The 70,424-nt window shown below is 42.6% G+C and overlaps 1 protein-coding gene across 1 annotated transcript; it reads right to left on the minus strand.

Moving 5' to 3' along the window:
• Positions 1–8,095: 8,095 nt before the first annotated feature.
• coq3 (coenzyme Q3 methyltransferase) lies at positions 8,096–58,261 on the minus strand. Its single transcript, XM_084336107.1, has 6 exons — positions 57,995–58,261; positions 42,304–42,441; positions 28,718–28,817; positions 23,430–23,699; positions 17,841–18,000; positions 8,096–8,886 (listed from the first exon to the last, which is right to left on the minus strand). Exons 1-6 carry the CDS (start codon positions 58,165–58,167, stop codon positions 8,705–8,707), a joined length of 1,023 nt encoding a protein of 340 aa, XP_084192233.1. The 5' UTR covers positions 58,168–58,261; the 3' UTR covers positions 8,096–8,704.
• Between the last annotated feature and the right edge of the window lie 12,163 nt (positions 58,262–70,424).

The raw sequence follows: 70,424 nt of genomic DNA on the forward strand, positions 1-70,424 counted from the left end.
TGAGTGCCTGGAATACCGCCGGGGCGTTGGTGAGGCCGAACGGCATCACTAGGTACTCGTAGTGGCCCCTGGGGGTCTTGAAGGCGGTCTTCCATTCATCGCCCTCACGGATACGGACAAGATGGTAGGCACTCCGGAGGTCCAGCTTGGTGAAGACGGAGGCCTGGGTCAGTGGCTCGAAGGTGGAGTTCATGAGAGGTAGAGGGTACTTGTTCTTGATGGTGATCTCGTTGAGCTGGCGATAGTCGATGCAGGGTCGCAGGTCCCCATCCTTCTTACCAACAAAGAAGAAACCGGCCGCCACCGGGGAGGAGGAAGGCCGAATGAGTCCTGCTTCCAATGACTCAGAGATGTAGAGATCCATCGCCTTCTTCTCCGGAACGGTCAGACTGTAGAGGCGGCTGCCGGGAAGGGGAGCCCCTTGGCGGAGGTCGATGGCGCAGTCATAGGGGCGGTGAGGTGGAAGGGCCTGAGCCCTGGATTTACTGAAAACCTCCAAGAGGTCGTGGTACTCGGGAGGTATGGACGAGAGGTCCGGAGGTGACTCACCAGCGGGCCTCCGGGGCGGGGGACAGGACGCCGCCTGCAGACACAGGGCGTGACAGGAGGAGCTCCAGCCCTTGATGGTACCGGAGGACCAGGCGATGTGGGGCTCGTGCAGCGCGAGCCAGGGCCTACCCAGGACCACCGGGACAAGGGGGGATTGGGTGATGAGGAACTGGATTCTCTCGACGTGGTTCCCAGCGATGGTCAGCACGACTGGGCCGGTGCGTTGAGAGATGTCGGCCAGGCGGTGTTGGTCCAACGAAAAGATCTCCAAGGGCCTCACAAGGTCCTCAAGTGGAATGTTGGCTCGGGTAGCAAACTCGAAGTCGAGGAAATTCTCGTCTGCCCCAGAGTCGATGAGGGCCTCCACCGTGGCTCGTTGGTCCCCCCAGGCCAGGGTGACGCTCATCAGATGGTCAGGTGGTGCGCGGCTCCGGGAATGGGAAAAACGGCTCACCAGGATTTCCCGGGGTCTCGGCGAGCCTGATCTTTTGGCCGGGTGGGGCAGTCGGCGATTCGGTGTCCCTCCCTTCCGCAGTAGAGGCAGAGACCGGACCTGAGCCTTGCCTCACGCTCCGCCTGGCTCAGATGAGAGCGTCCCAGCTGCATGGGTTCCTCCTCGCGAACCGAACGGGAGGACCCGCTACCACCAGTTGTGTTGAGGACAGGGCGTCCAGGAGTGACGTCATGCGTCCGGGGAATCCGGGGTACCTCAGGAGGTAACAGTCGGGTCCTCTCGCGCCTTCTCTCCTGGAGGCGTCCGTCGATGCGGATGACGAGGCTAAACAGGTCCTCGAGGGAGTCGGGCACCTCCCGGGTAGCGAGCTGGTCCCGGACTGCGTCACTGAGCCCCCTCAAAAAGGTTAGGCGAAGTGCAGGGTCGTTCCATCCACTCTCCACCGCCGCCAGTCGAAACTCCAGGACGTAGTCAATTACCCTGCCGCTCCCCTGTCGGAAGGTCCCCAACCGGGCTCCAGGGTCCAGACCTCGGGCTGGATGGTGGAACACTCTGCGGAGTTCCGCCACGAAGTCTGGATAGGAGAAAACAAAATCTGCATCCATTGCCCAGGAGGAAGTGACCCACTGGGCAGCATGGCCTGAAAGCAAGTTCGTCATATAGGCCACTTGGGACCCTCTAGCAGTAAAAACGGCTTGGTTGATGACGGAAAACCAACTCACATTGCATGATGAATGTGGCACACTCCTCGGGATTGCCGTCGAACAGCCGTGGGACGGAGAGACGGGGTTCCCGAGGTGCGGGATCTGCTGGGGCTGCGGGGAATGCTCCTGAAGGATGTGAGGGAAGTAAAGCATTAACGGTGTCGCTCAGCGAGTGAAGCTGAACGAGAATACCAGATTGTTGTCCCGCCAGAGCGGCCAGTGACCCTTGAATAGGCAGGACCTGTTCCCTGAGATCCTGCACCGCAGCCGCAGCCCTCTCTAGTTGGTGGCTGTGATCCTTGGTCAACTCGACTTGAATAGCAAGTGCGGTTCTGACCCTCTCTGTGTCGGCTGGGGTCGTCATTTTGGTTGGATCGTAATGTTATGGTTTGACACCGACCCCAAACGCAACGACACAAGAGAGTAGGATTCAGAGTTGCCAAAAACAAGGGCTTGTTTATTAAGACTAAATAAACAGCACAGACTGGGAAGAGTTCAAACAAAGACTGGAATACAAGCAAGGATGAATGTTGCTGCTCTGCAGCTTCTCCCGGGATGGTAGTCAGGGGAAGCAGACGCTGACGTCGGAGCCGCTCTGCAGACTTCTCTCGGCAGAATCTCCGAGGTGGTTGCGGGACCGAGAGAGAGAGAGGGAGCGAGTTAACTCAGAGTGCAGGTGGAACAGAGCAGGTGAACAGGAGAGGTGACTTGTACCCGAAAACAGAGTTATCCAAGTGACTGAATCTTCGGTGTAAATACACACTGTGAGTAACGTTCCAAACACAATCCCAAGTGATAGATATCTTCGGTGCAAAATAAACACTGTGAGCGAAGTCCCAAAATACAAATCCAATGTGATAATATCTTCGGTGTGTAAACACACAGTGGGAGATGTTAGGCCAAAATATTATCCCAATGAAACAATCCAAAAAAGGCTAAACGCTGGGTGAGTGACTGTCTGATAAAAAGCTGGAAATCTTCAGTGTTTATATAAACACACGAAAAACGGAATTGGATCAAAGACAGTCATAAAAAACTCACCCAGGCGTTGTGCGTAAAGAGCGTTGGAACAGAATGGAGCGAGCGCGTCGCCTCGGGGAAAGGGTGTCCAAGAGGAATGCTTCTTGAATATCCTGGAGGCAAAGCACAGGGAAACAACAGCAGGCAGCAGGAACGGCGAATGCAACAGAAATATCAAAACGATCCAACAAAACTTGAATGGGGAAACGGGGTATAAATAATACGGGAATGCTTAATTGACAAGCAGTGACAGCTGAGGGATGTGATTGATAAGCGTGTGGACGGGGGAGAACCAATCAACGACGTCTCTGGGAAGAAGCGTGTGAATAGGGGAATGAAATGATTAACAGAAAACAAATGGAAAAGAGCGAGTAGGCTTAAAGGAACAGAGCGAGTAAGTGAGCAAAGGACAAAAACCTCACAGTATGATTAAACGGTATATTCACATCTAATATATCGCTGGTAAATTTCGAAGTCAGGTTCGGTCGTTATGATTTTAATAACGATGTATAGGTATATCAAGGGTATAAATGCCTTGTCGCAGCAGAGTGCTGGTCGACTAAACGAACAGCGATCCAATACAGTCAGATATATACACACGTTAACTTATATGTATTAATGTTTGTTTGTCTGTTTAAAGTCTCGTTTGTATGTGCACAGTATGCCGACTGATATCGCGCCGAGCATTGAGAGACGAGTTAACATTATGGGAATAACATTGGGGTACAACTCGCGCGACATGCAACGTCCGGTTGAAAATTATAGTTTTATCGTTTCTATTTGTTTACGTTTCACATATGCACAAGTGACGTTCATTCGGTTACAAAACACTGGTTTTAGGTGAATTTGGCTATTGAGAGCTCGCGGGACTAGTACTGCATGGATTGCAAAGCGTTATTTCCGAGGCGAATGGGAACGCACAAACGTCGCTTGGAGCGATGACGTCACGCTATGCGCGCCGTGGAGTTATGGTTTTGTTGTGAGCCTATCCATGGGCGAACGTAAAGTTTAATGTGCCCGAGGCCGAGGGTGCGTGAAATCCACGTGTAGTATATGTTTTATTTGTATATGTATGTGCGCGCTGCTATTGGAAAGTGTTGAGTTGCTGTGGCGAGATGCAGATGAGTGTTTCCAGGGTTGCATTGTCCCAGAACACAGGAGAAACGAGCCGAGCATTGCATTAACGACACGTAGCGTGCTACAGCCTCAGGAACCACTATTCGATTAAAGATACACATGGGCACAAAAGGGGGTAAGTTAATATGGTTATTCAATAACTGAACTGAACTGTGAGGATCCAACGTGAACACGGCAGCTTTTTCCGGTGAGTATGAAACAAACCTTGAGATTCATGACATAACTATCTTTTTATTTGCAGTAAATTACAGCTATCCCATATCGCTTGAGTGATTGTTTTTCATTACTGTACACGTTATAAGTCACATAAAGCTAACCTCAATGCCTGTTTCAGATTTGTAACATATCTGTATAGGTTTCTGTATAAAATCTCATAAATAGGTTTCTATATCTTAGAATGTGCACAAGGCTAGTGATAAGGCAAACATGCTATGTTTATTCAACAAATCATCTCTATTTAAATTTAAAAAAAACAGTATGTTTTAAACCCCATGTCTCTATAGTTTTTGATACGGGGTACCATAGAAAATCATACATCATAACTGAACACAACACAATTTATGAGTAACACACTTACTCCCAGTATAAGATGAAGACTAGATGATGTGTGTTTGAACTCAAAATCAAAGAGAACACACTCAAAAATGGTCTTAGAGGAGTGGGGGGAAAAAATTTACATGTTTTTTTGTGTTTACAGGAGAGGCAGACTAAGTTAACACTAAATTGAATTACAAAGCAGTGTTTAAACACTCACTCAAACCAGATGAGGACGATGTGGAGTTGAAAGATAATGCAAATGCCTAGAGAGGACTCTGACCACACCTATAGGGACTCAACTTAGTATCTCCACTATACTTACTATAGTAGGAAGTATCGCTTTAGATGCAGATTTTCTCTTTGTTACCACGAGACTCAACCGAAAATGGTGTAGAGTTGAGAGACAATCGATTGACCATTTAAAACAAATCTGCATCCAAACACCCACATGTAAATTTCTTTTACAGGAACGAAGACGATAACAGACGCTATTCAGAGTGGGCACTTGAAACCCACAGGGTATGGCGTGAGGGAGACAAAGCAATGCAAATGCCTGCACTCTGACCACAGGCTTGGTGGACTCACCTGACAATGGATAACAACAGAGAACCACTTATTTAACATGAATCAGACACAAATGATGAATTTGCAGTCATGAAAGTCTACCTAATTCCCATACTAACAATAACTAACCAGTTGTTTTCATCATCTCTTTTCAAGAGGCACACGAATTAGAGATATGAATTCTGAATAAAACCAGACAAAGTAGAAGTGCCCGAGATGAAAGATTAATGATGAAAACAACTTCACTTGCAATCTCCTCCTTCTATTCTCTGCTTATAACCAATAACATGACTCTTCTTTTAACAAACTAATACATTTCCATGACTGCAAATATCAACCACCAAAATTGGAGCACAATTATCTAAATGTACAAGGTATACACGTACATTGATCATTTAGCTGACACTTTTATCCAAAGCGACTCACAGATTCTGTGCGACGGGACATCAGGAAGAGCACAACTCTATCAGCTGAGTAACAATGTTCATCAAAGTGTTGAGTGCTACAGTGTAGGTTAGTTTATTAGGACAAGTGCATGACAGTAAGGTTAGTTAGGGTTAGATTTAATTATATCAGTTGGAAGCAGGATAATCATTTACACAATGATTATCAAAATGCACAAGGTATATTAGAGGTAATTAAATTAATGCTACTTAAGAGTAGACGAGAAAATGAATGGATGTATTTCATACAAAATTAACTGGCTGCCTAGATTTTTATGTTTTTTCCCCATGCTAAATTATGATGAGCCACACTGAGATGTGAAGAACGCCAGAGAAGGCGTGACGAGGTAAGTATCCTGAGGCACACCCATCGCACAGGTAAGATCAACTTCAATTTAACATCACAGACTATGAAGACAAAGAGCTATTTTATCTGATTCAAGACTTTGGCCATTCATTTACAATTTTATTTAAAGCCTAATGCTGTAAGATCTAGTTAGATACAAGATCTGATAAGATTGTAGTGAATGTGACCTTCTTGACATAAGGAGTCACTGCTAATGCAATTGGCTTGCATTTCCTATTTTCAATTAAGTGATTTTATTTACAATGAATTGAATTAATCCCAAAATGATTTTCCTCTTTAGCAGAAAGGCGTTGAATCATTTATGTGGGGAGGTTTTCTAAGGCAATTTTATCATCCTCAGATCATATTGGTGAGAGGACACGACAAGTGAGAAGGAGTGAGACGACGCGTGACCTGAACCACGAACGACGGCAGGACCAGGCAGAGAGGAACACAACCCAGCGACCTGAGCGACCCACGACAGCATAGGACCACCAGGGACGCCGCCAAGGAGCTGTGGACACAACCAGGACGACGACAGCAACCGTGGGAAAGCCGCCATCCAACCCAGCCACACAACACAGACGTCCCCAAAGGAAGGGGAGCAGAGACAGAAAGGACGACATGCAGCCTCACCCCGGCGGCCCGCGGCAGACCATCTACAGAAGGGAACCAGAGCCCTGACCATCAAGATGGATTCCGATGACAAGATTGCCATCCGTGTGAGAGAGAGCGTCCTACTGACTAGCCACTACACCGGCGGGCCCTCGCCCTCCATCAAGTGGTAGCGCAATAACGAGGAGAGGACAGCGAAACCAGCACAACACATTCAAAAACGCCCGCCCCCTCGCCCCTCTAGTACCGCGATGACGAGGAACGGGGGACCAACCACCACACAGCACGTTCAAGACCACCCTACAGCCATGTCTCTAGGCCTGATAAAGGTCAAGCGTGAGCACAGTGGCAGACATGTGATGGTGGTGAAGAACAACATAGACTCCAGGGAAAGAGTCTGCAAGGCCACTATAGTTGACCGCCCCACTGCTACAGGTGACCCTTGACAGGGAATGGACGGCGACCAGTGAATGTTCCCGACTGCATCGTCAACCTGTGGACCAAGAGACTTCTGAACACACATTGTCCACATTGTTATGTATGTATTTAAATTTTACGGTGTTACTGTTTGGCCCTGCCACACGACAGACCGAGAACAGATGATCAACACAACACAGCAACTGTCAGATTCACAAACAAGAACTGTTTCACAGAGTTCATATGTATCTGAAAAATTATTGACTAGGAATATGATGAAATACAATCAGTAAGATTGCATTAACCAATTTTATAATGGCAATGAGAAATGATCACAGAGTCACATTGCAAAATGGTATTGTTAAACAGGGCAGAACCAGTTGGGTTGTTCCAAGACACCAAGTTTGTTTTGACCATTGATAGTATGCACCACAGAACAATGCATAACGATTATCATAATCACCTTTTATATTAGTTTTATTAACCACTAGGTTAACGGTTGTTAAAATGTTTTTGTACACATTAGCCACTAGGTTAAGGTGCTATAGATCATAAGTAGAATTTGTGCAGGTCCAAAATGAATGTTGTTGTTTACATGTTGTGTTGTTTGTTTGTTTGTATCTCCTCCCTAGTTCCCATTTCCCCCATGTGGAATGCACCTGATTGGATCAATTACATGCTGGTGCTATAGTGCAACATCTAGTGGCTGAATGTTATCTATTGCACTTTTATGATTTGGCTATGGTAACTGCCAGCAAGAGGAGCTCTGCTAATGCAATGCAGAGGACTTGGCTATTTCTTCTTTCCCTGGCCGTCGTCGGGTCCTCTCTGTGTCTGGGCTCAGGTACTCTCTGTGTCTGGGCCCAGGTCCTCTCTGTGTCTGGGCCCGGGTCCTCTCTGTGTCTGGGCCCAGGTCCGCTCTGTGTCTGGGCTCCATTTGGTTCTGCACACCATTCACTCCAAGTCGTATGTCTGCCATGTTGGAACTGGTGCCCTTCAGTATTCAACCCTAGTTTTCAATGGAAGCAAAGATGTCTGACAAATGCCTAAAAAAATTGCGGTATGGGTGTGAATTAAACAGAGGCCCCACAATACAATATTATCACAATACTACAGTCAGGATATGGTAATATCAGACCTGCCATCCGCACACCACAGAGATATATTGTGATTTATTACTTTTTTCAACTGCAAATTATGTCCCCAACGGAAAATGTTAACATTTTGAAATATAAATATCTATACATTTATAGATTATTATTATTATTAGATACATTCATCTAATAAAATAAAGTTTTCAGTCTTTTCACATCATTCCAATACTTTTTATTGCACTAAAATGGGATTGCCAAGCAAAATAATATTAATAAAAATGTATATCAATACTTGCCGTCACTGTATCAACATAATGTCGGCATAATATGGATTTCTTCCCCCCACCCCTAATGTGCAGTGCCACTGTTCTGCTTTCTTTCCCCCGGACCCCTAATGTGCAGTGCCACTGTGCTGCTGTCCACGTGGACAGAATCCTTCAAAGCCAGTTTTTAGGTCCTTGAAACGACATGAGCGGTACGTTTCTGGGTCTTAGAAACGACATGAGCGGTAAGTGAGAGAAAGCTTCTACAGGTCTACAACCAGCACACCTTAACAGATCTGAACTAGCTTGAATCAACTGGTTGAACTCCCACCACCAGCGGCAGGGCGTCACGCCAAGCCCAGTGAAAACCATTACCATGAAGTTCCTTCAAGTTTACAATTCACTTTGCAAACTACATCGCCGTCTCTGACTCTCTGCTGGACTCTCCTCTCCCTCGTCAGTCAGATAAAGCTACATCACTGCCGGCTCCTACGAAGCCAAGACTCTGTGTGTCCAGTCCTTTCCATCTTCTCACGACTTTCATCGTCCAGGTGGGTCGTGTCAGGCCACTGTGCGGGCCCGATACTCGGGGAAGCTGTCTGCCTCGGCGCGGTCGGGCTCCGGCTCCTCCTTGGGTTTGATAGCATGGAGGGCGTAGTTTATGGCGGTGCTGTTGGTCCAGCTCCAGCTGCCGGACACAGGGTTGTACAGCATCCCCCGGACAGACTGCACCGAGAAGCCATCTGTGAGGGGGAGGGTCACAAGAGGGGGAGGACAAAGAGTCACACCTCCAACAGAAGCAGAAGAGGACCGTAGAGGACAGAAGAGGACAGTAGAGGACTATTTCAAGGAAGTACATTGAAACATGTTTAAAATTAAGTGAAAATACAAATCAGAATCAGCAGCATGATAATAAAAAAATAAAAGGTTTCTAAAATATAATCAGCTTATAGACGAGAAGAGGAGGGGAGGTGTTCACAAATACTGACTCAACTGTCCCGGGGCACTGGAAGAATATATGGGAATTCAGAAAATGGAATTCCCCTTTAACGTAAAATGTTTGTCGACAGTTGTTTTACTGTCCTGTCTACGAGGATAGAAGGGAAGTACTTCTTAGTCAAATGTCCGGCATTTATGTTGATCTTCTTGAGCGGGATGAATATGAGAAACTTGAGTTGTGCTTCAGGAAGGGAACTTTCATAGCAGATTTTATTTGTCAAGCTTAGGAGAGAAGACAGAATACTTTCAAGTCAAGTCAAGTCAAGAGTTTTATTTGTCACGGCATACAAGTATACAATGAAATGCGGGTGGTCTTGCCCGCAACGATGTGCATAATACAATAGTAATAACTTATAATAGAATCCAATAGAACAACATTGTGCAATAAAACAAGTAAACAGAGTAGGGCATATCGGTATATGTACATAAGTTATTTACAGAGCATGGTAGGACATGCTAGGTCCTGTGGTAGTGCAATACACTGTTAGCTACAGATGAGGCACTGGGTCTTTCTGTACATGCTATTTTGTACAATCTCAGGTTATACTATACTATTCTTAAAGCGACCTTTCCTTAGTGGCCATAAGTGTGGGCGTGTGCAGCATGAGTGTGTGCTTGCTCATGTTAAAGTGGCTGTTAGTGTGTGAGCGTGTACAGTGTGTGTGTCGTGTGTGTGTCGTGTGTGTGCTTATGTGTGCTTGTGTGTGGAGAGTTCAGTGTTCAAGGCTCTGATGGCCTGGGGGAAGAAGCTGAGCCGAAGTCTCTCTGTCCTAGTAGCTGGTGTTCGCAGGCGTCTGCCTGACCTCAGCAGCATGAACAGGCTGTTGTTGGGGTGGTGAGGGTCTTTCATTATTCAGCAGGCTCTGGATTTGAACCTCTTGTTGTATAGAACCTGCAGGGGTGGTAGTGCAATACCCGTGGTACGCTCGGCTGAGCGCACCACTCTCTGTAGGGCCTTCTTGTCCTGTGCCGTGCTATTTCCATACCAGGCAGTGATGTTTCCAGTCAAGATGCTCTCTACAGCTCCGGAGTAGAAGGACTGGAGTATCTTCCCAGATACTCTGAACTTCCTTAACTGTCTCAGGTGGTAGAGGCGCTGCTTCGCCTTTTTTACGACTGAGTCTGTGTGTTGTCCATGTCAGATCCTCTGCGATGTGGACCCCCAGGTACTTAAAGCTGCTCACCCTGTCCACGGTAGCCCTGTTTATCCTCAGTGGTGTGTGCGTCTCCTGCTGTCCTCTCCTATAATCCACGATCAGCTCCTTGGTTTTACCAATGTTCAGGAGCAGGCTGTTGTCCTGGCACCAGCGTTCCAGTACCTCAACCTCCTCCCGGTAGGCCTTCTCGTGGTTGTCCGAGATCAGCCCCACCACCACTGTGTCGTCCGCAAACTTCACTATGGAGTTGGAGCTGAACTTGGCCACACAGTCATGTGTGTATAGTGAGTACAGCAGGGGGCTCAGAACACAGCCCTGGGGGGACCCGATGCTCAGGGTGATGGTGTTGGAGGTCTGACCCCCCACCCTGACCGCCTGGGGCCTTTCACTCAGAAAGTCCAGTATCCAGGCGCTCAGAGTGGAGCTCAGATCCAGCTCGATCAGCTTGTCCACCAGTCTGGTGGGGACTATGGTGTTGAACGCTGAGCTGTAGTCAATGAACAACAGTCTCACATAGCCCCCCTTCTGACGGTCTAAGTGAGAGAGGGTGCTGTGCAGTACTTGGGAGACCGCATCGTCAGTGGACCTGTTTGGCCTGTATGCAAATTGCATAGGGTCCATATCACTGGGGAGGGAGGCACAAATGTGATCCTTGACCAGCCTCTCAAAACATTTCATGGCCACAGAGGTGAGTGCCACCGGTCTGTAGTCATTGAGACCTGTTGGGGAGGGTTTCTTTGGTACCGGGATAATGGTAGACATCTTGAAGCAGGCAGGGACCACTGACTCCTCCAGGGATCGATTAAATATGGTGGTGAACACAGGGGCTAGCTGGTTAGCACAGGACTTAAGTATGCATCCTGTTATTCCATCTGGGCCAGCAGCCTTTCTGGTGTTCACCTGCATAAATGCTCTTCTCACACTTGACTTAAACCCTTTTGCTCTTTGGGGAGCATAGGTCATTCATGAAATCTCTCCAGCTGGTTCGGTGTTGGGCGATTTTCTCTGCTTCCTTCCATGATGTTCTTTCTTCCTTGAGATCTGCCTCGACAGACCTTCTCCAGCTGTTTCCGGGTCTTCCTGGCTTTCTCTTCCCCTGTGGGTTCCAGGTTAAGGCCTGCCTGGTTGTGTTGGAGGATGGTTTTCTCAGGGTGTGTCCAATCCAGCCTCATTTCCTGCGTTTGATTAGGGTTTCAAGTGGTTCTTGTTGAGTGGTTTGCCAGAGCTGTTCGTTTGTGATGGTGTTTGGCCAGTAGATTCCCAGGATGTGTCGTAAACATCTGTTTATGAAGGTTTGCAGTTTGTTTGAGGTTGCTTTTGTGGTTCTCCATGTTTCTGCTCCGTATAATAGAACTGATTTGACATTGGTGTTGAAGATGCAGAGTTTGGTCTTTGTGGAGATGTGGTTTGAATTCCATGTTTGCTTCAGTATTAAAAATGCTGTTCTTGCCTTCCCTATTCTTGCTTTGATGTCTTTGTCGCCGCCTCCGTCCTTCCCCACGATGCTTCCCAGGTATGTGAAGGTGTCCACCTCGTCCAGTGCTTCTCCGTCCAGTTGTACGGCCTCTTCTAAATTGTGGTTCATCTTCATCTCCTTTGTTTTTGCTTTATTGGTGTGTAGTCCTGTGGTAGCTGCAATTATGGCAAGTTTTGCGAGTTTGGTCTGCATTCTCACACTGTGTACCGTCAATGAGAGAGCGTCCCGCCCCCCCGCGGATGCCCCCGCCCATCCACAACAGCCGGCGCGCCAGTGACGTCACTAGCCGTTGAGCTAGCGGCGCCGCTGTTTGCACCAAACCGCGCGTAGAAGGTGTTGAGCTAGTCCGCGAGGGAGTCAGTTATCGTCCTCAGTCCCCGCCATAAGCCTCTTGTGTCATTCTGTGCCTCCATCTTGTCAGCATACGTCTTTTTCGCAAGTTTAACAGCCTTGCGCAGAGTGTAGACTGTTGTCTTGTACTCTTCCATGTTTCCTGACTCTCTGCCCATGTTGGTCGGTCCATCTTTTTACCTCACGTGACTTTGTTTAAGACCGAGCTGAAATCTGTATTTATGTAATCCGTATTTAGATAATGAAATGTAATATAATAAGGGAACACTGCAACAGTATTCTTGGTGTCTTATAAACCCATGAGAGTTGGGCACTTTGTGTGCTTGACACAAAAATAAAATAATCAATCAATCAACATCAAGGCAGAACAGCTAGTTCATTGCTTGGTTAAGTACTTCTATTCACATATATGCTTACTACATGTATCTATTCTATTCACATATATGCTTACTACATGTATCTATTGCTATATCCGCCCACCACAAGCACGCAAACTGTCTAACGCCTGTCCCCGTCTCCCTGTCTCTCTGTGAGTGGAGGTGGTGGATGTCCCGTGGTGTTGGCCAAGATGATGCGATCCTCTCTACGTCGCCCCCTTACTTCAAATGGATCCAAACGGAATACATACTCATGTGCAAACGGAATATGACTGATATTTTGAGCTCTGAGCCTCGACATTTTGCCGTTATTATATTTTGTGCTCGTTTCCCTATGCTTTCTTTTTTGTTGTTGTTGTTCTTACTCTATTCTATTTCAATCTTTCAAAAATGTTCTTATGTATCCCAGTTACTATTGCATGTACATATTTGTGTTTTATTACACGTATATGTACATACATACCAACTATTTCAGCTGTTTTATTCTCCACCCATCGATCATCCATAGCAACACTACTATCACCAACATCCAAGTAGGGGTATCCCCCCTTGAACGGCCCTTCTAAGGTTTCTCTCCTCCACATTGCCTGTGGTGCTTTTTTCCTATTTTTTGTGAGTTTTTCCTTAAGTCCAATGCACACACCGAGCGATTTTTGCCAGGCGACCGATTTTTTAAGCCAGGAGACAGACAGAATTTTATCGCTTCCATTGTTATGAATGAACAGGGTTGTAACCAATGAGTGTGGCTTTCCAATGATACCCCACGTGGGGATACGCGAATCAGGAAGTAAAACGTTTGCATGCATTGGAGTCTATGAGAAAATGGAAACCTGCAGATTTTTTTTTCTTTTTTTCACATTTTACCAAAATCCCTCCTAATCACTCATTTCTGAACGGATCTTTATGAAATTTGGACATGTACTAGACAAGACTTCAGGCCACAGTGTTTTTTCAGCCGTACCAATTGGCCTAAATGGAAATATACTTTTGGATATTGCAACTACTACAGAAAAACATGAGTAAAACGTTTTACCTGTTATACCTCAAAACCTCAAACTCTTATGAAGAGGAGAAAAAAGACTGGCTGTGTGGACCTATTTTCTTTATAAAACACAGAAGGAGACAAAACACTAGTGTCTGTAGACCGACTTTAAAATAAAACCCTGAACTATTCAGGTATATTTGAGTCCTTCCCTTATTTGTGGAACATTTATAAAATAAAAAGTAGTCAACTTTGAAAAAAGACTACCATGTGTAGACCTACTTTGAAATAAAACACAGAAGAGGAGAAAAAACACTGGCATCTGTAGACCTACGTTGAAATAAAACCCTGAACTATGCAGGTATATTTGAGTCTTTCCCTTATTTGTGGAACATTTATAAAATAAAAAGTACATTTTTTGTTGTTCGCAAATTTCTCACCACATATCAGGCATACAGGTAAGCCTGCATAGTTAGTCGTGAAAGCAAATTAATCTGTCCACGCTGAATTAAACCCTCTATTTTCCTCAGACTTTCCTTTTTTTGGATTTATCCATGGTTAGCTTACTGGGGGGTCGGAAACTCAAGATTAGCCACTTACTGTATATTTTAGTTGACGAAATATTTTTTCATTTCAGTGTCACAGTATGACATCGATATCGACAATAAAAGATAAAAATAAATAAAAATAAAAAAAGATTATTATTATTTTTATTTGTTATACCTGGGAGCCGCAGCTGATTGGCTAAAGAGCTGCATGAGGCTCCGGAGCCGCAGGTTGTCGACCCCTGCATTAGCACTAAAAGCAAATTTTCCACTTTTGGAGGCACCTCTTAACCCTTTTCCCACCAATTACGTCGTACGACGGGTTTCAAGTTAATGCGAATTCTGCCAATAACGGCGTACGACGTGTTTCAAGTTCATATTTCATATTTTCGCCATGGTATTCATATTTCATCCACGGAGCCTTGTCATATGCTGTGTGAGCCATCACAACTCTGCAACGCTTCAATACTGCCACCTGGTGGCTGATCGGCGAGTTGCAACCGGAAGTCGATCTCTTGGGTTCCCGGTGTGTCTCACTATTCCGTCCGAGCACTCGTTTATCGTCCCTGGACTCAATACACACACCGTGGATATGGATCCGTTGCCATAACTCAGTAGTATTATACAAACCGGAACTGGATCGCATCGATCCACATCACATAACTGGGATCTGTTTGCTCCACTCTCATCGCCCAACGTACGAGGAAGCTGACGTAAGTTTCAGCGTTTTTCTTTATCATTTTCGATACAAACTGCTCTGATCTATATATCACCCATACTACATAAATCATTTAACGTCGGTCACGGAATTATAAACGACCCCCCCCCCCCTCCGTTCACCCGCGGATGATCAGTCATAACGTTTAGGACCATGTACAGTTGAAATTTTTAATATAACGTTGATCGGTATCAAACGGCATTTGATAATCTAATATATGCATTTATGCCTATATCTCACGTTCTAGGAAATACTGCAGAAAACGATAAAAACATATTTATACTCTGGACGGTATTTTCGTATGAATGTGTGAATGAAAAAGTTAAACGTTCCTACATCCTGAACGATAGGTAATCGATGTTGAATGGGCCATAGTAATGTCAATTTAGCAATACAATTTAAAAAGTTATAGCCCTGCAAAGAAGGTGAACATCTCCATAGACTTACAGTACTGGCAGAGAATGGTTTAGGATGATCAAAGTGGTGGCAGAGAATGGGTTAACACAATCTGCGCCAAGAACGAGTTAACTCGTTATTGCCCGCCATGCGTTTAGCGCCAACAACGAGTTAACTCGTTTTTGGGATTGTTATTTCTTTTATTCGCTATATCTATTCATAATTCATGGCTGCAGCCTCTGCAGACCCTGGTGAATGTGTCTGATCTGGCAGAAGGTGAACACCGCCCTCTACTGCCTTGCGGAGCTATTGCACTCCATTGGAAATGGTCTGGTGTGTTTTCTGAGCCGATCTGAGCCGTGGGGGCAGGGTTTAAATACTCAGGCGAGGCAGGCCGTTACAACGATGGCATGGAACACTAACCCCACCCGCCCGTTCAGGTCTAACGCATAGCTGTCAACACTACCGTTTTTCCCGGGATTCTCCTGTTTTTTCAACCCTCTTCACGCTCTATTCACGGTTCACGTATTGGCACGTATTTTGTACTTATTAATTTTTACAAAATGGCTGCAATTCCCCTCCGTGACGACAGGTGGCAGCAGTGTAGATTAGAACGTTATCACAGGAAGTCAGACCGGGAGACGGTTGCGACCCGAAGAAGAATAAGAACAGAACAGCGAGCGGATTTGCTCAGAGCTCAGGGGAGAGACTGATGCACCGAGGCGGGTGTCAAATCAACTTAGCCAGTGTCTCTTGATTGCCCACTCTGTGGCTTTTGTCTCTGGAACAAAGGGTTTGCAAATCTTCTGTGGATAAAACAATACAAAGTTACTGTATGTGATGCAGGAATGTGTAAATGTCTTGGTGAACAGCCGTTTGCTCTGCGCCTCCCCTGTAAGGTTCACGCGTCCCCCTCCTTCACTCTGACGCCCAATTTCCTGAATGCGATTTATAAATAATAATTGATCCGTTTTAAAAGTTGTCGTGAATTGTCATGGTATGACAAATACAGTTACTGGTAACTCGCAGGCATTGCAGAGATAGAGGAAAAACACAAAATCGCATTGGCTTTTTTTCTATCTCACATTTCTCTGTAGACACACACACTGTTCCAAAAATGATATTCCCACTGCTAAATTAATGACCATAGGTATTTTTTATAGCTTTAACGAGTTGTAGTATTAATATGTAGCCTACAGTGATGAAGGTATAAAGACACTATGGTAATACATTGATTGATTGCTTTTATAGTTTCACAAACACATCAAGACAAATCACAAACACAAAGAAAAAATAAATAAAAAGAACAATAGTATGTTGCCAGACACTGTCACATCAATGAACAAACATACACCATGTCATATGCTATACACTAAGGACGCAAGGGGCTGATTCTCTGACATATATACACACATTACACATATATATATATATATAATATATACACCAGCGCCGCCAATAGATAAAAAAAATTAACTAATCAATCTCACAATTTTCTGTAATCAATCTAGATTAAAAACAGCATTTTTCTACATAAAACCGAAGCTTGTAACAGATATTTACTTGAGTAAAATCATGGAATTAATGTAAAATCAACACAAAGAAAGTATATTTAGATTCAAAGACTATTTTAATAGCTTTCTTTGAATACAGTTTCTCTTCTGTGAAATACAAATGTTCAACAAAACCATAATTTACATAGCATTTACGCTTAAAGTAGGAAAAGTTTACCCTACAACGAATGGCTGGGTACATACAGGTTTTGACCAGCAGATGGCAGCGACGAGGCAGCTCCATTGGGAGGGGGCGGGGCCGGGTGGGAGGGGGCGGGGCCAGGAGAAGGGGCGGGGCTAAATCATGCACGTTTTTTCAAATCCCAATGTTGACAGCTATGGTCTAACGCTCTGTAATGTCGGGGACAGGATTGCAACCCCGTCCCATGAAGAACGCATGCCTGCGGTTACCTTTGCAAGCTGTTTGAGTTATAACGATATCCAGTGGCTTGGTGTGGACCCAGACGTTTGATTTAAAATTTCTCCTCCAAATTCAGGGTTTCAAACATGTGCTAGAGTAAATAATCCACCTTGTTCATTTTCACATAACGTCACTAGCTAGGTAGTTTACAGTAGCTGCCGTTAACAATGAAAGCCTTCTTTGCCGAATGAAATCCGACGCCAGCCAATCAAGGAATATACTCATTATTGGCAGTCAATGCTGTCATAGCAGTAGATCTCTGAGGACATCTTCAGGCCAAACGGTGGTAGTGAACGAACGTATAGCTTACTATATTACCTGAACGGTCGTGTGTGGTGTGGGGTGCTAAGCGATTGTTGTTGAGCGACAGCTGATCACATCGCCAGGCAACGTCGCTCATCCGCCGTGTGCTTTGGACTTTACCTTCACTGGGGTATGTCTGGGAGTGTTGCATTTATTTATTTTACATTTATTTTGGATTTCATGGTGGGTTTTTTGTTCTTGATTTATTGTGATGTTTCTTCTTGACTTGTTTAAAGAAGACTTGTCCAGCCCATGGGGACATTAACTTGTGATTGCGGGCTTTACAAATATATTTGATTTGATTTGATTTTGATAAACAACAGTAATAATAAGTTATCATTATCATCTGAAGGAGGAGCGACAGCAGACAACAGACAGGAGACAACAGACAACAGACAGGAGACAGGACAGGACATACTGGACTCCAGTAGGCGTTCCAGGTCCACAGGGCTGATGAACTTGTCCCAGTCATGTGTCCCGCTGGGGACAATCCTCAGCAGCTGCTCGGCTGCTACGATGCCCAGAGCGTAGGACAGGTTGGTCTTACTGAGGGTGGTGATGAAGAGGGAGCCTCCCGGCTGCAGAGAGACACACATTACTATATATATATATATAAATATACAGAACAGACACACAGCAGCTCAAATACCTTTCATTCTCATTACTATACTGTATATATATATATATATAAATATACAGAACAGACATGGTGGCCATGGTGATGGCCGCTATGGTAACGGTCGCTATGGTAATGGTCGCTATGGTGACATTGAATTTTTTTTATATATATAATATTTCCCATTTTACATGTTATTTTCTTCTTTTAGTTTCAGATATTTTTTATATGAAAAAAAATAGCAAGAAAAATTCACAAAAATAAAAGTACATGTAAAGAAATTAATAAAACGGTCGCTATGGTAATGGTCGCTGTTGCCATAGCGACCGTCACCATGGTGACCGTTGCCATAGCGACCGTCACCATGGTGACCGTTGCCATAGCGACCATCACCATGGCGACCGTTGCCATAGCGAACATCACCATGGCGACCGTTGGCATAGCGACCCTCACATGGTGACCGTTTGTCGTAAAGACTTGCGGGTTCCATCATTGTAGTAGGGCTGCACGATTTTGGGAAATAATCTAATTGCGATTTTTCGGACAGATATTGCGATTGCGATAAAATTTGCGATTATAATTTTTTTTTAACAGCCCCACAGAGGTTTATTGTAAAATGCGGCTTGCATCTGGCCTACGCGGTGGGTCTTTTCAGGACACCGAGCTTGAAAATGTTTCTTTTTACCTGGGAATCGATACTGGTACCCAACGGTACCTTTTTTTCTGTACTTTACTCTCCCTCTCTGAAGTCTAAACTTCACAACACACAATCTAAAACCCATTACCTCCCTCTCCCAAACCGATCTTGTATCTCAATGGGACTTCCTGGTTAAATAAAAAAAAATGTAAAAACTAAAAAAATTGCGTTTTTTTTTTGGTTGAGATTTGATAACTGCATCATTCCAAATCGCGATTTCGATTTAAAATCGATTAATCGTGCAGACCTACATTGTAGATTGTATGTTAATTGTAGATTGTATGTTAATTGTAGATTGTATGTTATTTGTAGATTGTATGTTAATTGTAGATTGCATGTTAGTTGTAGATTGTATGTTAGTTGTAGATTGTATGTTAGTTGTAGATTGTATGTTAATTGTAGATTGTATGTTAGTTATAGATTGCATGATAATTGTAGATTGCATGTTAATTGTAGATTGCATGTTAATTGTAGATTGTATGTTAATTGTAGATTGTATGTTAGTTATAGATTGCATGATAATTGTAGATTGCATGTTAATTGTAGATTACATGTTAATTGTAGATTGTATGTTAATTGTAGATTGCATGTTAATTGTAGATTGCATGTTAGTTGTAGATTAACATAACATAACATTCAGTGCACAAACATAAATATATCTATAACTACAACTATATGATCACACATAACATAATACTCCATAACTATATGATCACACATAGCATAATACTCCATACACACATCATCACATATAAAGGCAATATGATGATGTGCACAATATAGACACGAGTGCTCACGTGCATGAACACACACACATCCCCAGAGATACATGAGCTCTCTCGCTCGCTCTCTCTCTCGTTTACGACAAGTATTTGTTGGATGAGGGGGGGGGGGGGGGGGGGCTCTCGCATATAGTAATAATAGAGTATATACATTTGAGGGGGAATAAACTGTACATATACAGCACTGTTTGATACAAAAATAGTAGAGTACATTAACCTGGCACACAACATACTTGTTCACGTGTCATTTTTCTTTCACTGTAAAGGAAATATGTCTCACATCAGGTTTCAAGTTTCAAGTTTCTTTAATAGTTGTCATACAGAAGTACAGAATACTTTTGTACAAAATGCTTCTTACTGTTGCGCTCCAGAGACTGTGCATGACAAGATAAGTATGAAATAAAAACATAGTAAAAATTAGAAGTAAAAAAGAGGTCACAGTGTTCAGTTTAGACATATGTACAATGTTCGTAGACGTAGTTACCATACAATATACAATACTGTGCAGTGTACTAATATACAATACTATATAGTGCAAGGCATAAATGGACGAGGTGCAGTTTAGGTACAATTCACAGTAGGTGTACGAGTTGTAGTGCAAATCCTTTATCAATAAATATAAAGTGTAAGTGTGTTTGTGTGATCTAAAGTGTGGAGAGGAAGGGGAGGAAACTAACTTTTTGGCTTACCAGCCAACTGGCGAGTATCTGATTTTTTTTTACCAGCCAAACAGATTTTTTACCAGACAAAAAAAATCGCTAATTGTGATAATTACTTCTTTGTACGTCTTCGTCTAAATTGATTTTCAATCATAGTAAATTAATCACACTGTCTCTACTCTTCAAAATATTACATCATTAAATCACATATTAACATGAAAGAGGGAACTATTCTGGACTGGGTTGGGCTGAACTGGGCAGTGAAAGATGCTGGGTTGGGCTGGTCTAGGTTATACTGAATGATGAATTGAAAATGAATTGAAAATGGGGGACCCTGATGTAAACAAGACGAAAGTCTTTCTCTGGTCTGCATCCCCTTAACAATTGCATGTATTGAGCCGTACTGTACTGTACCCATTCTGCAATCTGTTAAATAAAGTTTTCATTCATTCATTCATCACAGCTCAACTACTAGGAATGTGTGTCTGACTCTTAAGTGCAGGAAATATTCATCAGAAAGGGGGGACATGATGGAGGGAATGGAAAGAGCAGGTTTGACAGGAGCAGGGTTGAAGGGCATATTGGAGTGTGGAGGAAGTGGACAAGGCATTAAGCAAACAGGACTGAAATGGGGGACCCTGATGTAAACAAGACGAAAGTCCTTCTCTGGTCTGCATCCCCTTAACAATTGTGTGTATTGAGCTGTACTGTATTGTACCCATTCTGCAATCTGTTAATAAAGTTTTCAATCAATCAATCAATACTGGGTTGGGCAGTGAAAGAACCAAGCATTTCACTGTAATGTAATAGCTAAATAAAACAACTTGAACTTGACTTGTTACATTTGCACTCTGGTTGTATGCCAAATGTATTCTGGTTGTACTGTACTTGTGCTGTAAGATGACAATACATTGGAACCGAATCGACAACGCTAGGGGTTCAGCAGGTGTATTCTGAATGCCAAGTATGACAACATCACCGTTGTGAAGGGCATATGGGCGAGTGGTGATATGGGGGGAACCCCGGTAATAATAAAATGTCACTCGGCTGCATTTAAGCAAAGCCGCTCAGTATAGTCGTCCACTATGTTGAATGCGCGTTATGGTAGCTTGTTACATGCTAGGTAGCTAGCCGGCTAATGCTGGTTGACTTGTCATTCTCATCCGACTCGAAGGAGACGCGTCGCGTGCTGTTGTTCGCCCCCATGTCAGACCGCACTGATATCCGAAAGCGACGACTCTACATGCAATTATTTTCATCCACTGATGTGTTTTTGTAAGTTTGTCTACGTTGTCAAGCCGGCTGCCGGTGGCAGGAGTTTGTAGGTCTGCGCGCAGTGGTCTGTCCACTTCCCCTAGATGGGCGGCATCTTCTAGAAAATGAGTGTTCATTGGAGGAGCTTAGAGCGCATCTGTACAACGATGATGTTCATTGGTTATGGTCTGATTATTATGTGGCGCAAATGGGAGGAATCAAGGGGGGAGTCAGAGTTCGGTTTGTGCCAGTGAGCGAATCAGCAGATTGCAGAATGATTTTTGTTTTGTTTTGTAATTACTAATACTCGCCAGACTGGCGAGTGCTCTTCATGAATTACTCGCCAAACGTAAAAAATACTCGCAATTGGCGAGTAAAGTGGCCTAATTTCCTCCCCTGTCTCACATACAGTAGACCCCCCAGTAGCCTACTTTGTGAAGACGAAGATGATGAGTACCAGTCTTCTCCTCAGACATATAAACTGTACATTGGAAGAGGTCTACAAATATACAGCACTGTTTGTGATACAAATAGAGTAGAGTATATATAGTAATAATAGAGTATATACATTTGAGGGGGAATAAACTGTACATATACAGCACTGTTTGTGATACAAAAATAGTAGAGTACATTAACACTTTGATCGCCGGGGTTAAATTCATAATTTACCATCCCTCGCCAGCCCTATTTAACATGGAGAAGTTCCCCTTCTTTGCAGGGCTATAACTTTTTAAATTGTATTGCTAAATTGACATTACTATGGCCCATTCAACGTCCTATATCTATTGTTCAGGGTGTAGCAACGTTATACTTTTTCATTCACATATTCATACTAAAATACGGTCTAAAAGTAAAAGTATGTTTTTAGCGTTTTCTGCAGCTTTCTCCAGAACTTGATTTATAGCCCCAAATGCATTATATTGATGATTGTATACAGTTTGATAGGAATCTGTGCGAGATAAAAAATTTCAACTGGACGTGCTTCTAAGAGTTACTAAGTATGATCTGATGTTGACCGGATGGGCGGGGGGTCGTTTATAATTCCGTGGGCAACGTTATACCATTCATCTAGTGTGGGTGATATGATCATTAGAGCAGTTAGTAAAGAACACGTTGAAAAATAACGCTGGATCTTACCGTATCTTCCTCGCGCCGTTGGACGATGAGCGTGGAACTGAAATATTCCTATTATGGGATGTAGAAATATCCGATCCATTTCCAGGTTGTATAATAGTATATACGTCCAAATCATGTTGTTTATCGAGTTATTTGCAACCGATCGACATCCAGTGTGTCAAGATGGAGTCCTGCTAACGATAGCGAGTGCCCGGACAAAATATGGGTGAGCACCACTTCATCCGCATCACTTCCTGTTTGGGCGATCGGCCGGTATTATTACTATATGCGAGAGAGCCCCCCCCCCCCCCCAACAGTGCTGTATATTTGTAGACCTCTTCCAATGTACAGTTTATATGTCTGAGGAGAAGACTGGTACTCATCATCTTCGTCTCCACAAAGTAGGCTACTGGGGGGTCTACTGTATGCGAGACATATTTCCTTTAGAGTGAAAGAAAAATGACATGTGAACAAGTATGTTGTGTGCCAGGTTAATGTACTCTACTATTTTTGTATCACAAACAGTGCTGTATATGTACAGTTTATTCCCCCTCAAATGTATATACTCTATTATTACTATATGCGAGAGAGCCCCCCCCCCCCCCTCATCCGCATGCGCACTCCAACAAATACTTGTTGTAAACGAGAGAGAGAGCGAGAGCGAGCGAGAGAGCCCCCCCCCCCCCCCTCATCCGCATGCTCACTCCAACAAATACTTGTCCAGGCCACAATACTTGTCCACGCCACGAAGCCCCGCCTCAAACCCGTCCACGCCACGAAGCCCCGCCGAGACGTTGGGCTCTGTGGCTCTGCAGATATACCCTACTCCCAAGAACCAGCCCTCTCTCATGTGACCATGTGACCATGTGATCATGTGACCTACCTTCAGCACGCGGTTAGAGCAGAAAGCAAACGTTTCCAGATCTGCCAGATGTTCCACCACTTCCGAGGCCACCACGGCGTCAAACCGGCCCCCTGCCGCCTCCCGCTGCTCCTCCCCTCCCTCCCCCTCGGAGATCTCCTCCAGGGTGCAGGGCCGGTAGCGCACGCTGTCACGAAGGTCCGGGTCACGTGACGCGTGGAGCCTTGCCGTGCCGATACTGTCCGCCACAGGGTCGATACCCAAGACAGCAGCTCCCAGACGACCCAGGGGCTGGTCAGGGGGAGGAGGGAGATGAGGGGGGTGAGAGAAACATTAGGGTTGAGAACCGATCAGAGCAGAGATATGAGCATTCAGACTGTGATTGTACTGTAGATGAGAACTATGTTATTGCACTGCTGCTCCTATTCTGTTTTATACTTATTCTATGTCTACACTGCATTGCTTTCATTTAGTCAGAAACCTGCAAATAGTATTTTATAGTTAATGTCACAAATCTATCCTAATCAATTATATTGAAACTGTGAGGGACCCTGGAGGTGGGTGGGACCTGTGCAGGAACCCCTCTATTACAATCTTTTTTATCGATTTTAATTTAATCTTTAAAAGAAAAAAAGAAAAAATCTAATTTAATTACACTATTAAAATTTTTCCGGGGGGTTTTAATATAAATTCTATGCTAATTTTATGCCTGTCTATTTTGTGTCTATGTCACATAGTAATGTCACAAGACAATATATAATATAAGCTGGAGCGGGCTGTATGTGAAAACCAGCCCCTCCAGTAGTGCCTTAAGCAAGGTCCCGAGCAGGTAATAAAGTGAACACAAGACGTTGATCCAAATAGTAAATTATATTTATTATGCAGGGTAGGGCTTGAAACCTCCACTGATATTTATAGGCAACAAAGGGAAAAAACAACCCACAAACATGTAAACAAATAGGGAAAAGGGTAATTGGAGAACAGACAAAGTGAGGTATAGGAGAATACTACTAATATATATATAATACCATATGATATAACATAATATAAGATATAGTATATACTTAGTACCAGAGCAACTCCGATAGATATATATATATATATATATACTTACTTCCAAGCAGGAAAGCAAATGGCTCTAAGGCCCACAACACAATACATATATATCTGGCTACTGGTAAGTCCACACACACAGTGGCCAACAAAGCACAAGGTATCCACACACAGTGGTCAATCAATGGCAACCTCACAAATCTCTGATCAGTGGCAACTGACAGAGAGAGGCGCCCCGATGTGTGTCATCTCCACTCTATTAACCACCCATCTCCACTGCCTGTTCGAAGGTGCACCAATCAGATGCAACCAATCCAATCAGGGAGATGAGTGGCATCTGTGAATAGAAACAGGCAATTAGGAGATGACACAACACCACACATAGCAAACAACACAAATAATATATTACCCTGATGTTACATGGTGTTAAAATATATGGCAATAATGATAATGAACAACCCACGTACGTGACAGTCTACATCACTGCTGTGAAGCACTTTGGGCTGCAATTATTGTATGAAAGGTGCTATATAAATACATTTTATTATTATTATTATTATCATTATTATTATATTCAACCGAGCACATGGTGCTGTGAATAAAAGCATTGACCAAACACATAATGTATTCATGTAGCCTAGATTTAATTAGAAGCTGGTTTGTGAGATTTATCGCCCCCTGCTGGACACCAGGAGGAATACACAAGCACGTGTGAATGCAGAGAGCTGCACTGCTCGCCTAGGGGGCCTCGTTTCCTCCCTCTCACAGCTGATCCCATCTGAAGGGAACGTCCCAGAGACACACTCACAGTCAAAATACTAAACAGACACTGTGTGTGTGTGTGTGTGTGTGTGTGTGTGTGTGTGTGTGTGTGTGTGTGTGTGTGTGTGTGTGTGTGTGTGTGTGTGTGTGTGTGTGTGTGTGTGTGTGTGTGTGTGTGTGTGTGTGTGTGTGTGTGTGTGTGTGTGTGTGTGTGTGGTGTGTGGTGTGTGTGTGTGTGAGAGGGATGCGTTTGTGCGAACATGCCAGTCTGTGTGACAGAGATAATACAGGACCTGATTTTGTCTGCTCGAATCACACATGACTGCTGGTACGTCTTTCACTTCCAATAAAAGCGAAGGAAAGAATTCGGTCTCTTTTCGGAGAGCTATCAAAACTAACCAACGGATAAACAATTGCAAACTAGCAACTGTCCTTTCCACCAAGCCGCGACCAGTCAAATCAAAAGAGAGAGAGGATTCCTCTGACGTTTGCATGTATTCTTAGCCACTGGTACGCACACCTCAGCACATCACGGGCACAATCATATTCTAACAGACTACGATCCTAGAACAAGCTATATCTGACATGAAAGCTGGTGATTCGAAAAATTGGGTGAGTTGTGAGCGAGTGTATAGGAAGGATTCTACATGTAGTTACCATAAAACATCAAATAAAAGTAACAGTAAAATAAGTTACTATATACGTAGCTATAATATGTACATACATTATGGCAAAAACCACAATAACCACAAAATAACTACAACAAAAACATTTAAACACAGCGCAATACCAAGAGGGGCTCTTTTCCCTAGAGGTCGCTGTTTGACAACATTACAGATTCTACCTTTAACACTTTCAGTGCCAATCACTGATTAACCTGTTTCTGGATCGTTATTTCTTTTATTTGCCATTTCCATTGATAATTCATCTGGCAGCCTGTGCAGGCTGTCGTGAATGGGTCTGAGATCACAAACGTCCAATACCGCCGCCTAACACCTTGCGGCCGCTATTGCACATACTTGGATTCTCTCTGGCTCAGCCTGTATGTTGATCTAACAAATCCAGTCCGGGTTTTCCTACTGGGGCAGTAGCACCGTTCATAACACATGGATTGGGGAGAAACAAGCACCGTGGATTCATGTATTTTCGTGGATTATCTTGGCAACACGATGTAGATAAATACTTGGAATGGCGATCAGATAATTGGATTATTCTTTTTGCAGTACATCCTAGTCAAGGTAAGTGCTATATGTTATCAATCTTGCGTTGATCCGAGCATGCCTTTATTGTGACCCGTGCGTGTCCTGTAACGTTACTCCACAACGTATGCCGTTGGTGACAAGCGAGGAATGGCACGCTTCCTAGTGAAATACAATACAGCGCTGTTTAGCAGCGTTTCCTGGGATTACACAGAATTACTCTAAGGCCATGGTTAGACTAGTGTTTTTGTGGTCGTTTTTGTGGTCGTTTTTAATACGTTTGCTGTCCCTATTAGATAGAAATGCCGTTTTGGCAGGAAACGTTGTTAAATGCCGTTTTGGCAGGAAACGTTGTGGCCCTACTGAAAACGCTAAATTGTGTTTCCGTTTTGGAATAGCGCCAAAAACTCGCCGACAACATGTCGTGTAATCTGCGCGGAGCCGTTGTTGCTCAACGCCCATGCGCAGTAGATACCATCTGCGTGCCCTTCCGGTGACAACACAGCTGTCCCAAATAGCTGCAGCTACCTTGTGTTGTCAAGTTATTGTTATAAGGACCCCAGTCCAAGCTACAACAGTCTGCATTCCCTTAACAATTGTTTGTATTGAGCCGTATTGTATTGTACCCATTATGCAATATGTTAAATAAAGTTTACATCCATTCATTCTGCTAGCATTACCGATTGCATGAGCACTGCAGCTGGCTAACGTGAGCTAGCGTTAGCTATCAGACCCTGTTAGCTCAAGCTCCTCTTTCAATCTTAACAAGCATTAAACAAAATGGCCCAGTCATCTATTCACCTTTGTTTAATACACACAGCGTTGTCTCTAATGTTATCTAGCTACTGATAGCTCCCGATATCATCAGTTTGGTGCTGGCTGGTTAACGTGAGCTAGCGTTAGCTTCTAGCCACAATGCTATACTGTTATACTGGCATATTCCATTCACGTTAGCATGTAGCTAACAATGTAGCTAACAACATCACCGATCCTTTTTGAGACTAAACTATCCGCTCTTGGTGGTCACTTGTGTTGATGTTAGTTTTGTTTCATCAACAAATGAGAGGCAGAACACACAGTGAATGTATCCGTTTTGTTTATTGCACTTTTATTACACTTTGCTGAAAAATAAGTGCTGCATTGGGTAAATAGGCATTTAAAGATGGCGGCGCCTTGTTGACATTTTCTTTGCAGGAAGTGTATTGGCACATTCAAGTTCTGATTGGTTGAAAATTGCCTTCATGTTCGCCACCTACTGCCACCTACTGCTTTGGCAGTGTACTACATCACTGTGCTCAGGTTGCAAAACGTATGTCTCACTCGGCTACCGCTACGTTGCGACCTGGAAAAGCGAAACTCATCTGAAAATGAAACGAAGGTGTAACCGCAGCCTCAAACTATACTCATATTCACCACGGTATAAAACGGGAATGTATTGATGAAAAAAGTATCTGTTTTTTGCATGTTGACCGAAAGAAACTCAATGACAATCTTATTATCAGATCCATAGCTATAATATTTAATATAGTTTTAGCACTGCAAACACCGGCATGTACCCCTGTTCATTACAGCGCTGACACACGCGGCCATACGCCCACAGCGACCTCTGGCGCCCAATGTGTTAAAGGCATACCTTAAAAGCTGCTATAGATTAAATGTTTATGTATTGTAGAGTAATACTTTTTAAAATGTTGGCGGGTCCAAAATGAATGTTGTTGTTTACATGTATCCCCTCCCTACTTCCCATGTCCCCACATGGAATCAGAATCAGATTCAGATTCCTTTAATAAGCCACGTGTGTAATTGTTTTGGCACTTACAGTGTATGCATTTTTCCATAAATCTTTTTTTCACATAACAGCAACAACAGACACAGGACAAAGACAGTGAAGGATTAATAATTTGAATAAATATATATGTATAAAGTGTAAAGTAAAGTGCAGAGTTCCAGGTCAGTCCCAGTGCAGTATTTTTGACAGTGTCATTGTTATTGTGCCAGTGTAACTTGGGGCGGGGGGTGCCTGAGGCATTGATCAGCCTGGCGGCTGAGGGGGAAAAACTCAGTCTGTGATGAGCTTTCACAGCCTTTGAGATCCGCAGCCTTCTCCCAGAGGGGAGCAGGGTGAAGAGTCTGTGGCCGGGGTGGGAGGGGTCGGCCATGATCTTTATCCGATTTGATAAATTACATGCTGGTGCTCTAGTGTGACATCTAGTGGCCGAATATTATCTATAGCAGTAGCACCTTTAAGTACAAAACACACACAACACACAACACACAACACACACATCTCCTTACCTCTGTGAGCAGGCCTCCTCCACATCCAACATCTAGTATCCGGAGCCCTGCAAGAGGCTTCCCTGGCTGGCGCCCTCCACGCTCACTCAACAGGTTATCCCTAAACACACGGACAGGTCAAAGGTCAAATTGACAACACAACACTTCGTCCTTTCACCTCTTGGCAGTTCTGTTATCATCTTCCCATAAGTGTGTACAATAATAATGTACAATCTGGAGACAGATAGTGTAATCTAAAGTGAATGAGTATGTGTGTGGATGAATAAATAAATATTTGGACATCAATGTCTCTGTACACCACCACAATGTCTCTGTACACCACCACAATGTCTCTGTACACCACCACAATGTCTCTGTACACCACTAGGGGTGGGACGGTACGCATCCGAACCGTGTACCGTACGGTACGACCCCCACGGTTCGGGGCGTCTGTGTATCGTACGGTTCAGATGATGCGCAAATAAAAAAAATCATTTGGCGGAGCCGGGCCGGGAGAGGTGAGCACTGGCTGCAGGCAGCAGCAGCACTGCAGCCAGGTGCTAGTCAGTTTGTGTAAAAATGGCAAGCACAATATAAATCAATCTTCATTACGACTTTAAAAACATAGCCATTAACATTACATTGGCCTACACACATCTTGCCATAGCGTTAGCAGTTTGTAAACACAACGCACGTTTTAACTATAGTAGCCCGCTAGCTAATAGTCAATGAAATGTTACCGTAGCTACTAGCTAGCAGAGGAGGAAATGGGAGTCTGAGAGGCGGAGTGTTTAAAGACAATGATAGGCGTTTATTCAACATCCAAGAAGGCTAACATACAACTGTGTTTTATTAACGCCCAACCGCATTTCTACCAAAGGTAGCCACATTTCTGGCAGACGCTCTCTGATTGGCCGAAGCCAGTTTCTACACTGGTTAAGCTTAGGCAATCTTCGAAGTTGGTTAAGGTTAGGCAAGTTCTTTCGACGGTTAAGCTTAGGCACTCTTTCGAAGTTGGTTAAGGTTAGAGTTTGTGAGCATGGCGATAGAACGCCAGGTAGTTTGCAGGCTGTTTGACGTGGAAATGGGCAAAGACACAGCTCGTCATGCTATTGGGCGCACATGTCACATGACCAGAAACGTCTGCCAGAAATGCGGCTACGGAAAGTATAGACGCACTCCAACCGGGACTATTGCCGCTTTCCCACTGCATGCCATCACCTCCTAACGTTGGCGGAGCGCGTTGATAACATTGCCTGAGCTGGCGGTCCGTGACACTAAAATGTCCGTGGGGACCCGGCGCCAACCCATAGATAGTTCCAACTCACCGAATTACGTAATCCACCACAGTTGCACTCAATATTTAAATAATGTTAGTCTAAATCAGGGGTAGGCAACCTTAGGCACGCGTGCCTGCATAGGCACGCGGGGGCATTTGCATAGGCACAAGGGGCAGCAGTTAAAAAAAAAAAAAAAAAAAAAAAAATGTTTTGCTTTGAAATATTAGTGAAATATTTTGCACTGTTGTCGCATTTATCTTGTTGAAATCCTCCCACAGGTTCTTTTTACTACCACATATTTAATTGAGACCCTTTATTTGTTTATTATTTCAATTTAGCTGGAAATACATTGCTACATCATTCAGTAACATTTGCAGAGCCTTATAACAAAAACATTATTACGGTCACCATTGTGACCAGTGGGATTAATCAACTAATTTTATTATTTATTTTTCTATTTCATTGAACATTGCACATGTTAAAAGCCATATTCTTTACTCAAAATGTGAGTATTACCAAGTCAACTTGTGTTCTTAAAACAATGACAATAAACATAGTTTTATTAGGTTGAAATAATGTGGTTGTGTACTTATTTTTCTGTTAACTTATTATGGATTGAAAACTGAAAACCTTAATGCACAGTAACTGAACTCAATATTTTTAAGTTCTGGTAACTTATTATTATATATTTTTTACAGTGTAGTCTTGCGATCAATCAAAACTTATTTACACGATATACCTCACATTCACCCTCCATTCACATCCTGGTGTTCTCCTGGTGTTCTCCATTAGGCCTGTAGGCGGAGCTATGACAGCCCACGTACAGTACACACACCGATGGTGTGTGATGTGTCCAAAAATGAATGGGCAAATGTGAGTGAAATGGTCGCACTGTATGCAGCTGTTTGTCTGCATTGCATCCCCCCCCCCCCCAACTCAGATTTAGGGTTGATACAACCATCATAATAATATTGTTAATAATAACGATAATGATGTAATAATGTAAAAATTATCATTAAAAATACCTGATTATGAGAAAAAATATTTACGATGCATGGAATATTGTTGAGGCACACTAGTTACAACTATATTTCAAACAGGCACTCCATGTCAAAAAGGTTGCTGACCCCTGGTCTAAATAAATGTAGAGAGATACATAATAATTTCAAGCAGAAAACGAATCTTTCCATTAAGAACTGACAATCAGGGAATTTAAACATGGTTGACATTGTTTTTTTGTGTTTATATTAACACTTTGAGTGCCACGCCGGGTTTTCCTTTTTACCCCCTTGATGCCACGGTCCACGGCCAATGTTAACGTTAATATCGCCTAATCTATGTTTTAAATTATGGCTATGTGTCTAATCTGCCCATCGCTTATCAAAGAATCATTTTCCAGTCAACATTGGCAAGGCAGATTGTATTTTTATCGCTTCATTTCCGTTTGATAGCATTTTGAAAATCACCCGTTTTCCGGGGAAAAACAACCCATTCTATGATAATCGCCTTTTACTGGAATATTCCAGAACGTTATCATTTGTCGGTCTATTTATGAATCGTTTTCAAATAAACGCTAGATGATCGATAGTATATGTGTGCGCACGCACGCACGCTCGTGCCGTGCACTGATAATCGCTGCTATTATTTCCTCATGGCTTTTACAGTCAAAACAGCTATATCACATATAGTGGAAACGCTTATATCTCCATGAAAACTAGTCTGATTATCCTAACACTGATAACATAGATTCCTTACCTGACATCAGATGGTATCCAAATGGTATATTCCAATTCCTGATCACCATTCGAAAAAATCGATAAGTGTATTGATCCAACGTGTGTACAGTAGAACACATGATTCCCCGCGGCTCAGAGGCTCCAGAATGAACTCTGGTAACCCCGGTTGCATCAGTGAGAAGTAAAATGTGGAGTGAGAAATCCGTTCTCCCATTCACTTTCATTGAGTCCATTCCAAAAGGGTGATTTACCATCTGGGAGACGATAGGGGGGCGCTTTTTTCACATCTGATCGCCGGCGGTCCCTGGATCTCCAACGGTAGGCTCGCGTGATGCAATATGATTTCAGATCGCTAATAATTTTTTATTTTTTTTTAAACACCCGAATATTCTCGGCCATGGCACTCAACGGTCGGAGCGTAAACCCGAATATTCTCGGGCGTGGCGCTCAAAGTGTTAAAGAAAGGAAAGTCTAGTGCTGGCTGAGCATATTGTTTGTTTGCACTAAGTTAATACTTTGACAAATGTAGCCTATATTTTTCAGTCAGTTCGGTCTTTCAGGCCTGTACGCTGCGACGAGATCGTCGCAAATTGCCCCCTAATTTGGCCGGTGCGAATGAAAAATTATATCTACTCGCAAGCTTGCGAATAGTGATTTCACCCCTTCATTCGCATTTCACTACACTAACATTAGCCTACAACCAGGGCTGTACAGGCGACATAATGTTGCGGTTGTAATTTCATTAGACAGACCAGCGCGGACATTTAATAACATGCAATTTAATTGACACGAGCAATGGGCTAACGTTAGCTGGTGGTCCCGAGTGAAGCAGGGACGGTGGAGCTATAGGCTAACGTTAGCTGGTGGTCCCGAGTGAAGCAGGGACGGTGGAAAAGTGAGGAAAGGGGGTGGGTTATATTGACAAGTGACAACGCTTGACAACAGAAGTTTAAACATAACTTCATATTTATTAGTTATTCGTTTCTGTATATCATCCACTGTGACTTTCCATCTCCGTGTTAGACTCTTCCTGTTTACATTCGAGTGTGACGTCATCACCTACGGCAGCTTAGACGATCAAAACGCGAACCTAGAACAAAACCCGGGGGGGGGGGGGGGCTGGCTCTCTTGTGCGTTCTCGCCCCCTCTCTCTCTCTCGCTCTCTCTCTACATTCAATGATTTTAAGTAGCCAAACGTTACAGACAGTATAAATACTAACTGGATAGTTGATGATAAACATTTAATTTCATTATCTGAAATATTCTAAAATCATTAAGTCTGCTATAAGCCATTATCCCTTTGTGTGTAATTATTATTTTCTCACAGTAGTATATATATATATATATATATATATATATATATATATATATATATATATATATATATATATATATATATATGTGTGTGTGTGTTTGGCTAAAGTGGATAGAAAACACAGTACTGTGCAAAAAAAGGGCACCCAAGAGTTTTTATATAAATAGTCTTAGATGTAAATAATTTTTTTTATTAGTGTGTCAGTAGACTACTCTTAGTACATTTTCATTAAATAATTTTTTAAAGCATCTTCATGGTTTAATAATGCAAACATATGTTGCAGGGACTTATTATAATCATCATATTGGCGTGACTGTATGCATCAAAGGGTTAAATCAAGCATTTTTAAGTGCTTTAGGAAATGTCAAAATATTGCGATATATATTGTGTATCGTGATATGGCCAAAAAATATCGCAATATCATTTAGAGGCCATATCGCCCAGCCCTACTATAATGGTAAAATAGTTATTTAAAAATGTGCCCCTAAAAAATATTCTTTGCCCCTAAATTTCTCATTTAGGGGCAAGTGTGCCCCTAGTGAAAAAGCTTAGCGTACAGCCCTGTCTTTGTGTGCCAAACATTATTTAAGACTGTAAACACTGTAACACTATAAACCTTTTTTTTTATAATAAATGAGAAGAATGTTTAGATTTGAGTGTTAATTTTTTTTTAATAAAAAACAATATATCGAACCAAACCGAAAACCGTGACCACAAAACTGAGGTACGTACCGAACCGTGGGTTTTGTGAACCGTCCCACCCCTATACACCACCACAATGGACTTGAAATGAAACAATCAAGATGTGCTGCCTTTAAGTGCAGACTTTCATTCGTGGGTATTTACATCCAAATCAGGTGAACGGTGTAGGAATTACAACAATTTCAATTCAAAACAATGTGCCTCCTCCTTTTTAATAGGGATGTACCGATCCGACTTTTTCAGTCCCGATACCGATACCTGGGCTTTGGGTATCGGCCGATACCGAGTACCGATCCGATACCCATTGTTCAATTAATAAACTGTATGCCTCACTGTGTGGAAGAGACTGGAATCATTCTTTTGTGCCAGGCAACATCAGGCTTGACTTGAAAACTGTGTCAATGTCCAAATATGTATGTTTGGCTGTATCAGGGTTTCCCATTAATTACCTAGACTGTGGCGGCCCGCCACAGTTGTATAATGTTTTTTTTTTTTTTATAAATATAAAGTTTGCCAATAGGGATGTATCAGTAGTATTGGCAGTGGTAGTAGTCGTAATAGTAACCCAATAAACCCAATATTCTTTTATTTTCTAAAAAATAAACCAGTTGAACACAGGTAACCACTTTTGCTTAATTTCTTTGATGGCTCAAATGTATGCTCTAGTCCAGTGGTTCCCAAACCTCTCGTCGAGACACCCCAGCCGTTCCATGTATTTGTTCAATTCCACCACCAGCACACCTTGATTCAACTAATAAAGGGCTAGTTAAGTTGAATCAGATGTGCTGGTGGTGGAATTTAACAAATACATTGAATGGCTGGGGTGCTTCGAGGAGAGGATTGGGAAGCACTAGTCTAGTCGATTTTGTGTTTTGAGCACAAAGTTCATCATAGATCTATCATCTAGCCTCTTTATTTTGCTCTCAAAGTGCACCAGATTGATGCATTTAACTTTAAAAAGTACACACAAAAAAAAGTTCCGGGTGGGCATGCCCCCGGACCCCCCTAGAGGGTCGGAGGTTCACCCCCCATAGTCTCTGAAAATCCTGTGGGAAACACTGCTGTATTATTATATCTCTACATCCAATGCTGCTCCTGGGGTTAACACTAACAGGGTAGGTTTGTGTGGCTGTGAGTCGCTGGAGTCACAGAGAACCTCTTTGTTATGTTTCTGACACCTTCTGCTCACTCTGCTGTCACAACCAGGCCAGCCTCCCCTCAGATACCATGTCAACCACAACAAATTACAAATTCTCCTCTGGCTAAATTACACACGTAAACCCTTTCCCTCTGAATTTCTCTCCACCTTAGACGTTCCCTTCCACCGCACTCTCTGGCAGCTGTAGCCCCCAGGCATCACACACACACGACAGTCAAGAGGTTTGTGTGTCTCCTTCATTAAAGTTCAGTTGAGAGGCCACAACATTGAGACAAGCAGAGAGGGAGGAGAGGAGAGGAGGGGAGATGAGATGAGAGGAGAGGAGAAGAGGAGAGATGAGAGGAGAGGGGAGGAGGGGAGAGGAGAGAAGAGGAGGGCAGCAGAGATAAGAGGGGAGGGGAGGAGGAGATAGGAGAAGAGGGGAGGAGGAGAGAGGTGAAGAGGGGAGGGGAGCAAAGAGGAGAGGAGGGGGGTCTTCTGAGACATAATAGCATGTTATCCAACTCAACCTGTCGGTCTCTCTAATGAGAAGCAAGAAACACTTGTATAAACCGTCCAACCCTATTGTGATTTAATTTAGTGAGACAACACACCACATAACATGGGAACAGATCATCTAGATCAGGGGTTCCCAAAGTCGGGGTCGCGACCCACAGGAGGGTTGCGAGCCGCCGCGGGGGGGGGGGGGGGGGGGGGGGGGCCGCCAGATGATTTCCAAAAAATAAAATAAAATAAAATAAAATATTTTGCAGTCAGGCCACTGAACTTAGAAGCAGGCCAGGACAGTGTTTCTAGTTGCAGCAGCGCAATAGTTAGAGATAACCTAGGTGGGGAACAACCAGGAGATCACTGCAACTCACACAAGTTGGAGAACTATCTCTCTCTCTCTCTCTCTCTCTCTCTCTCTCTCTCTCTCTCTCTCTCTCTCTTGCTCTCACACACACACACACACAAATGGAGCCGCATGTGATTGGTGGAGGCGGGACCCTTACAAAAAACTGTTGTTGCTAATCATTGACACATGCTAGCCTGTAATAATCCCCCCCAGACTACTTTGCATTTGATATATTGCAAATATACCGTAATTCCTCTAATAGTAACCCCGGCTTGTATTTGTTTCAACTGTAGCGGGTACCAGGCTTGTATTAGGAGGAGGCCTGTATAAGAGGGAGGCCTATATTTCAAATTTTCAAACGGATCATAATGAATAAATCAACATTTTGTGTCAGTTTGAACCCAGTAAAATGTACTGGGTTCATTTATTGAAACCAAGTACTGTATGAAATAGTAAACAGTGCAATTACAGGTGGTCACTGGTCATTTCAACGTTTTCAAAGTGAAATCAAGTAACTAGCTCAGTATGCAGCTCAGTATATTAGTAACCCGGCTTGTATTAGGAGGCCGGCTTATAATTGCTTAGCTCAAGAGCGCACCCGGCCATTAATAGAGACCCGGCTTGTATTTGAGACCCGGTTACTATTAGAGGAATTACGGTATGCCATCACACACACTGGCATTTAAAGGGTTAGAATTATACAATTAATATGTGGTGTTATGATCAGGGCTGAAGTTGAATAAAAGATTGTATTATTTTCAATCTGACATGACAAAAAAACTGAAAATCCATCAAAATCAGTGTTGTTGCTAATCATACATATGCTAGCCTGTTTTTTAACAATAATTTGTGATGCCATCACAAACACTGGCATTTAAAGGGTACAAATAAAAAAAATGCCTGCACCAGAATGCAGGAAATGAAGTCTTTGTAACAAGAAATGTCCTGGTGGGGGACCCCAGACCCCCTGCTTAAAAAGTGGCCTGACTGTAGGGCTGCACGATTTTGGGAAATAATCTAATTGCGATTATTCTGACAGATATTGCGATTGCGATTTGCGATGCGATTATAACATATTTAAAAAAAAATTTACAAGAAGAATGTTGCTGCTTTCTGTAGTCGGGTCCCAACTGCAAAATTACTGTATTACCCTGTATTATACACTTTTACTATCATGTAGACTATTCTGCTTTGTGTTTACATGTGATGTATTGTATACATGCACATTTATTATGTTCTTGTGTGATGTATCGCACATTTTATTGCTGTGTGATGTATTGCAAATGTTATTGCTGTCATCTTGGCCAGGTCTACCTTGCAAAGGAGATCTTGTATCTCAATGGGACTTCCTGGTTAAATAAAAAAAAAAAAAAAATTTTTTTTTTTTTTTTTTTTTTTTTTTTTTAATTGCAGGCTTGGCGATTTGATAATTGCATCATTCCAAATCGCGATTTCGATTAAAAAACGATTAATCGTGCAGCCCTACCTGACTGGGGCTATATTTTGCACTATATTTCCTGGCCTGAATGATTTCCCCAGTCCGGCCCTGGTTAAAAGCCTCCAATGCTTATTAGTGTGTGTGCATTTGAACGTGTGCATGTTTCAACCATACATTTCCATTTATTAAAAAAAATATATATATTTTTTTGAACTTTTTTTTTAACCTCCTATAACACTTTAATCGCCATGGGTTAAATTAATAATTTACCATCCCTCGCCAGCTCTATTTGTCTATGGAGAAGTTCCCCTTCTTTGCAGGGCTATAACTTTTTAAATTATATTGCTACATTGCCATTATTATGGCCCATTCAATGTCCTATATGTATTGTTCAGGGTGTAGCAACGTTAAACTTTTTCATTCACATATTCATACTAAAATATGGTCTAAAGTATAAGTATGTTTTTATCGTTTTCTGCAGCTTTCTTCAGAACGTGATTTATAGCCCTAAATGCATTATATTGATGATCAAATACAGTTTGGTAGGAATCTGTGCGAGATGAAAAATTTCAACTGGACGTACTTCTAGAATGATCTACGTATGATCTGATGATGACCGGATGGGCGGGGGATCGTTTATAATTCCGTGGGCAGCGTTAGATGATTCATCCAGAGTGGGTCATATGTTCATCATAGCAGTTTATATGGAATACGTTAGAAAATAACGCTGAATCTTACCGTATGTTCCTCGCGCCGTTGGACGATCAGCGTGGAGTAGACCGTTTTCGATTATGGGATGTTGATCCTGATGAACCATTTCCAGGTTGTATAATACTATATACGTCCAAATAACGTTGTTTATTGAGTTAGGGCGAGCGATTGATCATCCAGTGTGTTGAGATGGAGTCCGGCTACCGATCGCAAGTGCCCGGAGCACATATGGATGGGCACTTCCTGTTTGGCGCGCCCCTCCCTCTTGGCCGATCGGCCACCAGATGGCGCTCTCGAACCGTTAGACAGTTGAGTGGAGCTCACCAGTACACCTCAGGGCTCCGGAAAGGAAATATGATTTCGATGACAGATTTTTGAAATATTGACATCAAAGACGAGTTACGGCGTCTTCGGCAGAATGAGCATGGCTAGGAATGACGTCTTAACTCGTCCCCGGCGATCATAGTGTTAATAGCGGGGGTCGCGGCTCTCTGACCCCGTTATTTTTGGGTCGCCGCGTGAAAAGTTTGGGAACCCCTGATCTAGATCAAAGAAATGTGTCCATGGTAAGTATGAAGAAAATATGAGAAATGAGAAATGAGCAACAGCAACAACAGCAACAACAGCAACAACAGCAACCAAAACAACAGCAACCAAAACAACAGCAACAACAACAACAACAACTGCAACAACAGCAACTGCAACAACAACAGCAACAACAGAAACAACTGCAACAACAACAGCAACAACAGAAACAACTGCAACAACAGAAACAACTGCAACAACAGAAACAACAGAAACAACTGCAACAACAACAGCACCAATAGAAACAACTGCAACAACAGTAACAACAGAAACAACTGCAACAACAGAAACAACAGTAACAACAGTAACAACAGAAACAACAGTAACAACTGCAACAACAGAAACAACAGAAACAACAGAAACAACTGCAACAACAACAGTAACAACAGAAACAACTGCAACAACAGTAACAACAGTAACAACTGCAACAACAACAGCAACAACAGAAACAACTGCAACAACAGTAACAACAGTAACAACAGAAACAACTGCAACAACAACAACAACAACAGCAACAACAGAAACAACTGCAACAACAACACCAACAACAGTAACAACAGAAACAACTGCAACAGTAACAACAGTAACAACTGCAACAACAGTAACAACAGTAACAACAGTAACAACTGCAACAACTGCAACAGTAACAAAAGTAACAACAGTAACAACAGTAACAACACCAACAACAACAACAGTAACAACAGAAACAACAGAAACAACTGCAACAGTAACAACAGTAACAACAGTAACAACTGCAACAACTGCAAAAGTAACAACAGTAACAACAGTAACAACACCAACAACAACAACAGAAACAACAGAAACAACTGCAACAGTAACAAAAGTAACAACAGTAACAACAGTAACAACTGCAACAACTGCAACAACTGCAACAACAGAAACAACAGAAACAACTGCAAACAGTAACAACAGAAACAACAGTAACAACAGAAACAACTGCAACAACAGTAACAACAGAAACAACAGAAACAACTGCAACAACAGAAACAACTGCAACAGGAGCAACAGGAGCAGCAACAGGAGCAGCAACAAGAGGAGCAGCAAGAGGAGCAGCAAGAGGAGCAACAAGAGGAGCAACAAGAGGAGCAACAAGAGGAGCAACAAGAGGAGCAACAAGAGGAGCAGCAAGAGGAGCAGCAAGAGGAGCAGCAAGAGGAGCAGCAGCAGCAAGAGGAGCAACATTGGTGCTTGTGTGCCTCATTTAAACACAGCCTGGGGGCATCCGTCACAACGACTGACATGGGGAGGCGGTGGTCCCTTCAGACTGTCACCATTCAGACTCATCATCATCATAATCACCAAGACAAGAGGCTGTGCAACCCGGGGCTGACTAGATGGGGGGATAATGCCATGATTATTGTGTGAGGCCAAAAAAGCATATCTTATCAATCAAAATACCCCCGGTGCCTACATAAAGCTAGGCTAGGCGAGGCTACGCTGTTGGCTTGTAACGTGTTGATGTACATATAGAATACCGTCACATTCAATATCTGTCCCTTCCCCTGGCATGTCTTCTGCCCTCTAATCACACTGATTCAGGCCCCGTCCACACGAGCGCTGGATTTAATGTAACCATGATTGTATGTGCGCAGTTGCACTGTTCGGGCACACACAACCGGGGGTTTGCTACACTGCAACCGCGGTCTTTGAAAACTGGAGTCCAGGGTGAAGTTTTGAGCGCATCCCCAGTTGCAGTGGGTGCGTGTGGGCATAGCAACCGAGGTTATTCCCAGCGTTTACAGCAGAGCTGTCGCAATTATTTCCCATGTTCACGGCAGACTGTCGCAAACAATAGCAAGTTAGCAACCGAACACGGGGTTAGCGTGATTAGCGCAGAGCCAGCTACACCAGTGTTTACAGCAGAGCTGTCCCAAGTAGCGTTATATGAAAATGATTGTAACAAACTTTTGTTCGAAACGTATTGTTGAAGAGTGTTGTGATCGACTGATGTCTGTTGTCGCATTCCTGGCCCGACCAGAGTAAAACCTGTAGCTGCGGCTAAACTAAACTCATGTGTTGTCAAGTTATTGTTATAAGGAACCCAGTCCAGACTGCATCCCCTTAACAATTGTTTGTATTGAGCCGTATTGTATTGTACCCATTCTGCAATGTGTTAAATAACGTTTGCATCCATTCATTATACTAGCGTTAACGTTACATTATTACGTTAGCATTTAAGCTATATACTATACATAGAGAATGCCATTGACATTAGCATGTAGCTAACAACACCGGAGATCTTTTTTGTGAGACTAAACTATCCGCTCTTGGTGGTAAATTGTGTTGCTGTTGGTTTTGTTTCATCAACAAATGAGAGGCAGAACACACAGCGAATGTATCCGTTTGTTTATTGCACCTTTCTTTCTTTGCTGAAAAATATATGCTCCGTTGGCTAATGGCTAATGCACGGGTATTTAAAGATGGCGGCTTTGTTTTGGTTTTAGGCAGGAAGTGTAGTGAGCGTTCAACCTTTTCTGATTGGTTGAAATGGCCTTCATGTCTGTTGAGCTTATAGGACTAGATATTACAATCCCTTAGATAATCAGCACTTTTTTGAATGGGGTAGTGGTAAAAGCTTCACTGGGGTCTTCCGGTGGGCACCCTCCTTCATTGGTGTTTCGTTGACAGGCCCACGACACCTCCGAAGGGCTCAACGGCAACACCTGGCGTCCCAGGTGTGCCCCCCTCTGCTTTTACCCATCGATGATCATTTTGCAGCCCAGTTGGGGTCTTTTCTCTTAATCCATAGCCATCTGCTGCTTCGTTCGGCAGCCTCTGACAGTGTTTTGACAGCTTGTCGGAACGCCTGTCCTCGCACTCCCATCCCTTTAAGAAGCTTGGTTGTGGACATGGCAACAAAACCTCTAGAACCAACCTCCACCGGAAGCACCTGGGCACGCCAGCCGCGTTGTTCTGCCTCGGCTGCTATGTCGGAGTACTTCAGTCGTTTACGTTCATATGCTTCACCAACTGCAGCCTCCCATGGTACAGTTAGTTCCACAATGAATACAGACTTCTGGGAGGTTGACCACAAGACCAGGTCCGGCCTGAGGTTAGTTGTAATTATCTCAGGCGGAAAGATTAGTTTCTGGTCCAAGTCAACCTGCATTCTCCAGTCCCGGGCAGTGTCCAGGAGGGTTGCCTCCACTCTTGCAGATGGCTTTGCTGGGAGCTGTCCTGCTCTTACAAAAGAAGTGGTGTTTGAGTGTCTAGGCATTGGGGGAGGGAGGGCATTGTTGGTAGTTCTCCTTCCTTCCAGGGTGATTGCCAGTTGTCTTAGGACCTGGTTGTGTCTCCAGGTGTAGCGCCCTTGGGACAAACTGGTTTTGCAGCCGGTGAGGATGTGCCTCAGTGTTGCGGGGGTTTGGCAAAGCGCACAAGAAGGATCTTCTCCAAACCACTGGTTTAGGTTCTTGGGCGTGGGGAGAACATCATAGGTGGCTCTGATGATGAAGCTGAACAACATCGCCGCCTACTGCTTTGGCATTGTACTACATGTTGCTGGTTTTCCAGCCGCCGTGAGTACGCGATTATACACGGTTATTCACCTGTGTGGACAGAGGTTTATTTTTTTCAAACTTCGGTTACATTAAATCCAGCGCTCGTGTGGACAGGGCCTCAGTCTCCCCGTGGCCACTTCTGGATCCAAGGCACACTATTATCAGTAGAGGCCACTGCCAGTCACATTCTGTATCCAGTCCACACTGACATGCTTCAATATGTATTCATGTGACCATGGGAGAACAGTCAGCGTGGAAATATACTGTATAGGCCGTACCCCTCAACCCTGACACCCACACACACCACACCGACACCGACACACACCGTATGAAGGGCACCCTCAGCTCGTTCATGGCATGCAGGGCAGAGAACTCTCCCCGCTCATCCCACCACTTGCTGGCCAGCGCCTGGAACCTCTTCAGCTCGTTGGGGTCCACTGTGCTTTGAGATGCTGAGCGAACACTGCAAGTTGAAGGCAAACGGGACAAAACATTAGCCTCTTCTTAAAGGAACCAACCAACATTAGACGGGTCCTACTAATCAAGTTCAAGTTCAAGTTCTTTAATAGTTGTCATACAGAAGTACAGAATACTTTCATACAAAATGCTTCTTACTGTTACGCTCCAGAGACTGTGCTAGACAAGATAGTATCAAATAACATAATAACATAATATAGCATGAATTTAGAAGAAGAAAATGAGGTCACAGTGTTCGGTATAGACATATGTACAATGTTCTGAGTTACCATATAATATACAATACACAATACTATGCAGTGTACTAATGTACAGTACTATCTAGTGCAAAGCAGAAATGGGATGAGGTACAATTTTAGGTACAATTTACAGTAAGGTGTACGAGTTGTAGTGCAATCCTTCATCCATAAATATAAAGTGTGGGGAGTGGGTGCTACAGTGTGTTTGTTTAAAGTGGGTGTGTGCTATAAGTGTGTGGAGTGGGTGCTACAGTGTGTTTGTTTAAAGTGAGTGTGTGCGTGTGGATGTGTGTGCTATGTGCGTTTGGTGGTTGTTGTTGTGTAGTGTTCATTCATTGTTCGTTTAGCAGCCTGATGGCCTGGGGATAGAAGCTTCTTCTGAGTCTTTCTGTGCTCGCCTTGAGACTCCTGTATCGCTTGCCTGACCGCAGCAGTTCAAAGAGGCAGTTGTTCGGGTGACTGGAGTCTTTAATGATTCTCTTAGCCTTGCCCTTGCAACGCTTGTAGTAAATGTTCTGGAGGGTGGGGAGCCCCCCTCCAATTGTGCGTTCGGCTGAACGTGTCACTCTTTGTAGTGTGCTTTGGTCTTGTGCAGTGCTATTCCCAAACCAGGAGGTGATGTTGCCGGTCAAGATGCTCTCTATTGTACATGAGTAGAAGTTCTTAAGGATCTTCTGGCTGACTTGGAACTTCCTTAGGCGCCTGAGGAAGTAGAGGCGTTGTCGTGCCTTCTTCACAACACTGTTAATGTGTGTGGTCCATGTCAAGTCCTCGGATATGTAGGCTCCGAGGTACTTAAAGCTGTTGACTCTCTCAACCGGTGCCCCGTCGATGCTGAGGGGGCTGTAGTCCTTGACCCCCGACCTCCTGAAGTCCACAATCATCTCCTTTGTTTTGCTGACGTTCAGGGAGAGGCTGTTTTCCTGGCACCATCCCGCCAGGACCTTGACCTCTTCCAGGTAGGCCCTCTCGTCGTTGGCAGAGATCAGGCCCACCACCACTGTGTCGTCAGCAAATTTGACGATTGTATTGCTACTCCGCTGAGCCACACAGTCGTGTGTGTACAGGGAGTAGAGGAGGGGACTCAGAACACAGCCCTGGGGGGCCCCTATGTTGAGGGTGATGGATGAGGAGGTGCAGTTGCCTGCTCTCACCACCTGGGGTCTGCCAGTCAGGAAGTCCAAGACCCACTGGCAGAGGTCATAGCCCAAGCCCAGGTCCCTGAGCTTGGCTATGAGTATGGAGGGGACTATGGTATTGAATGCCGAGCTGTAGTCGATGAATAGCATTCTCACATAGTTCCCCTGCCTCTAGTCCAGGTGTGATGCTGCTGTGACCACAAAGTACCAGAAAATACCCCAGCCAAAGTACCCCAAAATACCCCAAAGTATACCCCAAAATACCCCAAAGTTCCCCAAAATACCCCAAAGTACCTCAAAATACCCCAAAGTACCCAGAAAGTATACCCCAAAATACCAGAAAGTATCACGAAATACCCCAAAGAACCTCAAAGTTCCCCAAAGTATACCCCAATGTACCACAAAATACTGGCTCAGAGGTAGAGCAGGTCAACTAATGATCATATGGTCAATGGTTTGGTCAGTGGTTTGAATCCCAGCTCCTTCTGTTCACATGCCGAAGTGTCCTTGGGCAAGACACTGAACCCCAAATTGCTCCCAATGAGCAGGCTAGCACCTTGCATGGCATCTGGCTGCCATTGCTCTGTGAGTGCATGTTTGAATTGGTGAAGTAGAGGCAATTATAAAGCTCTTTGTGCAGGTAGGAAAGCGCTATATATGTGCAGTCCATTTCCCATTCCCAAAGTACCACATATTTTCAAAACGAATGTTTATTTTAATATATTATAATCTCCAAATGTAATAACATCTGTATTGGTGTCTGGTCACAGCGCTATGTGCCAGAACTCGGCCGTCGGCAATTCGCGTAAAATCAAAAGCAAACTTTCTTTATTTTTTTTTAGATTGAATGAATTTGAATGTTTAAGAACATGTTTATTATAAAAGCGAACAGTTATAGTATCTATAAAGGTAAGATTACTTTGTATAAAGTCATCCTGTTTTGAGACGTTTGTCTCACCGCTCAGCTGTCCTTGCGGGGGGAGGAGTTAGATTTACATTTGAATGAAGGCAGGCTTGTGTATTTTGTTTACTAACAGCTATCAGTTGATCAGCAGCTAAACTATCAGCTAACGTAACGTTACAGTCGAGGAAAAGCAATTGCTGCATCGGATCTAATGAACGAGTACTTATTATTGGACTTTGTTACACAGCTGTTCTCAAGTGGATTGGGCTGTGTTCATGCGTTTATGGGAATTTAGAATGTGTAAAATAACGTTACTCTCACCGAGAGATAACGTTAGCTAGCCGCACAGCCATGCAAGTTAAAGTTGGTAGCTAATGTTATTGATAGCTATAATGTTTCAGACTAGATGTCTATCTACACTTGATAACTCTGGTGATGTGCTGCTCTCACTCTCACAGCTTTATGAGAACTGTGTGTATGTATGTATATGTATGTATGTATGTATGTATGTATGTATGTATGTATGTATGTACGTATGTATGTATGTATGTATGTATGTATGTATGTATGTTTTGGTCGTACATTTAGTCTCATTCCCGAACAGATTTATGACCAAAAATGTCCTCTTAGGCAGATTTCTGCCCATTTAAGACATATTAGGGCTAGTAGCGCGATTCCCCAAATGTTCCTGAGATCGGATTTGGCCGTGGCTGAGAGCAGAATTTAAGAGTGCTGAGGAGCACACTTATGATTGATTGAATAATTGAACATTTTATTAACTTGACAGACTGTGTTCTCATAGTGATTCCTTCATGTCAATGCTACAGGCCTCCTTGGAATTAATTACTTAATCATAATTAAAATAAATATGACAATATTTGTACGATAAGAAATTACGCATTTGATGTCGGAAATATAAATAATATGGATTCATCTGATCACAGGGCAGCTGGATTAACCATATTTGAACCAGCTATTTTGGACAAATGTATAATTACTTTAATTACTCAGATATTCAAACACAATTATGCAATTATTGTGAAATGATTGAAAATAATAATTATTTAATGCCTTCTGTGGAATTTGTATTTCTTATTTGTTACATATCTGTTTTAATGATTAATTATACATTTGAAAGAATGCAGGTCAACATGCAATATATCCCATTGATTGGTATACAATGGGACAGACCTTTGTTTGATATAGCTATAAACCTGCATTCCTTCGAATATATCATTAATCAATTAAACTGATATTGTAATACACTATATAGCCTATTACACCAACACTGAAATGTCAGTGGATAAATAAATAAATAAATAAGAACTAAAGCTAATCGCATGGAAATAGACTGCATTAATATTCCATAAGTCTTGTGTGCGCCAGTATAGCCTATGTGTCTAATGAATGAACAGTATATAGGCTTATATTATTCGAATTACTTGTTTCATTAGGATTTAGTAGATACATACTATATATATGCTCTGCCCTACGTACAGTATAAGTACAGACTGTACTTATCTGCTATAATACTATATGCTCTGCCCTACAGACTGTACTTATAGGGCAGAGCATATATATATTATCTACTAAATCCTAATGAAACAAGTCATTAATGGAATAATAAGCCTATACTGCATTCATTCATTAAGCACGTAGGCTATACAGTACTGCGCGCTAGGGTTGTCACGATACCAACATTTTTGTTTCGATACCATACCAATATGAATTTCAATACTTTTCCTCAAAATCAGGGAAACACTCTCAGATGTCATTATTGTTCTTTATTTTAAAACACAACAATGAACAATGACAAGAATAAATAAATTAAATTAAAGGCAATGGCATTCAAAATGCTGGAGAACTTTTTTTGCACTCAAAACAGTTGCTGTACAAGGTTTCTGAACCCAGCTTTCTCAACTGTATATATATTGGAACTTGGTCCACACAGATGAACTCTGCGACTGCCCTGTTGAGCCTTTTATCATATTTGGACTAATTTGTGTACTTAACCCATTCTCTGCCGGAGCTTATATCCATCCTTGTAGCCTCTCTGCCAGCACTATTTGTCTATGGAGATGTTCACCTTCTTTGCAAGGCTATAACTTTTTTAATTGTATTGCTAAATTGACATTACTATGGCCCATTCAACATCAATTATCTATCGTTCAGGATGTAGGAATGTTTTACTTTTTCATTCACACATTCATACTAAAATACCGTCCAGAGTATAAATATGTTTTTATCGTTTTCTGCTGTATTTCATAGAACGTGAGATATAGCCATAAATGCATATATTAGATGGTCAAATGCAGTTTGATACCAATCAACGTTATATTAAAAATTTCAAATGTACATGATCCTAAACGTCATGACTGGTCATCTGCTGGTGACCGGAGGGGGGGGGGGGGGGGGGGGGCGTTTATAATTCAATGACCGACGTTAAATGATTCATGTAGTATGGGTGATATATAGATCAGAGCAGGTTGTATGGATAATAATAATCAAAAACGCTGAAACTCACGGCAGCTTCCTCTTACCGACCGTTGGGCGATCACACTGGCGCAAACAGATCCCAGTTATGTGATGTTGATCTAGGTGATCCAGTTCCGGTTTGTATAATACTAATATACGTCCAATCATGTTGTTTATTGAGTTATGGCAACGGATCGATATCCACGGTAGGGCTGGGCGATATGGCCAAAAACGTTATTGCGATAGAATTATAAAATTATTTTCATATAATTCGATATCGATAATTATCGTAGATATCATTTCTGTCAAGTTTAATTAACTTATTATGCCCGGCGCCAATGGACGGGCTATTAATAGACTTGTTTTGCTGCTGCGAATGTCTCGAGTTGATGTCGTCATCAGTCCGCGCACGTTAGCAGTTAGCCAGAGCAAGCGGTGTATCCCATGACAATGTACTAACTATCACCATAAAATACTCCGTTCCGCCCCAATACATTGCAACGACATCCACCGCATACCCCACACTACTCTAACCGTGGCCTCAGAATTCACGCCACACACCCACTCGGCACGTAAACTATAAAATAGCGGCGTGCAAGCTAATTATCCTAGCCAGCCTTGTTTACTACCCAGAGGCAGAGGTAGCGGGTCTCCTTCGCTGTCGGCCATCTCCTTCACTGATTGGTTGTTAGTGCGCGTGCTCATATCCAAGCTTGGAAAATCGATATATCGACATGCGACCACGTTTCTCGTTTTATCGCCCAGCCCTAATCCACGATGTCTGGATATAGTCCCGGGAGCGATAGCGAGTGGCCGGATGGAATAGGGGACGGACTAAGCATTTCCGGTTTTGGCAACTCGACGATCGGCCACGAGGTGGCGGTATTGAAGCGTTGCAGAGTTGAGCAGAGTCCTACAGCACCAGCCAAGACTCCGTGGCAGCGTTTCCGTTAGCCGGTAATTACCGGTATTTGACCGGCAAAATCTGTTGAAGTCCGACATATTTAATCTCTCCGGTCTTAATGTCCGGTGAAAATAATTCCCTCTAAGCACAATTTGATTATTTGAATTGTATTAAAATAGGCTAAAATTAAATAGCCTATGCGATGAACGAAACAATCATTACATTTGTTTCATCGTTGCTTCACCAAGCAGGTATAATAATGACACCGCTGTGTCAGCGGGAGATTGCTGCTAGATTTGCGACTGCATGCAGCTGCAGAGCCACAGAATCCACCATAACCCACCCATCTGTACCGGTACAGTGCAGTACTCCAATTCAGCCATTGGCAATTCAGCTGTTGAGTGGGGGGCGCTGTTGAGCGGTCCCCAGATAGAGCCTTAAAACAGCTGAATCTGCTGCTCTGCAGCGACATACTCTTTGCAAATAAGTCGTTGCGAGGTGGAGAGAGTCATCACGCAAACCCACGGTCGATAATGTTGCAGTCTCTCTCTACCAAATTTCTCAGTTCTTAGCTTGATATAATTAATACAAATGTCCAATATAACGGAATTCGTTAGCTCATAAAAATGTGATTATAACAGACTGCTGTTTATTAATGTCGGGCGACTGCCCACAGACACCTATTTGATTTAAAGTCGGCAGCAGCACGGAGTCTCGGGACTTATTTTATTTGGAATATACTGTATATGCAAAAGTAGCCTAGTTTTAAGTTAAAATATTATAAATCTACATGCCTTGAGGATGTCAATTATTTTTAAGCTCAATAAACTCTGACCGGAATTTCTCTCATTTGACCGGTAGATTTAAATCTACCGGACCCTGAGACCGGCAACAATTTTTTCTAACGGAAACCCTGCTCCGTGGGTGAAATGTGAATACCATGACGAAAATATGAAATATTGATCTCAAAGACGCCTTTAGGCGTCATTGGCAGATTACGCATGGCGGAGAATGACGTGTAAACACGTCATCGGCGGAGAATGGGTTAATATGCTGCTCAAAAAAAGATGGGAGGTTAGGTTGCTTCTGAGTGGGGGGAGTCACTCTGTGAGCCAAATGCAGCAGAATTCTGTAGTTAAAAAAAATTCAAGGGGTAGAAAAAGTATGGTTGTATTATTATTATACATTTGTCATAGCAGAGGGCCTAATTAGTTTGAGATACCATAACCTAGAAAACTTTTTGATGAGTGACTGATTATATATAGCCTATCATAATCTAGAACTAGGTTATGTCATATTGTAGGCTGTTTAACAAAAATAAAATAGATTTCCGTTGTCTTTATACAGTATGTATAAACCATTAAATGGGCAATTGTCAAATGTCTCTGTATAAATCACGTTTGTGACTAAGCTATAGAGATGCAGTGTGCATCAATTCATTTCTGTTGTGGGTAGGCAGCCAGGGGACGCTGTGTTTACTTTACATTTTCTAATGCTCGTATAAGGAACTTAGCCTCTTTCGTGACTGTGATGCAACCCTTGGTTGAATACGCATTCACGTATCAAGGGTTGCATCACAGTCACGAAAGGGGCTAGTCACGAGAGCTAGCATAGCTCATCCAACGAATGTTGGCATCAATGGCATGACTACAGTACTGATAGGAGCTACTGTAGCATTAACGTAACGTTAGTTATCATACCATACCATCGGCAATTGCAGTGAGGATCTTTATTAACGTTAGCTAGCTAGCACATTTTGCATAGAATAAACTGGGCTAATGTTAGCTTATATAGCTAGCAAACTATAATTCTAGTTAAAGCTAGCTAGCTAACGTTAATCAATAAAGATCCTCACTGCGATTGTCGATGGTTATGATAACTATAACGTTACGTTAATGCTAGCTCTCGTGACTACAGTTCCTTATACGAGCATTAGAAAATGTCCACAATGCTATTTGCAAGAATAGAAATCTCAATCTCTCTCCATCAGAGCTCTCTCTTCCGGTAAACTAGCGCAACGTCATCACTGACAGCAGCGCTGTGCTCCAATAGGAAGGCATTTGCATGCATAAATGAATAAATTAAAGGGGGAAAAAATACAGTTTTTCCCAAACGCAGTATAGTGTCATATAGTACCGCGGTATTATACTAATACCGGTATAACGCGCAACCCTACTGCGCACGTGTGCGTGTGTGCGCACCGCACGCGCGCGCTGCGGCAGGTGCCCGAGATGTACTATTATGGCTCCGTTTGTTAAAACAAAAAAAAACACTTTGAATATTATCATTGAGTTTCCTTGACTGTTATTCGAATTACTAATTAATTTGTTCTTCCCATGCTCAGGGACAACAAGCGGAAACCAGAGCCCCAGTCAAGCTTCTTCGTGTTTAGAACTATGATTTGGGATTGATTATTATTGAGGATTGCAGGCTATAATGAACACTCACCGACCATGTTTTGTTTTGTAATTGTGTAAACACAATTAGGGGCCGGTGTAAAGGCCAATGAGTGTTCTTGTTATAGATTATTATTATTAGTATTATTATTATCTATATATTATATTAGATCAATGCACCCGCCTCCATTCCAATTAAACGAAAGTAAGCGGCGCCTCGACTCCACCTCTCTACAACAAGCACGTGGAGATTATCTGTGTTGAAAACAACAAGGACATGTGCAGCAGACATGTCGACAAAGAAGCGAAGCAATGCCGTTTGTTATTTAAGACTATGTCGGACAGGTGTGTTCATTGTGCTGCTTTTTTAAAGTGTCCAGACCCATATAAAAGTATGTCTTAATAAAACGTGCTTAATTAAGTCGAATTCTGCCTTTGTCTATCAACTACATATAAATATTTATATAATTGTTTGCTTGATAGACGAAGGTTGCAACATAATTATGTAATGCCATGTCGTTGGCTGTGAGAGCAGCCCCACTGCACCCAGGCAGCGCAGCCGAGTGAAACCTTGTTGGCTGCGTCACAGTCACGAAAGGGGCTACTTAATTAATTAATCCAATCCACTTTATTTATAGAGCACATTTAAAAACAACAAAGTTTACCAAAGTGCTGTACAAGTCCCACAACATAAGATAAAAATTTAAAATTTAAAATATTAAAAAAGAAATAATATCTTTTTTTCGAAGCTTCAAATTAAAATCGAAGCTCGGCCCCGAAGCTTCGATTGCCAAAAAAAGCTTCGAAGGTCAGCCCTACGAGTCAACATTGTTGAAACGGATTTTTTTTTTTTTTTTTTTTTTAAAATCGCTTCATTTCCATTTTATAGCATTTTGAAAAGCCCTCGTTTTCAAGGAAAATATAAAGATTCCGTGATAATCGGCATTTACTGGAATATTCTGGCACACACAAAAACGTTGGAATTTTTCTGCCTATTTATGAATCGTTTTCAAATAAACGCTAGATTATCGATAGTATATGTGTACTTATGCACGCTATAGAAGCGGGCTGAAATATCGATTCTCTCATTTCCTGATCGCACACACCAGGGTTAGAAATTAACGGGGGCTTGGGGCAAAATGCCCTCGAAAATTTACCAAATGCCCTCGAAAATCAGTTAAGGGGGGCAAGAAAATCCCCCCCCGACAGTTTACTAATTATATATATAATTATATATGCTCTACAGTGCGAGCATTTCCCTCGTATTTGCCCCTAATAATATGTGTGTGTGCGAACCGGAAAAATTATTTACTTGCAGTGTGCGAGACGAGTGAAGATTACAAAACAGCTCCGCTGTTAATAGTTCAGAAACTGGACTGAAATTCAGTTTTTGGGTGGAATGCAAGGTTTGTTGCAAGGAGGGAGGGAGGCGGGGCCCGCTGCGTGTTACAGGGTACTTGAGCGGTGCGAACGCAGACAGACAGAGAGCTCTGCTCTCATCAAGCATGCATAGTGTAACATTAAGTTACACTGCTATCTTAACGTTAGCAAGCTAAGCATCTGCATAGCGCGACCTGTGTAACGTTAAGTAACTTGTGTTCGGCGGGGAAAGACCGTTCCATTTGTAACACAACTTCAAAGAATAACATCCAAATCCGATCCCGATGCGCATTTCCTTCATTCCACAGGGCTGAGCGTGCAACGTATCGGTATTTCATTGATAGATCTGGCCAGAGCCTATACTCAAACATTCCAGTGCTGTCTTCGGGATGATTTTAATCCAAACGTCCATTCAAAACTTGTATTATGAAATAATTCTGGGATGTCTGACTATTTCCCTATGCATTGGTGCGAGTTCAGCTGACAGTCCATAGAGTCCATGACATAAGTTCATGAGATGCTCTGTTCTTTTGTTGTGTTTGAGGTGGATGTTGTTGCGTGTGTGGGGTTTTTCATGTATCAATTTGAAACAAGCCTCTTGACTGTTGGAATTAGGGATGTTAAAAATAAAATAGCTAATAATATTATTCAATATTAGACATTCATTGATCCAGAGGCAACCGGCTATTCGTCTGCTATTTGTAGATATATCAAGACAACAATACAACTTGCCCTCAGGGACAATCATATTTAATCTATTTAGATAGAGTATGTATGTATTATTTACAGATAATTGAAGGTACCTCAAAACATGAAACCAAGCCATGTCACACATTGTGTGTGTGTGTGTGTGTGTGTGTGTGTGTGTGTGTGTGTGTGTGTCTGTGTGTTACTTGAACAATTGTCACTGTGCTCCTAAATTTCTTTGTGTGCTCCTAAATTTGTATTTAGATTTTATTTATTAACATTTTATTTAGGAGCACATGTGCTCCTTGGGAAAAAGGTTAGCGTAGAGCCCTATATATGGAGACATTAACATTACGTTATCAAACATAGGGACGAAGACTGTAAAAAAAAGTGTCAACAATGTTTTATAATCTTTGTTAATTTTCATTATAAAAATTGTGCCCCCGAAATACAAAAAAAAACCCGAAAATCAATTAAGGGGGGCAAAAAAAGCCCTTGAATTTTATTTTTTTTTTCTAACCCTGGCACACACACACACACACACACACGCATAGGGCAAACCAGGGTTCGAAATTAACGCAGGCTTGGGGCAAAATGCCCGTGAAAATGGACAAAATGCCGTCGAAAATCAGTTATGGGGGGCACAAAATGCCCCTGACAGTTTACTAATTATATATATATATTCTGTTGAAGTCCGACATATTTAAATATCTCCGGTCAGAATGTCCTGTGAGAATGATTCCCTCGCGACCTGTGTTTTGCTGATGAGAATGGCGGTGCGGCAGCTTGGTGCTGGATTAGCGAGAGGCGTGCAGCTGCGGAGCCGCAGAGCTCACAGTTGTGCCCGCACAGTGCAGTACTCCAATTCAGCCATTGGGTGGGTGGCGCTGCTGAGCGGTCCCCAGACCAGACCTGATAGCGCCGCTGGCTCTGCGGCTCTGCAGTTGCATACTATTGGGATGAGTTTATCGCTTCGTTGGGAGGCGCAGGTTGTCGTTGGTTTCAGCGATCACGCAGCGTTGGACCCCGCGATAATGTTGCCGTCTCTCTCTGCCAAATTTCTCAGTTCTTCGCTTGATATAATTAATACAAATGTCCAATATAACGGAATTCGTTAGCTCATAAAAATGTGATTATAACAGACTGCTGTTAATGTCGGGCCGACTGCCCACAGACACCTATTTGATTTCAAGTCAGGAGCAGCACGGAGTCTCGAGGGACTTATTTTATTTGGAATATATTAATGACTGTATATACGCAAAAGTAGCCTAGTTTTAAGTTAAAATATTATAAATCTACATGCCTTGAGGATGTCATTCTTTATATAGCCTGCCTATTAGGGCTGCAACTAATGACTAATTTGGTAGTCGACTAATCTGCCGATTATTTTTTCGATTAGTCGACTAGGATTTTTTTTTTTTTTTTTTTTTTTAATTACCTATCTTTGTGAAAGTGGCTTCTCAGCTCTGGTCCAGCTGAAGACAGAGCAGAGGAACAGATTGGACATTGAGCATGACCTCAGAGTTGCTTGTCTACCATCACCCCAGACTTTGAGACTCTTGTCAGGAGCAAACAACAACATCATAACATGATGATCCCATAGCAAATTAAAATAATGACTCATGAAACATTTGAATTTGGATCTTTAAGCCACTTTAAATGAAAATGTATTTGAAGAACAATACAGCAATCACTCATAACAAGATAAATAAATTAAATAATACAAATTAAAGTGGAAGTGTACTTTAAATAACTTCTGTTTGCTGTGTGTGAGAGGAGTCCGTGTGTGTGTGTATGTGTGTGTGTCTTACTCTGATCGCTGTGTGAGTGAGAGGAGTGTGTGTACTGTGTAATTTGTGTGTGTGTCTTACTCTGATCGCTGTGTGAGTGAGAGGTGTGTACTGTGTAATTTGTGTATGTGTGTGTGTCTTACTCTGATCGCTGTGTGTGAGTGAGAGGAGTGTGAATGTGTGTGTGTCTTACTCTGATCGCTGTGTGTGAGAGAGAGGAGTGTGAATGTGTGTGTGTCTTACTCTGATCGCTGTGTGTGAGTGAGAGGAGTGTGTATGTGTGTGTGTCTTACTCTGATCGCTGTGTGTGAGTGAGAGGAGTGTGTATGTGTGTGTAGAGCTGCCGCGGTATCGGTATTACCGCGGTATCGCTGTTACATCATGCCCACCGCAGCGTTGGGCTGAATACCGGCATCACCGCTGTTTTTTATTATATTATTATTATTATTACGCTCTCGTTGGGCTTGCGGCTCTGCAGATATACCCTACTTCTCTGTCGAGATTCCAAGCGACCCTATTGGGTACCAGAAAAGTCACATGAAACATTGCAGACCACTGATTGGTCAGAAGAGAGACGCTTCACACGTTGGATCGTCTTGCAGTGCTTTTACTTCCTGAATCTCAGCCATTGATCAGAGCTCAGTCACAACACGGCTAATATACGTTAGCTCCCACCGGAGACCGGAGTGTATTACCGACGTACCGTCGCTCCTCAGGGAACGAGGCATAATGATTTTACTGCAACGAAATGTTATAATAAAAGCCCTTCGTTCTATACACTTGTCTGATTGAAAACTTTATTAACAGACCGCAGAATGGGTACAACTCGGCACGCTCTGAGCAAAGAAAGGAACTTAGATATTAATTGAGTAACGCTTGCCTTGCTATGTGGTCCGGTAAATACGAACGTGTAACTATACTAACGTTAATGCCACAAATCGAATGCCTTTGTAATCATAAGTAGTAACGTTATAATAATAAGAAGAAGAAAGGGTCGGGGGGGTAACCGGCGGGCGCGACACCGAGGGGAGACTTCGAATCAGTGTTTCACTTTTAATAACGAATGCGTGCATGCCGAATCCCAAACAATATTCATGCTGCAAAGTCATCCTCTAAAGATAGACATTTAGACTAGAGGCAGGCTATATGCTATATAAAGAGTAGACTAAAAAAAAAATGCATTCAAACTTTTTTTTTTTTGTGTGTGTGCGGTAATACCGCGGCGGTAGGAAATATATTGCAAATGTGTGCTGTGTGCGGTAAGGAAAACATCAATACCGCGGCAGCTCTATGTGTGTGTCTTACTCTGATCGCTGTGTGTGAGTGAGAGGAGTGCGTGTGTAATGTATTGTGTGTCTAGTCTGATCATCATCTCCTGCAGGGGAACAATGTTTTCAATGTCCAAAATTTGCTATGGGATCAGCATGTTATGATGTTGTCTGGAACCCTGAGAAGCCACTCTCACAAAGATAGGTAGTGCACAAAAAAAAAAAAAAAAAAAAAATTAAATAAAGTTTTTTTTTTTTTTTTTTTTTTTTAATGACTAATCGACGCAACAATTTCTCGTCGACGATTTTTTATAATCGACATCGTCGATTATGTCGACTAATCGTTGCAGCCCTACTGCCTATCAAATTGTTTTTAACACATTGCCGCCCGACCACAAGTTTATACGTGCTTCGAATCCATGCGTTGTGGACAGAATCACAAGTTGTTATTGCTTTTATTCCATTTTAATAACCTGTTCAAGGTCGCCGACCGGCACTGCAGATCTACCCTATTCTGTGAATTCGAGAATGTGCAATACCGGCCAGATCCTCTTAGGGGCGCCATCGCTCCACTACAGTATGCCCTGTGGCTGAAGGAATCAGCCTCTTTTTCTTTCCTTCAGTGGATATTCCAGTAGCATTATTCTGGATCTACAGCCTGTATATTGGATTACGTTTCGGATCGCAGATTTCACCATGCAATAAGGGGATTTATCATCAGCCAATGGACATATCGATCTACCAGATGACGATCGATAACGGGGAAATGCTCGGGGGATCAGGCCCGACCACGGTAAGATCCCCTTCACGTAACTTACAGCCCGATCGGAAAGCGTTCCGATAACCATCCAGGCGAACGGCCTATGTGGCTAGTAAGGCTGAGCCCGAACGTTCGAACGTTCGTTCGTTACGCTGACATTCGGACATTAATTAATGGGTTCGAACGTTCGGTGAAAAAATAATAAAGGAGGCGCACAGGGTTGAAGCGATCTGAAGAGGCGGCGCTCAGCTCAACCAGTATGGTCTGCCGGGCTCAGCGGGCTGTAGCGGGATACTATTGTATCAACAAGAGCTCTCAACCAATGCAATAGAATAATTTTGATTGACAGGCGATTCTGCCAATTACGTCACACCGCTTGCACCCGCCTCTGCTGTTACCACCAATCGGCAAGCGTTTATTAGTTTTTTACTTCCGGCAATGCCGCCATTGATCTGCTTGCGAGAAGCACAACAGACTTACCGTAGCTAATACGTTAGCTCCCCGCCGAGAACGTAGATGAGGATGACCGAACGAGTCATAATGATTTGACTGCAACAAATGTTATAATAAAACAAAGCCTTTCTATACATGTGTCTGATTGAAAACTTTATTAACAGAATGGAAAGGAAACTTTTTTATCATCCAATATTTCTTGGCTGCCACAATAGTTTGTAAGTACTGGTGACCTGACAAAGTGGCTTTTAGAATTGAGACACTTATGAGACATGGCCATGGGCTAAATGAACCAGCATTCAGCTGGTGTCAATTTCAAACCACGTCTGTGTGCTTGCAGAGATTATTCTAGGATTGCGACAGACATAAGATTTAGATTTAGATTAAAATGTATCGTCATAATACAGCACAAGTACAGTATAACGAAAGGAAGTTTGGCATCTAACCAGAGTGCAATTGTAACAGTAAAGTGCAATAGTGGTGATTAAACTGGATATAAATTATATAAATTAGTACTGATTGATTGATTGATTGATTGATTGAAAACTTTATTAACAGATTGCAGAATGGGTACAGTACAGTACAGCTCAATACATACAATTGTTAAGGGGATGCAGACCAGAGAAAGACTTTCGTCTTGTTTACATCAGGGTCCCCCATTTTCAATTCATCGTAAGATCGTACTACTGAGTAATAGTGCTAATCACATAGTTGTAGTATTAATCTGTGTACCAGGTATGAAGACACTATGGTAGTAAGTCATACTGGCCAGCAGCGTAACTAGTAAGAGTTATGTAGGTGTGTACTGTTAAGTATAAATATATAATACAACATTATTGTATATACATGCCATCATACCATCATATCATGGGTTAGCTATATGCAAGTATATAAGTAGGTAGCCTATAGGATATGCAGGAATATTCAGACAAATGTATATAAATGTGGTACATTTATGGTATTGTATACTGCACTTATTATAAATGCTATCACAGACTAGAGTTATGTGGGGTAGACTTGAGTTTGAGTGTAACTAAGTGACGCTTACAGGAGCGCTACTAGTACACAATCGGGAAATAGTACAGCAACACAACGCCGACTATTTGGTACAGTTTGTATCCATGTACTGTATTATATAACCTACCTGGTTTGACAGGGAACGGCATGGGGACATGGATCCACACCGGCGCTGTGCTGCATCAACACTGTTCTGTGTTTCCACTCTGAGGTCCAGCTGAGCGCACGGCCTGCAGGGTTCTGGACGACACGCCTGCAAACCCCGAGCATTATTAAACGCCCGCATTTCTTTGAGTACATTTTGATTAATTCATAAACGTCTTCTTTTTGTTTAGAGGTACAAAAAAAATAAGTATTCCGACTATTGTTGTCAATGTGACCGTGACTTGCCTAACCCTTTACTGGTCGGGCAGAAACGTTGCTTGTTACTTCAATGGTTCCTAGTAGTGCGGGACGTTGCCAACAGGGGACACCTGTAGTTTTGATTGATTGATTGAAAACTTTATTAACAGATTGCAGAATGGGTACAAATTACAATACAGTACAGCTCAATACACACAATTGTTAAGGGGATGCAGACCAGAGAAAGACTTTCGTCTTGTTTACATTCAGGGTCCCCCATTTTCAATTCATCAGGACATATATGACATACAGTCATACACAGTGGTGCAGTCGTAATATCAGAACTGCCTGGATGCCACGTGCGCGCGCATACATGTTCCCTCACTTGCACACAGAACAGATGATTATTATGCATAAATAGTAGGAAACATGTTTGTATAGGAAATTAACTTAAACTAGAAAAGTAAATACAAACTAAATTAACAATGTAACTTAGTTTACAGAAGGACAGTTTCCTTCTGAAGCACAACTTAATGTCTCATCCTTCCAGTCGGGACCATTTGTCACATAGTGAGAGCTCCACAGATCAACCCCCACAGGGCTTGTATTTTGGTTTGGCTCTTCTCGTTCTTTGTTATGCTATCGGTATCCTATTATTATGCAAAGTCTAGGTGATAGATAAGTGCCGGGTACTTGGCGCACGGCGCGACGAGTCCAGTGAAAATTGTGAACGCATTTGTGTGCGCGCGCATGCACATCCGTGCGCGATTGCGCACTTCTGCTCAGCGAACTTCTAGGACGGCGTGGTACCACCGGGTACCACCACTGCATCCCTGGACATACATGACATACAGATAGACAGTACTGCTACATCTATACATTTATGACATACCAGATTTGCAAATACAGTACTGTTTGTGATACAAAAAGAGTCCAGAAAAGAGAGTATACATTTGACGTAAAAACTGTACATTGGGGAGGTTGGGTAGGTGGGGTGGGGTAGGGTGGGTGGGGGTGGGGGGGGGGGGGGGCTGTACATTGGAGGTGGTTGGGGGGGGGTTGGGTAGGAGGGGTGGGGGGTGGGGGTTGGGTAGGAGGGGTGGGGGGGGGAACACTGTACAACTGTACCAGCAAAACTGTACATTGGGATATTGACAAAACCATACTTGGTAATTTACATTGGAGGGGGTTGGGTTAGGACATTTACAGGGGCCAGTTTCGAATTGCAGTCTCCCGTAGGTGTTCTTTGAGAGTGGTTTTGAAAGTGGGATTCACATTCCTTTACAGCTTTGGGTAGGGCGTTCCACATTGATGTGGCATAATTGTGAAACGTGTTTAGTCCCTTGTTTGAGCCGAATCTGGGTTTAACATGATTTGTGGAGCTCCCTCTGGTGTTGTGATCGTGGTATTCACTTACCTTTGGGAAGTATTTTGATATGTACATGGGTACCTTGGTCGTGTAGTTTATCTTGTAGACCAGGCCCATTGCAAGTTGCTGTACTCTGTCGTCTACTCTAAGCCATCCTAGGTTGTCAAAGTGGGCGGGGGTGAGGTGGGTTCTAGGAGTAAGGTCAAGCAGTAGTCTGACCAGTTTGTTTTGAGATGTTTGTAATTTTGTTTTTAGCGCCTTTGCGGTGCTTTGGTACCATGAGGTGCAAGCATAGTCGTAGTACCCTTGAATGAGTGCTCTTGCCAGAGTCGTCAGGGTATTCTTGTTTACCAGAGAGGAGATCCGGTACAAGAATCGAGTTCATTGGTTGACTTTTTTTATTACATTGGATGCCATTTTGTCACAGGAAAGATTAGCCTCTAGGATGGAACCCAGGTAGGTAATTTCATCTTTCCTTGTGACAATATTGTCACCCACTGTAACTGAGAAGCTGTCGGTCGTGCTGAGTTTGTTATTTGAACCGAAGAGAATGGACTCTGTTTTGCCCATGTGTAATGATAGTTTATCAGCTAGCCATATGCAGATTTTGCCTAGTTCCGAGCTGAGGGTTTTTTCAACCTGTAACTTGTTCTTGTCAGAGACCAGCGAGCTGAGTCGTCTGCGAACAAGAACAAGTTTTAGTCACAAGCTGACGACATGTCATTTGCATAAATTAGGAACAGTAGCCATTTTTCTTCTACCAGTGTACCATTGAGCTCATCATCAGTGCCGGAGAACCCTCACCTACCGCACGGTGTACGCACCTATCTCACCTACGGAAGGTTTTGGGCTAGTGCTGCGAATGGATGATTGGACGATTTTGGGTTGCCAGATATGGCATGCATATCTGATATGCGGATGGACCGCATTTGCGGAATACAGCTACACACAGTACGGCTCAATACAAACAATTGTTAAGAGGATGCAGACCAGAAAAATACTTTCGTCTTGTTTACATCAGGGGTCCCCCATTTTCAATTAATCAAGACATTTATGACATACAGATATACAGTACTGTTTCATCAAGAAATGTATGACATACAACAAGACATACAAATATACAGTACTGTTTAACATACTACATACTATGTCCTTCTGTATGTATTAGTTCGCATATATACATTTATTCATCAACTAACATTCAAAGATATACATTCATAAATTATTAATACATTATTTTATTTATTTAACATTTATTTATCCAGTGGAAACTCATTGAGACCAAGGTCTCATTTACAATGGTGCCAAACAAATGTCACAAGCAGCAATGATACAGAAGGTAGTAACTATAAGCCTACACAAGGCACACAGTAGGCTACTGAAATATAAATACTAAAATGCAACACACAGTAAACATAGCAACAGTCATACATATATGGTGCAAATATACAAGATACACATAACATGGTGCAAATAGACATAAATTGTACTAAAACACTAAGGATATTAAATACTAAATTCACTATGAATTGAAAATGGGGGACCCTGATGTAAACAAGACAAACGTCTTTCTCTGGTCTGCATCCCCTTAACAATTGTGTGTATTGAGCCGTACTGTATTGTACCCATTCTGCAATCTGTTAATACAATTTTCAATCAAATTCAATCAATCAATCAAAACCCAGGCTAGGATAAGGGATGACAAAAGAAAACATAGCAGCAATCAGGGAAGAAAATCAATATTGGAACAATGAGTCTTGAGTGTTGATTTGAAAATGTTTGCTGAGGTTGCAACCCTGATGAAAGATGGCAGTGCATTCCACAATTTGGGTGCACAAAATGAGAATGCAATCTCCCCAAATCTTTTCTTGTGAACGTGTATTATACAGAGAAGGCCAGCATCAGAAGTGATGTTCACTAAGCTGGTAATGTGATGGTCTTGCTGGGAGACCAGCTTGGGTATACCGGTAGTGTGATGTAGTAGTCCCCATGCACACCATGGGTATATTTTTTCTAACTTATCTTTTTGTAAAGTAGGCCTACCTGACATATAAACTTTGGTTACAATTGTAATCATGTTCTAGAAGTTTAAATTGCTGGGGTCAAATTGACCTCAAGGAAACCAAATGTAATGTAAATTTGAGGATAGCAGGACGTTAAATGCACACAAGCCTTTCCTGAGCTAGACATTATACAAATATAACAGATCTATAAGCAGATGTATGGATGTCTGGCATCTTTATGTCATGACAGCTAAAGCTCCTTTCGGTTTAGTGGCTGTGCAGGGATTCATGGGAAAGGAAACAGGTTGGTTAATAATGGACTGGAGTTCAAATTACTTGTACCTGCAGCAAGCTGCCGACCCAGCAAAGTGTAAATATGAATAGAATCACAGGTACTCTCACTTGTTCAGTCCTTGGCGAGGACCAGGACATGTTTAGCTCTGAGGATGAGCCACAATAGGTCTGCCTGGACACATGACATCAGTGGTGGTACACCCGTCACCTCTGACATGTCACTTTGACTGCACAGAAACCTGGCACACAACATACTTGTTCACATATATAATTTTGCTTTCATTCTAAAGGAAATATGTCTCACATAGACCCCCCAGTACTTTGTGGAGATGAAGATGGGAGGCCCGTCTGTGGACCTGATGATGAGTACCAGTCTTCTCCTCAGAGTGCAGTGATGCTCTGCTACATCATTGTAAAGCCATTGACCCCTCATGATTATGGTGTAAAATTACCTTCACTTCTTACCAGATTAAAAACTTTGTTGGGGGAGGTATATGTGCTTCTTTGATCTCATTTATCTTTTATAATATCCTCTTAATGGTTCATTCGGTATATGGTTGATCAGTAAACACAATGGGTTTGATAAGTGTTTATTTTCAGTTTCTTATTGTTTTGATAAGGAACCCACAGTGATGCAAAGATTCAATTTGAATCCAGATACTTTCTGTGTGGAGTTGGCATGTTCTTCCTGTGTCTTTGTGGGTTTCCTCCCACCATCAAAGATATGTACACTACACACTCTTGTCAGTGCCCCTGACCAAATCTGGAGTGGAAGTGAACGCTGGGCATGGGGCAAACAACTGCACCCCATAAAATACCATCCCGTTACTGAAACGTTGACACCAGATGTCAGGGATCAAAGGAGTAAATCCTCCAGAGAAAGGAATTGCTTAAAAGTAAAAAGGTGGAGCTAACACGTTTCCCCATCTTGTATCCTCTATCTTCTACAAATCTGATTTGATTCGGACCGCAACTGACTGTGGTGTTTTACAGTTCAGACAGATCTGGTACAGTAGCTGTAAACGGGGTTTTAAAGTTCAAACATACACAGCAGTGGCGGTTCTATACCCTTTTTAGGGGAGCTGAAGTAATATTAGCCCCCCAGATAAAAAAAAAAAAAACGTTTGTAATTACATTTTTTTTATTATTATTATTATTATTATTATTATTATTATTATTATTATTATTATTATTATTATTATTATTATTATTACAGACATGGATTGCCGGCAGTAGCCTGTTGACCTCATTGGTTAACTATAAAAAAAATTTAAAATTAAATGTCAAAGACATTAGTAACGTCATGTCAAGTCCCAGTCCGACATTCAACACAAGACGTGGAAGCAGATGTAGCTGCTACCTACTGTAACTAGTTTAGTAATAGTGAATTTGCCAGTGCTGATGAGCAACAAGACAAGTGTGTTGAAATAATTACTGACTATTCTGACAGAGAACATTGTCAAATTGGTCATTAGTTCCATGGTGTTGGTGTAATAATAGTGTCAAAGAATGTTAGCTAATGTTAGCTACTGATGCTATTCGCTAGTTATAGCTATCAAGCTAATGTCAGTTCAGCTAATGTTAGCTAGCTAGCCCAGCTAATCTGCTTGCTACAAAGGCTTATTGCTGCCACGCAAAATGAAGAAAATATGTCGTGGCCTCAAAATAGTTACCTCAAGTATTTTGTTGCCTCAAATTAATCAATTTGAGTCCTCAAAATAATATTTTGTGGCCTCAAAATAGTATTTTGTTCCCTCATGATTTGAACAAACCTTCACTCACTGGAAATGTCTTTTTCCCATAGATGGATATACGAAAATGTGAGTCTCTCTCTCCCTCTCTCTCTCGAACGCAGTGAGCGCTCCGTAATATGATCATGATCATTATGATCGACTGGAATAATAAAAAAAAAAAAATAAGTTTACTACTTACATACTGTAGTTGTCTCCTTAATACTGTAGTTGTTCATTAATGTTACCTAATTCATAAGTGAAAACAACTCACCAAAATTTACTATTGCACAACTGATTTGACAACTAAAATCCACCAAGGGGGGGAACCCCCCCCCGCAGTCCTGCACCCTCCCTTGCCATACCTTGGCATTTAGTGAAATTATGCTACTGCTCTAGGGGCTGAGCCCCCCTAAAGGTCTGATGCTAGAAACGCCCCTGATACACAGCCTCCGTGAGAGGAGAGGATAAAGGCTGTCGGGCAGCTGACCATATCTCCTCCATCACACAGATGATCAGATACACACAGGTGATCACACACACACACGCACACATAACACACACACAGTAAATTTTGCAGAGTAAATTTTACTCAAACGGAGTACAATTTACTCAAACTGCAGGTTCAAGTTGAATTTTAATGTACTGAATAATACAGGCACTTAAATAAAAACATTTGCACTTTACACTATTTACAATGAAAATCTTACTTTGCTATCCAGCAGGGCCGTAGCCAGAGTTTAGAAATTAGAGAGGTCCATTTATTTTTTTGGCCCAGACCGGCCCACTATAATCAGTCAGACACCACCCACCGGTACACCATCCTTGCGGCCCCCTTAAATGTGCGTACCTACTGTACTAATCCCCCAACCCACTACAAAGCTGGGTAGTAAGTGCCATGGACAAGTGGACAGCAGTGTACTCCCTCGCTCTTGGCTGAATCTTGTTTTGGGTTCATAGCAGGCTCAGGATGGGCAAAGTAGTCTATAGCCTGTTCATCCCTGTCTCTCTCCTCCACAACCTGGCTTGACTAGACATAAGGAGAGAGAGATGATTACAATTTGGTACATTCAGGTCCAGAATTGTTGGAATTCCCTGACAAAGATGTGCAAAAAGCTGTACAATTTAAACAATACCATACTGGTAATGAGCAAATCGTTGTTTATTCAATGAATGCATGAGCTGTTCCATCTTATTTCATTTGATACTAACTACTCAGTTCATACAGATTTCAAGTATTCAAATATCAATGATGAATATTGCATAAGGTTTACACAGTTAATAGATCACCTTCTTGTTTTATATTCATGTTCAGAGAGGAGTAATAGTTATATCTTTGTATGTGATTTATATGGCAATTAAATCAATGGTGTGTTTGTTTGGGGAGTTTGACCTACAGTTAATGTGCCTACCACGTGAAGGTGCATGATCAATGGACAGCACAAAAACAATTTGTGTAGGTGGAGACTAGAGCTACCACAGATAGTAATAAGTTATTAAGAGTAAGTAATCCATACCATATATATCCTAATAGTTACCTTATTACCATACTTGGCTGAAAATAAACTTTGCTGCCTGTTGTGAATGTGTTTTTCCCTGTAGGCTAATACATAAGTAGGCATACATTTTTGCAGTTGAGGAAAAATTAGCAGTTGAGTAGGCTATAATTATGTATATGTGCTGTGTTTTTATGTCTTCCATCGAGGACCACCTTGGAAATAAGTGTTTTAATGAATGCTTTTAGGTGATATCCTCAGGAATACAAATTGGTCAAGATAATTTGTTTTTATGTGTTTTTAATTTCCAAATAAATCTAATCAAATAAAAAAAGCAGTTTTTGCAGTTGAGCTACAGGTGTTGTACAGCCTTTTCATGCATCTTTATCAAGGGAACCCTTATCCTAATGATTTAAAAAAAATAAATATTATGATGATACGATATGGACCTAGTAGTTGGGTCATCTGTGGCACTTTGTTTCTCAATGGATTTGTCATCTAGGAGAGTTGATAAACTAATTTAGCCGGGGTGTATTTATTAAAAAGGCGGGGGAAATTTGTGAGACCAAAATCCAAAATGGCTGCCGTGGAAATTAACTTTTTAATGGTTTGACCTACAATGATGCACAATACATGGTACCAGCCCCCTCTCAGTCATGTATACCAGCCCCCTCTCAGTCATGTATACCAGCCCTCTCAGTCATCTACCAGCCCCCTCTCAGTCATGTACCACAGCCGCCTCTCAGTCATGTACCACAGCCCCCTCTCAGTCATGTACCACAGCCCCCTCTCAGTCATATACCACAGCTCTCTCTCAGTCATGTACCACAGCCCCATCTCAGTCATGTAAATGGCTGCTTTTTTATATACAGGGTACAGTCATGTACCCTGCACGACTGGCGGGGGGTGCTTAGTAAGAGATGTGATTGGGCCAGCCCAGTGTCAGTCAGTACAAATGGGCCGCTGTCCCAGCCTAGTAGTGGGCCGGTCGTTGACCAAACACATTTTTCTTTTTATAACTTTTTCTTTTTATAATTTTTATAGTTACAAATAGTTACCGAGGTCCGGACCTCGGTGACCTCATAGCTGGCTACGGCCATGCTATCCAGTAACTCAGTGCAGTTGACAGACAATAAAAAGCAATAAAAAGGACAACCAATACAACAAACAGTGAAGGTCAGCGCTGAAGTTAAAAAAGTTCCAATGAATGAATAAATAAATGGTGAGCACTATTGCACAGTGTTAAGTTAAAAAAATTAATATATATAAACAAATATATATATAAAAACACAGTATACAAATGTATTGCACATTGTCCAATGGTGGGCGGGCAGCCTGCATCCCAAATCAAATGTATTTATAAGGCTCGACAACACACGTTAATGTCCCCATGGGCCAGACACGTCTTCTTTAAAACAAGTCAAGAAGAAACATCACAATAAATAAAAAAGAAAGACAAAAACACCAGGAAATCCAAAATAAATAATTAAATTAGTTTCTCAATTGTTTGTGCATTTCTCTTTAATGGAATTAATTCAAGACTTTATAGTTAATTAATCAAAATTAATCACATTTTAATCTCATATCAATATTTGATGCGAAAAGCTAATTTTTTTCAATTCAGATGAATTTTGGTATACGAGTGAAATTCAATGAATATACATATACATACGCCCTGATTTGGTGTATTTTGTGTAGTAGACTTCTCACATTGAGATGAATTATATGTAAGCCCTTTGATTTACAAACGTCTATAATTTCTGCATTCGTGTCCTGTCTTGCCTCCTCCTCTGCTGCTGGACCTGGAGCCGACGGCTCAGGCCCGCAGGGAGTCCTTTGACGCCGGTTGTTTGGTTCTGCATTCGCTGCTCTGCTGTGATGCATGGTCCGCTGTGGTGGGCCGCTCCTCTCCTGTTGTACGACTGGTCGCTGCCTGTACTGACCCGCTGAGAGCCCTCTGCTGAACGATACTCTGCCTGGTCCTCACTGGTCCACTTTGCCGCTTGACCCTCTGTGGTGGGTCGCGAATCCCCCCTGCCACCCGTTCCGACGCTGCCGATGCTTGGGGAGGGGGCAAAACTGATTTTATATGTATGCACTTTATGTGCACTATTTTACTCTGTCTATTATCGTCTATTTAAAACTGAATCAAACCATTATTATATTACCATTATTATAACCTGAACAATAAACTGGACTGGTCGGACAACACAGAGGGGGACAGAGCAGGCTGTTCTTCCTGAGGAGACTCAGGTTGTAGGAGCCAAAGCTATATATTTAGGTTATTGTATTGTATGAATGTTTATATGTTTATTTTTATAACCTTACATTGAAACGGCATTAGGAATGTTGATTGGATTTAGATAAAGTCATTGCATAATAGACTGGGAACAGTTTTCTTACCTTGTAGTAGTAGGACCACTTCTGTAAAGAAAGACTTCGCTGTAGAAGAGAAATAAACCATTTGGATATCTTTGTTTTACACTGGAGCGGCTGTGGACAGTATTTTTCTTTGAACGTACTACTCACGAGTAAGCAACTTTAACCAGTAGAGTGGAACGTCGGTCCTCATACAGGTCCTTCAATGTTTGCAATAGACTGCTGCAGTCATTCTACCAGTCTGTAGTGGCCAGCGTCCTCTTCTATGCTGTGGCATGCTGGGGGGCTACATCAACTCGAGGGACACCAACAAACTGAACAAGCTGCTGAGGAACGCTAGCTCTGTGGTGGGAGTCGAGCTGGTCAGACTAGAGGTGATGTCAGAGGGGGATGAGAAAGAAGCTGGCTGGTATCCTGGAGAATCCCTCCCACCCCTCTACGACGAGCTAGTCAAGATGAGAAGCACGTTCAGTCACAGACTCATAACCGCCTCAGCCAGTCCTTCATACCAGCGGCCATCAGGCTCCACAACATTGGGCAGAGACTGCTGCCAGACATTAAATTACAACTACTAGGAACCTAAAAAGGACAATAACACTACCTTATGCATACCGCACCTTATGTGAATACTGTATATTTCAGTGAGTTAGTTAGTTAATTATATTGACTTGTTATATTGTTTACACTGCTTGTTTCTACTACCTGTACCTCCCCTCCCCCATGCTGCCTGCATTTCCCCAAGGGGATCAATAAAGGAATATCTTATCTTATAAACAAGGTGGCCTGTTGGGATGTTAGATCCTAATGTGAAAAACTGATTTTATGTCTGCACTTTATGTGCACTATTTTACTTTAGTCTATTATAGTCTATTTAAAACTGAATCAAACCATAAACAATGTGGCCTGTTGGGATGATTGATTGAAAACTTTATTAACAGATTGCAGAATGGGTACAATACAGTACGGCTCAATACACACAATTGTTAAGGAGATGCAGACCAGGGCCCCGTTCCTGGCTACGTGAGTTAGCCGGATAATTTCCAGCATAGCCTGACTTAAGCCAGACCTTTCCATTCCCCGACGCTCGATTGTCTAAATCACCATGACAACAGATCAAAAAGTTTGAGCCTGGTCGGGAGCAGGGTTAAGTTCAGTTAGCTGGATGAACCATGGCCACGCCCCCGCAAAGAAATGCCAGCTCGCTTCCTGAAATATTTCTCACAGTCTAGAATCCCATTATGTAGAATAACTATGTTCCAAAAGAATAGATTGTCCAATACGTCGGATTCCAATAGGTTGTACTTTATATAGAATCTTCAGCGCACGTTACATTACAGTTGAGTTCTCATCAGGTTCATTCATAAAACGCTCTCCGTCAATCACCTAAAAGGACGCAGCTGGTAGCAGGTGCAATGCATCCTGGGACTTGTATTTCTACTAACGTGGTGACTAATGTAAATAATAGTATCTCTGACTAGAATAAACAAACACTCTTCCACTTCTTTCAAAGGTAAACAATAATCGATATTAACATATATGTAATATAACTCATAATCATTAACCTGGCCTATTAAGTTACAACATTCTCCCCCCCGATGAACTGCTAGTTCATCCTAGACCTCTAAACAATATAATAACTGAATAGGTCTCCTCAACAAAGTTCCTGAGGTAGTGCGAACTGTGCACGACCTCACAAGTCCATCTCGGCCTGGGAACAGTTCCTTGATTCTTCCCAGCTTCCAGGTTTGTCTGGGAGTGTTATCTTCTCCGATGAGTACAATGTCACCCTCTTTCAGAGGGGTGGGTGACGGCGTGTCACAGCGATGTGCTGATTTCAGATCCAGCAAGTAATCCTTACGCCAGCTATTCCAGAAGCTGGTTGCGAGTCTCTGCCTGTACTTCCATCTTCGGTTGAGCTCTTTACACTTAGGATTTGAGCGTTGTGCGTCAACTGGGAATGTCTTGGGCGGCAGAGACGTGAGTCTTTTACCCACCAGGAAGTGGGCTGGGGTCAGCGGCTGTGGTTCATCCACTTCATTGTGCACAAAGGTCAGAGGCCTAGAGTTCAGGATAGCCTCAACCTCCGTTAGGACTGTGTACATCTCTTCAAAGTTCAGTGAAGCTCTTCCAAGCACCTTCCTTAGGCATGTTTTTACGGATCTGACGAGCCTCTCCCAGAATCCGCCCCACCATGCAGCTCGCTCGGCTATGAACTTCCAGGTGATGCCCTTTTCTGAGAAGAACTCCAACAGCTGTGGGTCTTTGATGGCCTTCCACAGCTCCTTCAAGTCCAGCTCAGCTCTCTTGAATGTTCTTGCGTTGTCCGAGTAGATAACTTTACATATTCCTCTTCTGGCAATGAATCTTTTCAGAGCTAACAGGAATTTCTCTGTCGACTGATCTGAGACCAGTTCCAGGTGTACCGCCCTGGTCCCAGCACAGGTGAACAGTGCAATGTATGACTTCATCACCGATCCATTTGCCTTCACATAAAGCGGTCCTGCAAAATCCACACCTGTGACTTCGAAGGGTGGGGATTCAGTTATTCTGTCTCTTGGTAAAGGTGCAGTGATCTGACATCCAGCCTTTGCCTTGAATCTCTTGCAGACAGTGCATCTTGCTAAAACACGCTTGACTAGCTGTCTAGCATGCAGGATCCAGTATCTTTCTCTTAGTTGTACTAAGGTGTCCCTCACTCCTGAATGCATTATCTTTTCATGACAGGACTGTATCAGCATTTCTGAGTATCTTTGTTTTCCGGGCAGAATCCACGGGTGCTGCTCTCGGAAGGTGAAGTTGGACTGTTGCAGTCTTCCTCCCACGCTGAGCAGTTCATATTCATCCAGGAATGGTTGGAGTTCCTTTATTTTACAGTCGTTCGTCAGATTCTTTCCTGTCTTCAGTAATTTGATCTCCTGACTGAAACTTTGTTGTTGTATTGTCT

This window comes from Notolepis coatsorum, assembly GCF_963971535.1.
Source record: "Notolepis coatsorum genome assembly, chromosome: 19".
Lineage (NCBI taxonomy): Eukaryota > Metazoa > Chordata > Actinopteri > Aulopiformes > Paralepididae > Notolepis > Notolepis coatsorum.

What these genes read in the sequence shown, in the direction of transcription:
- coq3 (XM_084336107.1), bottom strand. Translation starts at nt 58,167, where the DNA reads ATGTACTCAAAGAAATGCGGGCGTTTAATAATGCTCGGGGTTTGCAGG. An exon ending in CTGAGGGTGCCCTTCATACG is followed by an intron (nt 28,818 to 42,303) that starts GTGTGTGTCGGT and finishes CCGTGTGTTTAG; the next exon opens with GGATAACCTGTTGAGTGAGC. An exon ending in GGAACGCCTACTGGAGTCCA is followed by an intron (nt 8,887 to 17,840) that starts GTATGTCCTGTC and finishes TCCCCCTCACAG; the next exon opens with ATGGCTTCTCGGTGCAGTCT.